The sequence below is a fragment of the Pseudophryne corroboree genome (assembly GCF_028390025.1).
Source record: "Pseudophryne corroboree isolate aPseCor3 chromosome 3 unlocalized genomic scaffold, aPseCor3.hap2 SUPER_3_unloc_29, whole genome shotgun sequence".
Classification (NCBI taxonomy): domain Eukaryota; kingdom Metazoa; phylum Chordata; class Amphibia; order Anura; family Myobatrachidae; genus Pseudophryne; species Pseudophryne corroboree.
The window spans coordinates 1,313,764-1,385,852 of record NW_026967518.1 but is presented as its reverse complement, the minus strand read 5'-3'; the positions used below and the strand labels follow the sequence as shown (position 1 = coordinate 1,385,852).

General features: G+C 48.1%; 1 protein-coding gene across 1 annotated transcript; it reads right to left on the bottom strand.

The window, feature by feature from the left end:
- Positions 1 to 22,631: 22,631 nt before the first annotated feature.
- On the bottom strand, positions 22,632 to 30,266 carry LOC134983920 (oocyte zinc finger protein XlCOF6.1-like). The gene has a single exon (XM_063949530.1). The coding sequence runs from the start codon at positions 30,147 to 30,149 to the stop codon at positions 28,956 to 28,958; it is 1,194 nt and encodes a 397-aa protein (XP_063805600.1). The 5' UTR covers positions 30,150 to 30,266; the 3' UTR covers positions 22,632 to 28,955.
- Between the last annotated feature and the right edge of the window lie 41,823 nt (positions 30,267 to 72,089).

The following is a 72,089-nucleotide window of genomic DNA, read 5'->3' as shown; positions in this document are numbered from 1 at the left end:
GGCATAGATACTTATGAGAGGACGGTGGGGGGGAAATCCTACCTCACTATTGCTTTCATGTCCTCTAACGCTCATACACGTGGCCACTGTTATTGGTCCTTGTATATGACCGTTAGCCGGAGGTCGCTGGTCAATGCTAAAATGGTTATTAGTACGGTAATGTTTATCATATTGTACGACCTGTTGTTTACTTTTTTCTTTTCTAATGCTTCTCCCCCCCCCCTTATATTGTCTCTATCCTCCCCCCTCTCACCTACCCCCCTCCCAGGATGTGACTGTCATTATCTGGATAAAGCTGATAGTGGTTGGTGTATATGTTTAATCTTTGACACGACAACATGCCTGACTTAGTAGTGGGAACTTGGAATGTAGGGGGATTTAACTCCCCAGCGAAGAGACAGAAAATACTCTTTTATCTCAACAAACAACGGATAGATCTGGCTTTCCTGCAGGAAACGCACCTCACACAGGAGGAGACGGTGAAATTGAACACCTTAAACTGGCAGGTACTGGGTTTTAGCTCATATAATTCTAAAGCTAGGGGTGTTGTGTTATTGGTAAAGTCGTATTCTCACGGAGGTGGTTTCCACTTTAACTGACCCAGATGGTCGTTATGTTATATTATCTGCAAAGATTAATGGTAAAATGTACACCATATGCAACGTTTACGCTCCTAATGTTTATAACAAGATGTTTTTTCAGTCTCTACTAGCTCAACTGACCCCCTTTTTAACAGAACCTTTGCTCCTAGGTGGTGATTTTAACCTTATCTCTTCCTCCTATCTAGATAGGTCTCATCTTCCCGCGAGACATCTCACACTGCCCAAACTTGGAGTTCCCTTTTTAGCAGAAAGATTGCAAGCAGTAGATATCTGGAGGGCTCTGCACCCCACGGAAAAAGAATACACATGCCTCTCCGCTGCACATCACACACTATCCAGGATAGATTACATTTTATTATCCCATTCTTTACTTCCTCATGTGTCTGACTCCCAAATTGAGACCATAGCCCTCTCGGATCATGCCCTGGTAACTGCGACCCTTCACTTTCCAAATGTCTCCTCCCCATCTCCTAAATTATGGCGGTTCCCGTCATATCTCGCAAACTCCCTAAAATTCCAACAGAAATTGGAATCCTCCTGGGAATCTTTTTTGACTAATAATGTATCCCATCTAGAAGAAGATCCTATATTGTTCTGGATGACTGCGAAATCAGTTCTCCGGGGTGATATCATATCATACGTCTCAGCTAATAATAAAAAATATGCCACTCAATATTTAGAGTTTCAGAGGCCCCTGTCAACAGCCTACCAGCAATACAAATCCTCCCCTACCCCACAAAACCGCCTCATTTATCTTAACGCTAAAACTCATTTTGACGAATTCATGTCATCTATGGGAAGTAGATTCTCCTTTTCTGTAAATTATAAATTCTTTAAATTTGGCAATAGAACTGGAAAATGATTGACGACTTTACTAAATGGTTCTCGTCCTCCTATGGTCACGTACCCACTTCGCACATCCACTGGTGCGCTAACCACTACTAACCAAGAAATCTCTGACATTATGAGATCCTTTTATGAAGGCCTATACTCCCCAACTCCACCTCCTTTGCCCGAATCTCCCCCTACAGTCTCCCCATGGCCCTCTAACTTTTGGGACACTCTTCCTGTTCCACGATTACTCCCCAATATGGTTCAATCATTGCTAGATCCCATCACACTTGAAGAAGTCAGAAATGTCATTGGACAATTCGGCAGGGACAAGGGACCGGGTCCTGATGGCTTCAGTGCTGATTTTTATAAGATTCTTCTACCACGTTTTGGTGAGACTTTGGTGTCGGTCCTGAATGCGGTTTTGACCACTGACACTCTTCCCAGACATTTTAATACAGCCATTTTCAAGGTTCTTCCTAAACCCGGGAAGGACCTCTCTCAGCCGGGATCATACCGCCCAATCTCTTTACTGAATCTCGATTACAAGTTACTTACCAAAATATTAGCGGATCGGATTAAACATTTACTCCCTCATATTATACATAAGGACCAAACAGGATTTATCTGGCGAAGACACTCTGAGGTCAACGTACGACGGGTCCTGTCAGCTATCTATGCTTCCTCCTCCTCTTTTTCTCTCGCCACTCACCCATTTATCCTATTTCTTGACGCAGAAAATGCGTTTGATCTGGGTGACTGGGATCACCTTTTCTCTTCTCTTTCACTTTTTGGCTTTCCTGCCCCTTTTGTAAATCTCCTGAAACTCCTTTACACTACTCCTCGGACGCAGGTCTGGTGTAATGGAGTTCTATCCCCAGCTTTTGAGATACATAGAGGAACCAGACAGGGATGCCCCGTCACCCTTACTCTTCACCATAGCGCTGGAGCCTCTGGCGATAGCCTTACGACAATCCCCAAGATTTAAAGGAATCATAATAGGGGACGTGGATCTCCGCCTGGCCCTTTTTGCCGATGACATGCTCTTGTTTGTCTCAGACCCAGTGACCTCCATCCCAGAGATTCTGGGCCTGATTCAGACATTTGGAAATAGGGCAGGATATAGGATTAATGTAGCTAAATCAGACATTTTACTCTTAGGCCCCACTACAAATGTCATATCAGATCTCCTTTCATCACTTTCTTTCAAAATTGCCCCCACAAAAATCACATACCTAGGGATCCAAATCCCGGCGAATCTGTCTAGATTGTACGAGGAGAATTACTCCCCTAGCCTGGCACGAGTAACAACACTTTTGGATAGTTGGAAATGACTTCCCTTGTCACTGTTGGGGAGGATAGCAGTGTTACAAAACAATCTTCCCCAAACTGTTTTACCTTATGCAAATGCTCCCAATCCGACTTAATAATCGAGATATCCAATACCTACGGAAAATTATGTCAAAATTCTTGTGGAAAGGAAAAAAATCATTCATAGCTTTAGACAAGCTGATGGCTCCTAAGTTGGAGGGTGGGTTCGGGGTCCCTGATTACGCGTCTTATTCAATGGCTTCGCTGTTTCGTTTCGCTGCTGACTGGCTGTTTGATAGGGAACTCTTCACTGACTCCGCACTGGATGAGGCCTTGTTCTCTCCTTATTCCCCGGGAGCTCTGCTACTTTGAAACATAGAAACATAGAATTTGTCGGCAGATAAGAACCACTTGGCCCATCTAGTCTGCCCCTTATTTTTATTTTTTTTATATTTTTTTTTTATCACTAACCTTATTTAATCCTTATTTCTTTGTAAGGAGATCCTTATGTCTATCCCATGCATGTTTAAATTGCTCTACTGTCTTAGCCTCTACCACCTCTGATGGGAGGCTATTCCACTTGTCCACTACCCTTTCTGTGGAGAAATTTTTCCTCAAATTTCCCCTGAACCTCCCCCCCTCCAGTCTCAGTGCATGTCCTCGTGTCCTATTGCTTCTCTTCATTTGGAGAATGTTTCCCTCCTGGACTTTGTTAAAACCCTTGATATATTTGAAAGTTTCTATCATGTCCCCCCTTTCCCTTCTCTGCTCCACACTATACATATTGAGATTTCTTAGTCTTTCTGGGTATGTTTTGTGATGTAGGCCATGCACCATTTTAGTTGCCCTCCTTTGTACAGTTTCTAATGTATTAATATCCTTTTGAAGATATGGCCTCCAGAGCTGAATACAGTATTCTAGATGAGGCCGTACCAATGACCTATACAGTGGCATTATTACTTCTTTCTTTCTGCTGCTGATTCCTCTCCCAATGCAGCCAAGCATCTGACTAGCCTTCCTCATTGCCTTGTTACATTGCTTACCTGCCTTTAAGTCATCTGAAATAGTGACTCCTAGATCCCTTTCCTCCTCAGTAGTTTCCAGTATAGTGCCATTAATACTGTATTTAGCTTTAGGATTTTTGAGACCCAAGTGCATGATTTTGCATTTTTTGGCATTAAACTGTAATTGCCAGACTCTTGACCATTCCTCTAGTCTACCTAGATCCTCAATCATTTGTTTTACCCCACCTGGTGTGTCTACCTTACCTTACTTTGTAAACCTTCTTTGATCCCCTCATCGATTCGCAATAATCCCCTTTTCCATGATATCTATTATAACTGGCGCTCCCTACACAAAAAATTCAGGAGTAATCCAGAAATCTCACCATGCATCCCACTATGGGGCAACCCTGCATTTCCCCCATCTCTTATTAATCCTAATTACCGACTCTGGAAAGAGAAGGGTCTCTCTAACTCCTCCGGGTCTTTGATCCGGGAGGCTCAATGCGGTCTTTTTCCTTCCTCCAAGAGAAGTTCAACCTACCTCACACCCACTTTTACATGTACCTACAAGTCAGACACTATTTAAACCCCACAAATCCCAAACATAACCACCCCCAAGACAACTCTTCTCTTTCCACACCACTGTCACTTGCTGCACACAGAGTTGGACCCACACGCATCAGACAGATATATTACATCCTGACTTCTAGATCAACAGAACACAGATGGAATAGATTATTAGACCAATGGCGAAAAGATATACCCAGTCTAACTTCCCATCAGCAACTCAGTGAGCACTATATCTCCTCTCTGAAAGCCTTAGCCTCCCCGTACTTACAGGAGGTACATCTTCGCACCCTACAGAGGGCATATATTTCCCCCACACAACATGCCCGATTTAATCCCACGGAATCTGGGGAATGTCACAAATGTCATGTCCGTGTAGCCTCGTTTTATCACATGTTTTGGGAGTGTGGTCTGATCCGCTGCTTCTGGCATAAAGTAATGGCCTTTATTAACCAGCTATTACACATCCATGTGGAAGCGACGCCGCTATCTTGCCTGTGTGCAAACTTCTCAGAATGGGACTTAGGACCAGGGAGACAGAAAATACAACCAATTCTAACCATCCTAGTAACGGTATCAAAAAAAATTATCCTGTCTCACTGGCTCTTGTCCACATCCCCGACTCTGACGAAGGTGCACAGTAAACTTTTGCAGATCTTATACTATGACAGAAAATCGGCCCAAATTAATATTGAATCAGGGATTAAAACCTTTTATAAAAAATGGGGTCTATATATTGATTCACGGGATCAGACCACACAGACTCAAATATTTAAGGTTTTTGAACACACAAAATGGTTCTTGCATAGGAAATTATTGGAAGACACCTTGCCGTGACCCTCCACACTAATATCTACTAGTACCTTTGGGACAAGAACACCATGTTTCCTATAATTGTGCTACTGCCTCAATTGCGATTCTTCTCACTATATATTTATAGATAGGACATCCTTATATTCCCCAATCATTCACCCTCATGTGTTACCCTCCCCTTCCCTCCCCTTTTGAGCACTCACTTTTTACTTCTCTTTCTTTTCTCTTTCCTCTGTTTAGTGTTATATATATGTCAGGATACCGAATTCCAAAAGAATGGAACCTCATTATTATGTTTATTGTTATTTAGGAAAAGGTAATCTGGTTATAGAGGTGTATACACCTTTCTTTATGATTCTGATGATAAAGCGTTGATGGAGACCCCTACGGTTTTGACCCCACAGTTTTGATGTACAAGACAGATTCACATAAACACTATATCCCTTGGTTAATGTTAGTGCAATAATCTTGTGACAAAATACGGATTTATGGTTTGGAGTCCACAAGTCTAGATTCTACGGATCTGAACTTTCACCCTCTTAACAGACTATAATGTATTTGTCAACTTTAGCCTTAACTTCATAATCTCCATTGTCTGCTACTTCGTTGTTTCATATTGAATTTATATTATGTGAAAATCCTAATAAACAGATTTAAAAAAAAAATATATATAAATGAAGTAGTAGAAGCACATATCATGTAAAAGCCTGTTATTGAAAGGTGGATTGAAAAGAACCTCACTCTAGAAGATTTCTTTACACATTGTTGCTTATCCAATTGCTACATACTCTGACATTGATTGTAGCTGATACGGCTTAAATCCTTCCCTTCACAGAGGGAGATCAGGCTGCGGTGTAACACATTTGTTACAGTGTTGCTATGCAGTTCTCCTGCTGGCAGTACTGTAATGATGGGGTATATGTAATTGCGGTCGAATTGCCGCAAATGTCGAAAAACGGGGCATTTTAAATTCGACAATGCAATACAGTACTTTTCCACAAAGAAACGGACGTTTCAGATTCGACTTTTTGAAATTTGACAGTTGTTAAATTCGACATGTCTGCAGTGGTAAAAATGCGGCTTATCGACAAAAGTATATTCAATTGAAGAAAGTCGATTCGACAACAGTGCTTTTCGACAGTAATTTTGTCAATTTCATTCCGCCTCACTTTGCTGGCGGAATCTAATAAAAAATGTAAAAACATGTTTTTTTTGTGTTTGTTTTTTTATTGCTAATAGCATATCTATTTGTATTAGAATGGATAATGTACCTGGTTTGTCTATTAGGAGCCACAAGTATTATTTATATATTTTTTTAACTGACTAAAATAGAGAGAGCATGGTTTTCAGTGGGAAGGGGTGGGAATGGGTTAAAACCAAGAAAAAAAATGTGTGGGGTCCCCCCTCCTAAGCATAACCAGCCTCGGGCTCTTTGAGTCGGTCCTGGTTGTAAAAATACGGGGGGGAAATTGACAGGGGATCCCCTGTATTTTTAGAACCAGCACCGGGCTCTGCGTCCGGTCCTGGTGCAAAAAATACAGGGGACAAAAGATGTAGGAGTCCCCCGTAATTTTAACACCAGCACCGGGCTCCACTAGCTGGAGAGATAACGCCACAGCCGGAGGACACTTATATAGGTCCCTGCGGCCGTGGCATTAAATCCCCAACTAGTCACCCCTGGCTGGGGTACCCTGGAGGAGTGGGGACCCCTTAAATCAAAGGTTCCCCCCCTCCAGCCACCCAAGGGCCAGGGGTGAAGTCTGAGGCTGTTCCCCCCCATCCATGGGCTGTGGATGGGAGGCTGATAGCCAACTGACACAAAGAAAGAATATTGTTTCTCTGACGTCCTAGTGGATGCTGGGAACTCCGTAAGGACCATGGGGAATAGCGGCTCCGCAGGAGACTGGGCACAAAAGTAAAGCTTTAGGACTAGATGGTGTGCACTGGCTCCTCCCCCTATGACCCTCCTCCAAGCCTCAGTTAGATTTTTGTGCCCAAACGAGAAGGGTGCACACTAGGTGGCTCTCCTGAGCTGCTTAGTAAAAAGTTTAGTTTTAGGTTTTTTATTTTCAGTGAGACCTGCTGGCAACAGGCTCACTGCATCGAGGGACTAAGGGGAGAAGAAGCGAACTCACCTGCTTGCAGAGTGGATTGGGCTTCTTAGGCTACTGGACACCATTAGCTCCAGAGGGATCGAACACAGGCCCAGCCATGGAGTCCGGTCCCGGAGCCGCGCCGCCGGCCTCCTTACAGAGCCAGAAGCAAGAAGCAAGAAGAGGTCCGGAAAATCGGCGGCAGAAGACATGGAAATATATTTATTGTTTACTATGTATATAATATATTATGTTTTATATATTGAAGTAAAAATTGTTTAGCTAATTATTACTATTATTATTTTTTGAATATGCATATAGTGGCATTAATGTAGTTAGATATACATATGCACCATTGGTAAATAATTAATGAATTTAGTAATTTATTGGTTATTAATTGTGTAATTATTGAGTTAGTGGATATCAGCGGTATAGAAATAGAAGCTCTGGGATATTTATAAATCATGTTTTATAACATGTTTTCTATATAAAAATAGAATCATTCTTAATTGTGTTTCAATAAGTTTATGAATACTATTATGACTAATGATGATGGATATATCATAAAGTTGGATATCAATATACGTAAGTCAAACAACTAGGAAGCGTTCCCATAATGTTATGAAGTGAAACGCAGGAATGGAACGCATGTAAGGCGCCTGTGCTAGTGTGCCGAATCAGCTGACACTGATTAAGATTAAAGAGATGGACCGCACAGTGGAACGCACGGTGTGCGCATGTGCGCTGTACGGAACCAGGAAATAATAACAGTGCCGGTCTCCGTATAAATAGCAGGCAAATGGAAACATACCATCATTCATTATTCTCTGGAGGAAGCCGCCGATCTGCACACAGGCGGAGAAACGCGTAGAGGAGTGCTAATCACGGCTGAGATTCGTCATATCCAACACTTGTACGTGAGGACCGGAGGGGTAACTATTAAGAGTGAGACGTCATTCTACAAATTGGATACCTGGTCTGAAGACACGTGTTGTTGGTTTTAAAATATAGCGTGGCCACGCTGGACTGTTCAGCATTAATACATTCTCTGTAAGAGCTCATTCAGAGAGTATGATTTACCATCTTTTGCACTAACCATCTGCATGCATGCCAATGCTATGAACTAACAGCTGATCATTGCTACATTGCTTATTGCTACGTTGCTGTATGTCACTAACTGAGCTTGTTTAACATCTTGGAGCCTACCTTTTCCATCTGGCAAACGTCATGAACTGGCAGCTATTGATTGCTTTATGATTATATAGGAGCTTTTAACATCATCTTAAGCTTTCTATTTTGTTTCCAACTAACAATTATTAGTGTGAGGAATTAGGTTGACTAATTTTGCAGTGATCAAGTAGATTAAATTGTCAAGTGGCCACGGGGGTTAATATTGTTTTAAACAAAGGTTCTTTTCCAGGCCGTGATTTTATTGTGATGTTATGAGTGTAATGTTCATTAAATGTTTTATGTTGTAAATTTATACTGATCTGGACAGCGCTTCATTTTTCTTTTTTTGTTGTTCTGCATTTTCTGGAGGTAGCAGTGACCTCTTAGGTGAAGCAGCAATCCTTGATCAGGTTATTATAATAATATAATTTTAATTGTAAATCCCAGAACTTCTAACTTTCTGCGCCCAGGTGTTTTTCTTGTTTCTCTGTCTTCACCAAGGTAGCACACAGCACTGCAGCTGTGCGCCATTGCTCCTCAGCACACTTCACACTTCGGTCACTGAGGGTGCAGGGCGCTAGGGGGGGGGCGCCCTGAGCAGCAATAAAAACACCTTGGCTGGCACAAATACATCACATATAGCCCCCAGGGCTATATGGATGAATTTTAAAACCCTGCCAGATTCCTAGAAAAAAAGCAGGAGAAAAGGCCGCCGAGAAGGGGGCGGGGCCTATCTCCTCAGCACACAGGCGCCATATTCCCTCACAACTCCGCTGGAAGGACGTCTCCCTGACTCTCCCCTGCAGTCCTGCACTACAGAAACAGGGTAAAAAAGAGAGGGGGGCACTAATTTGGCGATATTTAAACATATAGCAGCTATATAAGGGAAAAACACTTATATAAGGTTATCCCTGTATATTAATATAGCGCTCTGGTGTGTGCTGGCATACTCTCCCTCTGTCTCCCCAAAGGGCTAGTGGGGTCCTGTCCTCTGTCAGAGCATTCTGTGTGTCGGTACGTTGTGTCGACATGTATGAGGAGGAAAATGATGTGGAGGCGGAGCAATTGCCTATAATAGAGATGTCACCTCCTAGAGAGTCGACACCTGAGTGGATGAGATGCTGGAAGGAATTACGTGACAGTGTCAGTTCTTTACAAAAGACAGTTGACGACATGAGACAGCCGGCTACTCAGCTTGTGCCTGTCCAGGCGTCTCAAAAGCCATCAGGGGCTCTAAAACGCCCATTACCTCAGATGGTAGATAAAGACGTCGACACAGATACTGACTCCAGTGTCGACGGGGAAGAGACGAACGTGACTTCCAGTAGGGCCACACGTTATATGATTGAGGCAATGAAAAATGTTTTACATATTTCTGATAATACCACTACTACTAAAAGGGGTATTTATGTTCGGTGAGAAAAAACTACCTGTAGTTTTTCCCGAATCTGAGGAATTAAATGAAGTGTGTGATGAAGCGTGGGTTTCCCCCGATAAAAAACTGATAATTTCTAAAAAGTTATTGGCATTATATCCTTTCCCGCCAGAGGTTAGGGTGCGTTGGGAAACACCCCCTAGGGTGGATAAAGCGCTCACACGCTTATCAAAACAGGTGGCACTACCCTCTCCTGAGACGGCCGCCCTGAAGGATCCTGCTGATAGAAAGCAGGAGGGTATCCTCAAAAGTATTTACACACATACTGGTGTTATACTGCGACCAGCAATCGCCTCAGCCTGGATGTGCAGTGCTGGTTTGGCTTGGTCGGATTCCCTGACTGAAAATATTGACACCCTAGACAGGGATACTATTTTACTGACTATAGAACATTTGAAAGATGCATTTCTATATATGCGTGATGCACAGAGGGATATTTGCCGACTGGCATCAAGAGTAAGTATGCTGTCCATTTCTGCCAGAAGAGGGTTATGGACGCGACAGTGGTCAGGTGATGCAGATTCCAAACGACATATGGAAGTGCTGCCTTATAAAGGGGAGGAGTTATTTGGGGTAGGTCTTTCAGACTTGGTGGCCACGGCAACGGCTGGGAAATCCACATTTTTACCCCAGGTCGCCTCTCAACATAAGAAGACGCCGTATTATCAGGCGCAGTCCTTTCGTTCCCATAAGGGAAAGCGAGCAAAAGGCTCCTCATTTCTGCCCCGGGGCAGAGGAAGGGGAAAAAGACTGCAGCAAGCAGCCAGTTCCCAGGATCAGAAGCCCTCTCCCGCTTCTGCTAAGTCCTCAGCATGACGCTGGGGCTTTACAAGCAGACTTAGGCTCGGTGGGGGCACGTCTCAAGAATTTCAGCGCGCAGTGGGCTCACTCACAAGTAGACCCCTGGGTCCTTTAGGTGGTATCTCAGGGATACAGGTTGGAATTCGAGACATCTCCCCCTCGCCGTTTCCTAAAGTCTGCTTTACCGACGTCTCCCTCCGACAGGGAGGCAGTATTGGAAGCCATTCACAAGCTGTATTCTCAGCAGGTGATAATCAAGGTACCCCTCCTGCAACAGGGCAAGGGGTATTATTCAACGCTATTTGTGGTACCGAAGCCGGACGGCTCGGTGAGACCTATTTTAAATCTGAAATCCTTGAACACTTACATACAAAGGTTCAAGTTCAAGATGGAGTCACTCAGAGCAGTGATCGCGAACCTGGAAGAAGGGGACTATATGTTGTCTCTGGACATCAAGGATGCTTATCTTCATGTCCCAATTTGCCCTTCTCACCAAGGGTACCTCAGGTTTGTGGTACAGAACTGTCATTATCAGTTTCAGACGCTGACGTTTGGATTGTCCACGGCACCCCGGGTCTTTACCAAGGTAATGGTCGAAATGATGATACTTCTTCGAAGAAAAGGCGTCTTAATTATCCCTTACTTGGACGATCTCCTGATAAGGGCAAGGTCCAGGGAACAGTTAGTAGACGGAGTAGCACTATCTCAAGTAGTGTTATGACAGCACGGGTGGATTCTAAATATCCCAAAATCGCAGCTGATTCCGACGACACGTCTGCTGTTCCTAGGGATGATTCTGGATACAGTCCAGAAAAAGGTGTTTCTCCCGGAGGAAAAAGCCAGGGAGTTATCCGAGCTAGTCAGGGACCTCCTAAAACCAGGCCAAGTGTCAGTGCATCAATGCACAAGAGTCCTGGGGAAAATGGTGGCTTCTTACGAAGCGATTCCATTCGGCAGATTCCACGCAAGAACTTTTAAGTGGGATCTGCTGGACAAATGGTCCGGATCGCATCTTCACATGCATCAGCGGATAACCCTGTCTCCAAGGTCAAGGGTGTCTCTCCTGTGGTGGTTGCAGAGTGCTCATCTTCTAGAGGGCCGCAGATTTGGCATTCAAGACTGGATCTTGGTGACCACGGATGCCAGCCTGAGAGGCAGGGGAGCAGTCACACAGGGAAAAAATTTCCAGGGCTTGTGGTCAAGCCTGGAAACGTCTCTTCACATAAATATCCTGGAACTAAGGGCCATTTACAATGCCCTAAGTCAAGCAAAGCCTCTGCTTCAGGGTCAGCCGGTGTTGATCCAGTCGAACAACATCACGGCAGTCGCCCACGTAAACAGACAGGGCGGCACAAGAAGCAGGAAGGCGATGGCAGAAGCTGCAAGGATTCTTCGCTGGGCGGAAAATCATGTGATAGCACTGTCAGCAGTGTTCATTCCGGGAGTAGACAACTGGGAAGCAGACTTTCTCAGCAGACACGATCTCCACCCGGGAGAGTGGGGACTTCATCCAGAAGTCTTCCACTTGATCGTAAACCGTTGGGATAAACCAAAGGTGGACATGATGGCGTCCCGCCTCAACAAAAAACTAGAAAGGTATTGCGCCAGGTCAAGGGACCCTCAAGCAATAGTGAGAATTATAAGACGGAGAGGAGTAAGAACTATACTCGTGGCTCCGGATTGGCCAAGAAGGACTTGGTACCCGGAACTTCAAGAGATGCTCACGGAGGACCCGTGGCCTCTACCTCTAAGAAGGGACCTGCTCCAGCAAGGACCCTGTCTGTTTCAAGACTTACCGCGGCTGCGCTTGACGGCATGGCGGTTGAACGCCGGATCCTGAAGGAAAAAGGCATTCCAGATGAAGTCATCCCTACCCTGATCAAAGCCAGGAAGGATGTAACCGCACAACATTATCACCGTATTTGGCGAAAATATGTTGCGTGGTGCGAGGCCAGGAAGGCCCCTGCAGAGGAATTTCAACTAGGTCGTTTTCTGCACTTCCTGCAAACAGGACTGTCCATGGGCCTAAAATTAGGGTCCATTAAGGTTCAAATTTCGGCCTTGTTGATTTTCTTCCAGAAAGAATTGGCTTCAGTTCCTGAAGTCCAGACATTTGTCAAGGGGGTGCTGCATATACAGCCTCCTTTTGTGCCTCCAGTGGCACCCTGGGATCTCAATGTGGTTTTGGGATTCCTCAAATCACATTGGTTTGAACCGCTTACCACTGTGGACTTAAAATATCTCACATAGAAAGTGGTAATGCTGTTGGCCCTGGCATCAGCCAGGCGCGTATCGGAATTGGCGGCTTTATCCTATAAAAGCCCTTACCTGATATTTCATACGGATAGGGCAGAATTGAGGACTCGTCCTCATTTTCTCCCTAAGGTGGTTTCAGCGTTTCACCTGAACCAGCCTATTGTGGTACCTGCGGCTACTAGCGACTTGGAGGACTCCAAGTTGCTGGACGTAGTCAGGGCCCTGAAAATATATGTTTCCAGGACGGCGAGAGTCAGAAAATCTGACTCGCTGTTTATCCTGTATGCACCCAACAAGCTGGGTGCTCCTGCTTCTAAGCAGACTATTGCTCGTTGGATTTGTAGTACAATTCAGCTTGCACATTCTGTGGCAGGCCTGCCACAGCCAAAATCTGTAAATGCCCACTCCACAAGGAAGGTGGGCTCATCTTGGGCGGCTGCCCGAGGGGTCTCGGCTTTACAACTTTGCCGAGCAGCTATTTGGTCAGGGGCAAACACGTTTGCAAAATTCTACAAATTTGATACCCTGGCTGAGGAGGACCTTGAGTTCTCTCATTCGGTGCTGCAGAGTCATCCGCACTCTCCCGCCCGTTTGGGAGCTTTGGTATAATCCCCATGGTCCTTACGGAGTTCCCAGCATCCACTAGGACGTCAGAGAAAATAAGAATTTACTTACCGGTAATTCTATTTCTCGTAGTCCGTAGTGGATGCTGGGGCGCCCATCCCAAGTGCGGATTGTCTGCAATACTTGTACATAGTTATTGTTAACTAAATCGGGTTATTGTTGGAGCCATCCTTTGAGAGGCTCCTCTGTTATCATGCTGTTAACTGGGTTCAGATCACAAGTTGTACGGTGTGATTGGTGTGGCTGGTATGAGTCTTACCCGGGATTCAAAATCCTTCCTTATTGTGTATGCTCGTCCGGGCACAGTATCCTAACTGAGGCTTGGAGGAGGGTCATAGGGGGAGGAGCCAGTGCACACCAGCTAGTCCTAAAGCTTTACTTTTGTGCCCAGTCTCCTGCGGAGCCGCTATTCCCCATGGTCCTTACGGAGTTCCCAGCATCCACTACGGACTACGAGAAATAGAATTACCGGTGAGTAAATTCTTATTTTTTTGTAGCAGAACTACAAGTCCTGGCAAGCCTCCCCTGCAAACTGGTACTTGGAGAATCACAAGTACCAGCATGCGGGGAGGAAATGGGCCCGCTGGTACCTGTAGTTTTACTACAAAAAAAATACCCAAATAAAAACAGTACACACACACCGTGAAAGTAAAACTTTATTACATACATGCTGACACACACATATACTTACCTATGTTCACACGAGGCTCGGTCCACTTCTCCAAGTAGAATCCATGGTGTACCTGAAAATAAAATTATATTCACCAAAATTCAGTGTAGCATCTCTCCTCTTCTTTTTTGTAATCCACATACTTGGCAAAAAAACAAACCACATTTACCCAGACCACGCACTGAAAGGGATTCCATGTTTACACATGGGACCCCTTTCCCCGAATTCTGAGACCCGCTCCATTATCCTCAATGGTGGGAACTTTGCGGTCAGCAGTGAGGTTACTCGCGCCTTCGATACAGTGCCTCACAGGAGACTGATCCAATTAAGGGAACTTGGTCTAGGATATACTATTTGTACATGGATAGGTAATTGGCTGGATAACAGAGTACAATGAGTAATGGTCAACGGGATGTTCTCCAGCTGGGCACCAGTAGTCAGTGGAATACCACAAGGGTCCGTACTTGGCGCGCAACTGTTCAATATATTTATCAACGATCTAGGAATAGGCCTGGAAAGCACAGTGTCAATCTTTGTGGATGATACTAAACTGTGTAAGGTAATTCAGATAGCGATGTGGAGTCTCTACAGAATTACTTATTTAAACTTGAAGCCTGGGCGTCTAAATGGGGAATGAGGTTCAATATAGAAAAATGCAAAATTGTGCATTTTGGAACAAAAAACACACAAGCATCGTACACTCTAAATGGGGAAATTATAGGGGTAACTGTGGTGGAAAAAGATTTGGGGTGCTCATGGATAATAAGCTTAGTAACAGTACACAATGTCAAAATGCTGCAAAAAAAGGCAAGGTACTCGCATGCATAAAACGGGGCATAGAGACAAGGGACGAGGATGTAATCCTGCCACTGTACAAATCATTGGTGTGTCCGCACCTGGAATATTGTGTTCAGTTCTGGGCACCATATTATAAAACAGATATAGGAGAACTAGAAAGGGTTCAAAGGCGGGCTACTAAACTGATTAAAGGGTTAGAGACACTGGAGTACGAGGAAAGGCTTGCTAAGTTACATATGTATACACTAGAAAAGCGGCCACTAAGAGGTGACATTATTAATATCTTCAAATATGTAAAGGGTCAGCACAAGGAGCTAGCAGCGGATTTATTTATTAAAATAACCCTGTATGGGACACGTGGGCTCTCGCTGAGGCAATTCCATATACAACGTAGGAAAGGGTTATTCACGGTAAGAGCATTAAAAATTTGGAACTCCCTGCCGGAGCAGATAGTAATGGCAGACTCTGTAAATGTATTTAAAAACTGATTAGACAAATTTCTAACTAGAAAGGGTATCCAGGGTTATAGCATTTACCACAGTGACATTAAACTGAGAGTGGTAAGAGTCATAGTTGTCAATTGGTACTAAACCATTACATCAGCAGGTACATTATAATATGATCAGCTGATCACAGAATACAGGTTGAACCCGATGGGCATATTGCCTCTTTTCAACCTAACTAATTATGTAACTATGTAACTATTACCTTATATAGGAGTTTAACCGTATTCAGACGCATAGCAAAAGAAACAACAGTAATAATTATTAGACTCGTATGCATCCGGCACTTATCCAACTATTCATACTCAAAAGGTAGATAGAGACTTAGTACAGTGTTACCCGTGCTCAATAGAGTGGGATACAGGGAGACTCACCCCGCTTCCAGGACCGATAAATACGTTAGCAAATGCTGAGTGGATCCAGACGCTAATAGTGTAAACACTCGCCCCATGAACCTGCAGTGATCAGACTGCTGCGACTGGGTCCTTTTAGATACACAGCGTCTCAGACAGAAGCGGGAAAACGGTTTATGGTGGGAGACTTGGAAGAAACTGGTCATGAATCAGGGGGAGGGGCGGCCAGGGGCGCCTCTGACTCCCCACTACTGATACCAATCCCAGGGATTGTGGCCTCATACTACCTCTGGAGCCTATGATCCCTAAGGCCTTGCGCTGGTGCACCCTAGGTGGCAGCCGCGTCAGTGACTGGTAGTCTCCTCCAAAACAGTGCGGCTGTGTCAGTGTTCCCCCGCTAAGAAGAACCCATGCCTTACCTTCTCCTCGTGCTCCGGCCACAGCCTGGTAACTTCTGCTGGACTTGCTAGTATATTCGACACAGACGCTCCCCAACAGTGCTGTAACTAGACATTTTAGTGCTGTGTGCAAGAAACGGCATCGGCACCCCACCCCTTAATGCAAACCAGCGGCAGTGTGCGTCGTAGGCATGCGCAAAAAATATAGGGGCTGGGCTTCACGGGAAAGGGGTGTGGCCACAAAATACCACCAATTCATACACTGGTCTCCATTATTCAAATGACGCTGCACAGTAGTGCCCCTTTTTCACATTACGGCAGACAGATTCCCCTTTTTACACAATACAGCAGACAGCGTCCCCTTTTTTTTTTTTACACATTACGGCAGACAGCGTCCCCTTTTCAGCACATTACGGCAGACAGCGTCCCCTTTTTTACACATTACGGCAGCCAGCGTCCTCTTTTTTTAAACATTACGGCAGACAGCGTCCCCCTCTTTTACACATTGCGGCAGACAGTGTCCCCTTTTTCACATTACAGCAGACAGCGCCCCCTTTTTTACACAGTACGGCAGACAGCGTCCTCCTTTTTACACACTATGGCAGCCAGTCTCCCTTTTTACACATTACGGCAGACAGCGTCCACCTTTTTAACACATTACGGCAGCCAGTCCCCCTTTTTACACATTACGGCAGAAAGGATAGAGAAAGAAAGAGAGAGAGAGATACTTACCATCTCCCCGCTGGCAGTCAGGCTTCTCGTGCTGGCAGCTTCCTCGGTGCAGGCAGGGGAGAAGGAGGAGGAGGGAGGGGGACTGGAGCAGCAGCAGCGCTATGTAATTAGTAGTAGCGCCGCTGCAGCACCCCCCTCTCCTTCTGTAATTGCTGCCCAGCGCCGCTTTGAATGCTGGGATGGAGGAACCGCATCCCAGCATTCACAGCAGCGCTGGGCAGCCAATACGGAAGGAGAGGGGGCTGCTGCAGCGGCACAACTACCAATTACATAGCGCTGCTGCGGCTCCAGTCCCCCTCCCTCCTCCTTCTCCACTGCCCGACACTGCTCTCTCCTCTCCAGTGCGGCGTACGGCACACAGCAGAGGCGGCATGTAATGAGTCAATTTGACTCATTACATGCCGCTGAGCCCTCAGGCAACTGCGCTGTGTGCCAGGCACACCTGGCCAGGGCCGGTTCAAGGGCGCAGAGCGCCCCGGGCAGGAAAGGGGCGTGGCCTAATACAAGGGGCGTGGCGAGTCACGCCACCTGTACATTGAAAGCGCCGCTTGAATGCTGAGCGGTGCGCGATGACGTCATCGCGCACCGCACAGCAAAAGGTCATCGCGCACCGCTCAGCAGTTACTCTCCACGAAGGGAAACTAGACGCATAGCGTGTAGTTCCCTTCACAGGAGGCGCCGAGGACGGGGACGGCAGCGGGCAGCGGAGGCGGACACAGTGGGCAGCAGTGGCGGATCTTGCCACAGTGCGGCGCCCTCCGGATGGCGCCAGCGCCCTCCGGAAGGCGGCGCCCCGGGCAAAAGTCCTGCTTGCCCGTGGCAAGAACCGCTACTGCACCTGGCACACACGTAATTACACTCCTGCTCCCCAAAACAGCGCTGTACATGTGGGTAAGCGTTGTCACAACCCGGCAGGGAATTGTTGGAGCTACTCTTTCTAAGGTGCGTATAAGATGCTTTTTAGAAAGATCACTCAAGAAAAATGGTCTATAAAAATAAAATAAGAAAGCTTATAGCTGCTAAAAACCAGCAGCCCTCCTCACATGGACTGGCTCCTGCCACACACCAAACAAAAAACTGATTTGCGTGAGCCAGGAGGTGGGGCTATAGGGACGGGCCCACTGCATGCTGGGAGGCCAAAAGCTTTGACCGTTTGGTGCAAATCCGCTGTCGGGTCATCATATCCCAATGTTATCCTGTGGATAACCTGTGGACCCTGCAGGAGAATAAACTGTTGCAGCAGCTGGGAGAGTTACATGAAATGAGGAGCTGGTGCAGCTGGTTAATAAGCTGGAGGAAATTACAGGATCTATACAGCAGCTGCAGCAAATAAAGAGTCAAAACTTATCATAATGCTGATTCCATGGACCTGTGTGTGGCTGGCCGGGATGCTGATGCAAAGGAGATCAAAGCTGGTGGTGAAGGAAACCTGCAGAATTCCAGCTTAGATGTGGAAAGCTGTGGAGGTGGCTCTCTAGAAGGTAGATCTGATGGCGGGTAACAAAGTGCCAGATGTGGCAGCTTCTAGGTACACATTGTGGATCTGGTGATGGTTGTGGTCTCTCAGGGTCTGGTCTAGGATTGGCCATCAACCATTGATGACCAGGAATCTTTGATGGTCTATACCTGATGATAACTAGATTTACCATCAAAGGAAGAGAGCCAGGTAGTTACCCACCATCGATAGTAGCTGTGAAGATACTGGGTTCCAAATCACTCAGGCACAGTGGTAGATGAAAAACCAACAGTGGTTTATTGAACAGAATGTATTATAAACAGCTCAGCACACCTCTGTAATCCAATTCTACATGACAATTCCCACCACAAACTCCTGACAGAACATCACTTCTTAGTCAAGGAGCACAGAATCTCTTTCAGCTCTCTGGTTAGGTCTACTTATACCCCCAGAAGCTTCATATTACCTATGAGTGTGTGTGACTTCTTTGTCTAAGGATCTTACAGCATTGGAATACAATACATATTCTAATCAAGGTGATTACATCAGCCAGAGAGCAACCATGGCCCTCATTCCGAGTTGTTCGCTCCTAAGCTGCTTTTAGCAGCTTTGCACACGCTAAGCTGCCGCCTACTGGGAGTGAATCTTAGCTTCTTAGATTTGCGAACGACGGATTCGCAATATTGCGATTAGCACACTTCTTAGCAGTTTCTGAGTAGCTTGAGACTTACTCTGCCATTGCGATCAGTTCAGTCAGTATCGTTCCTGTTTGACGTCACAAATACGCCCAGCGTTCGCCCAGGCACTCCCCCGTTTCTCCAGCCACTCCCGCATTTTTCCAAAATACGTCAGCGTTTTTTCACACACCCATAAAACGCTCAGTTTCCGCCCAGTAACACCCACTTCCTGTCAATCACATTATGATCACCAGAACGAAGAAAAACCCTCGCAATGCCGTGAGTAAAATACCTAACTGCATAGCAAATTTACTTGGCGCAGTCGCACTGCGGACATTGTGCATGCGCAGTAAGCGGTAAATCGCAAAATAACGAAAATCGGCAACGAGCGAACAACTCGGAATGACCACCCATGTCTGGTCAGCTCACTGTTGGACAATAGGGAGTAAACAAAAAGGGACAATGGTACCTTATATATGACTTATCCTTGAGTGTCCACTGTGGTGGTAGTAAACAATAGAAAACTAGGTCTAACATGAATGCATTGCTCCAAAGGGTAACAGATAACGTAACACAATTGCATATATTAATATTAAGGTTGATTTAAACACAATATTGGGTGAGCAGTAATGGACATGTTATGGAGAATGAGGAAACAGATGAATGTATAGGGATATGGGGATAAAAAAAGTACATATCTGACATGAGAAATGAGGCATAGCTATATTGTCACAGACCTCTCATTTCCTCACAGTAGCCATGGGCCAGATGTTTATTTCCCATCAGTTACAGACTTCTGCGGCTGCACCGAGATGCTAGGCTGTCAGCCAGTAGCCCTGCACCGCTCCGCCTCTTACATATAGTGTGCTGTTCCAGCTGGGAATGGGATGCCCCATCCACCTCACTGACGATCATAATTCTTATCATATAGAACTAAAGAATACTTCGATATAGTGGGCAATATAAACTGCCAGACAACATTTGTGGTTTATGTAATCTCCTGCATTTGCGGTTGCCAATATGTCGGTAGAACAATACGCTCTCTAGGTTTTTAGAACATAGAAGATGAATTCTTAAAAAGTCAACTAAACACCGTGTACCTAGACATGTTTGCTCACTCCATGGAGGTGATTGTGGGGTTCTGTCCATACAGGGAGTTGAACATATAAAACAGACATTCCCAGGTGGGGATAGATATAACCTCCTCTGTAAGAGGGAAGCATACTGGATTTGTATGATAGATACTTTGTTCCCTCTAGGGCTCAACGAAAACATTGAGCTGAATAATATATGAATCAATGTCTGTATGTTATTCTATTTTATCCTATAGCTTCCTTTTTTTTCTTCTTTCCTCCCCCTTTTTTTCCCTGGCTGTTTTCTTATCCTTCTGTTAAGAAACTTAGGGGCAGATTTATTAAGCTCGGTGAAGTGACAAAGTGGAAGGTGATAAAGAACCAGCCAATCAGATCCTAGCTGTCATGTCACAGGCTGGCTTTTATTATTGGCATAACTGTTTTTATTGTGTTGAACTCTAATAACTATTAGAAATATTTTTATTTATATACCATCAGCGCTCTTTTATGTCTCTATTGAAACTTAAACAATTTATATCGTCTAAGGCAGGCATTCCCAACCACGGTCCTCAAGGCACACTAACAGTGCAGGTTTTAGTGATATCCAGGCTGCAGCACAGATGGTTAAATCAAAATAACTGAGCTACCAATTAAGTCACCTGTGCTGAAGCCTGGATATCACTAAAACCTGCACTGTTGGTGTGCCTTGAGGACCGTGGTTGGGAATGCCTGGTCTAAGGCATCCAGTTGCCGCATAGGAGCTGCTATCTAATAATCAATATATTTGCTGCTCATTTAATACATGTAACATTGCATTAGTGCCTGATTTAGCTAGGTGATTATGGGCCAGATGTACTAAGCCTTGAAAAGTGATAACTATCACGGTGATAAAGTACCAGCCAATCGACTCCTAACTGTCATTAATCAATTGTCATTGTCAAATGGTAGTTAGGAGCTGATTGGCTGGTAGTTTATCACTGTGAAATTTATCACTTTTCAGGCTTAGTACATTTCCCCCTATATCTTGCATTTTGTCACCTCACTGATGTGACAGGCTCAGCTGTCAGTCATGCAGCCCCACTGCTCCCACTCTTTCCGTACTCATACATACATGCCTTTCTGGGAGTGTCTCGTCCTGGTTGTCAGTGATGCAGTCCCACTGCGCCCACTCTCTCCGTACTCATACATACATGCCTTTCTGGGAGTGTCTCGTCCTGGTTGTCAGTGATGCAGTCCCACTGCGCCCACTCTCTCCGTACTCATACATACATGCCTTTCTGGGAGTGTCTCGTCCTGGTCAGTCATGCAGCCCCACTGCTCCCACTCTCTCCGTACTCATACATACATGCCTTTCTGGGAGTGTCTCGTCCTGGCTGTCAGTGATGCAGCCCCACTGCTCCCACTCTCTCCGTACTCATACATACATGCCTTTCTGGGAGTGTCTCGTCCTGGTTGTCAGTGAGACAGTGTCTCTGGCACAGCTGTGTAATCATGATGTGAGTGTGTGTGCTGAGTAGTGAGTAATGCTAGCAGCAAGTCTCACAGCTTAACTGCAGTATAGTTCCTCAATTTCCTCAAGGGTGGGGAGAAGGGGGTTGCTACACCAATGAGTCAAGGAGAGGAGTAGTTGGATGGGACTCACACAGCAGGTGGTGAAAAGCTTAAAAATGAGGAGTGGTTGGAAGGGGAAGGAACTGGTAGGTTCAGAAGGGATTAGTGAGGGTAAGGACTCTCAAGGGAAATTGGAGTGGGATCCCACAGGTACCAAACTGGGTAAAGAGCAGCTTTTAGGAAGGAAATTGGTGAGCCAGTCCCTGTGGTTGACCCTTCTCTGCCTCATGTGGGGTGGATCCTTGGACTTTCCAGATCCTGGGGATTCTTCTTGCCCACTACCTGGTGGTTCTGTGGTCATCTCATGCCATGAACCTCCCAGATGCCTGGCCTCCAGATAAACATGAAATGGTCATGGAGGTGGTCCTGGGCTCTGTAGAGGAGGAGGTGGAAAAGCAAAGGAAATTTGTGTCCCTTCTGAAGGGGCAATGGTGGACATTGTGAATGGTGAAGGGAAGGTTTTTGTGGGTGAAGAGTGAGTTATGCCATATATACCATAAACATGGGTCCTCAGCCTATATAATGTGCCACCATTAATGTGGCCTCTGTCTTGTCCGACCAAGCTTGATTTATGGGCTTTGTCATTTTTTTAAGCAGGATAAAGGCGGAGTTTTTTATTTCTGCAGTAGACTAGAATAAGCCCAGACAGTCCACTTCCATTATACCACCGGAATGTGACGGTCAGTGACCACCGTGCCATCACTTACCTGTATGCTTACACAAAACAGAATGATGGAACACTTACACGGTTTCTTTACATCTTCTGGGGTCCACTCCGAGATTAGACATTATGGCGTAATTACTCAGACGGGAATATAAAACAGATAAAAAAATAAAAGATTTAATGCAATAATTAGATGCAAACAAAAGCTTTTATTATGAAATCATACAGAGGAGTATCCGCACCATATAGATGTAACTTACAACAAACCACCGCAGATGGAACCCGGGTGACTCTAATGCACATGATAATGTACAGGGTATATATGGACAGGATCTTGTATCTGAAAACACTCAGCACTCCTGATCAAGATGAGTGACTGCAACAAGTTAGGCAAACTAGAAGTGAAAACACGTTCCAATGGCCGCCATATTGTCGTGCAGCAATACAGATTGTGGAAACTGGTATTAGACATTCACATTTACACAAAGCACAAGATACTAAATAAACAGCAGAAAAAAGACCTAAGCCTTTGGGATGTATTATTTAGGAAGTAAAATAGGATTTTGGTAACTACCAGTAAATCCTTTTCTCTTAGTCTGTAGAGGATGCTGGGGATTCCAAAAGGACCATGGGGTATAGACGGATCCGCAGGAGCTTGGGCACACTGTAAAGACTTAAAGTGGGTGTGAACTGGATCCTCCCTCTATGACCCTCCTCCAGACCTCAGTTAGAAAACTGTGCCCAGGAGAGATGGACATTTTCGAGGAAAGAATTTATTGTTATAAACACAGTGAGTGTCATACCAGCTCACACCTCAAACACACCGTAGAACGTGGCACTCAGTAGAATACCAGTCAACGGCATGAACAAAACCCTGAGAGAATATGTAACACAACCCATGTGTCCACAGAAACAAAAATAGGACCCTGCATGCTATGTCATGAACAACGGTAGCAACCACCAGATAGAGAAGACACACCACCAGGGTGTAACCAAAAAGCAATAACTGTGTAGACCGTACACACTGGGACGGGCGCCCAGCATCCTCTACGGACCAAGAGAAAAGGATTTACCGGTAGGTACCAAAATCCTATTTTCTCATACGTCCCAGAGGATGCTGGGGATTCCAAAAGGACCATGGGGTTTATACCAAAGCTCCAAAACGGGCGGGAGAGTGCAGACGACTCTGCAGCACCGAATGAGCAAACATAAGGTCCTCAACAATCCGGGTATCAAACTTGTAAAGCATGGCAAAAACTTTTGACCCAGACCAAGAATCCGCTCGGCAAAGTTGAACCGCCGAGACTCCTCGGGCATTCGCCCAAGAAAATCCCATCTTCCCAAAAGAAGGAACCTCCACCGACTTCGGTGACGGCAAAGCAGCCGTAGAACAAACATGCCAGACCGCATCACAGATTCAGCATGTAACAAACTGCATAACGCAGTCTCCCAAAGTAAGCTGGGAACATACCACATAAACAGGGTCTCTGTTACTCCAAACTAAGCCAAATAGATGACTTGCATACTCAAAACCCTGGCTAGAGCAAGGGGGTTTGAACCAGCTAATGCCTAAGTAACCCCCTGCATCAACAAAAGCCTGATTTCTGCGAAACCCCTCTTGGTAGAATTATCAACCGAGTACTCAATTCCTCTCTATCCACCTGAAAGATCAAACAAGGCTCTTGTGGGACAATACCACCACGTCCGACACCCGCCTTGCGGACGTCGAAGTCAAAAACCTGACCACTTTCCAAACGAGAATTTCCGCAAAGAAACTTAATATAGTCTTGCCTTCACATCGGCTTGTAACGTATGGATAAGCAGGACCTAGCTGAAAGTCCTCCATAGGAGCCTTCCTGGATACACACCGAGACACATAATTACTCCAACAACGGTTCTAACGCTGTGCCGTGAGTTCTTTCCAAGCCGGAAGAATTGAAGAAACGACTTCACTGGGAACACCCATTCAGCTTAGGATACGACCTTCAACCGCCCCACCATTAGACGCAGCCGCGGTAAGTCCTGATACACGCCCTGATCCTGTTGTAACATTACGTCACGTAAAGGAAGAGGGCAGTAATTTTCTATGAGTAAACCATGAAAACTGGATAGCCAACCCTCTCTGGTTAGACCGGAGTTCAGAGGATCATCGATCATCTTACGCTTACCACTGCCAGAAAAGTGAAAGCGGAGAGGCCACCTCGACCGACTAAAAACAGTGTCACAAGGATGTCCGCTGCTATATCCTGAGTGTCTCTTAACCTGGAACCCTCTCCTCGAGGTCTCACGTTGAGGCGAAACGCCAACATGTCCAATTGCGACACTCCACAAAGACTTGGCACGTCTGGGAAAGCTTCTCAATAATGACAGTATTTTTCCCGGCTGAATATCATGTCGCAAAGGAAATCTATGTCTCCGTCGTTTACCTCCGGAATGAAGACTGCTAACATAGCGTTTACCAGACTTCCCCCTCAACTGCAAACAGCGCATCTTCTGCCATTTTCGTGGTTTTTTTTTTGTTCCGCCCTAGCGGCTTACTTACGCCATTTCTGACAAGGCTTCTGGCAGAATTAACACGGCAGAGCATGAAGAACACGTTCGTCTAAAATAGCTCTTAATTCCAAAACTTACAGCAGACAAGTTTCCCAACCTGACCTCATCCTCTGGAAATACGTCCCTTGCAAAGGACTGCTCCCCAGCTTCGGAGATCTATATGCACGGACACCAAGATCTAAACCTTTATCCCTCTAGAAGGAAAAAAATCGAGCAGACACCACAGGAGCGATGTCCTGGCCGTTTTGATTATATTCCGGTGGATGCACAGGTGTGACCCGGACCACATTTCCAACTGGTCCCATGAAAATCACTCTGGTATTAGACCTGCTCTCCGAAAAAAAACCTCTCATGCCGCATCCATCTGTCTTCTTAATGGAACCTATTGATGAGGTGTCACCTCAAAGTCGATCCAACTCTGGACCCTCAGACCTCTTTCCACAGGAAAACACCAAACCTTAACCGGTCAGTATCCACTCTGAAAACCACTTCTGACATCTGCGTCGTTGGGAACAACAGGCCCATTTCTGCGCCGAAGAACCGTCAAATAAACAAGGATATGCACATTTTTACAGGGACAACCAGACAATGTCCTGAACGTGACGCACCTCTGTAAGGCGTTGCGTGTTACCTCCCCTTCCATAGGGGAGAGGCAAAATCTATTAGAAAAAACAGTAAGGGGAAACAACCGTAACTCAGAACGTTCCCCTTTGGCTTCTATAAATAACTCACATGTCGTAGTCTATTCCTAGACTAACTGAAAATTAGTGGACAAGTGGTCACCGAAGTGGGGACCAGCCAGATAGACTCAGCGACAAGTGGTGTATATAGTGGAAACAGAAACTACATCCACTTCTGCGAACCTAACCAGGTTGCAGAACACTTACCTTTTCACCTTCCACTGTCTACACAGAAAAGGAAAAAGAACGGTCTTGAACCGGTTAAACGACTGCATCCCACAAAAGAATGCGTCATCCACTGTTGTGAAGGAGGTTAACTCTCGAATTCAGCCTCATCAGCGGATACCGCCGAGATTAACTGAAGAGAGGCCACACCAAACAGCTGTATACCTCCCACCAGCATCTCCCGGAGACCTCCTCCGCATTTTTCCGGTCACACCACCTGCTGTCACTTGGCAGCCTGCTGTAATGTTATAAGGAAAAATAAACATAGGCAAGCCCTACCCACTCTGGGCAGGATAATTCTATCGGAAGCTTACCTGACTACCAAACTCCCTCAAGTGCATCCATTGCAAATAAGGTCAAAGTATAGAAATAAAATATCACTTAGCTGCCTGTGTATGATCCCTTGCGACCGGGCTCTGCGTCGACCAGGAGTTGACTGTCATAGATTTCTCTCCGCGTTGTGAAGAGATTAATATTCGGACTCCTTGAGAGCATCGAAACCAACTCGTCCCGGCCAATCTAGAGCTTAATCAACCGACAGTTATCCCCACAGACGCCTTTGACAAAGCCCTCACACCTGTCGACACACGTCGACTAACCAATAGTGGGTAAATAAAACAGGGAAACAGTGTATTTATGTATTACAACAAGGATTCTGCGTCCATTATCAATCCTAATGCTGTATGACACCCATACAGCATTAAAACACTCTGTGCCCCCCTTCCTTCTTAGTATACAGCAAGTCCCGGTGGGGAACTTTGGAAAATGGCGCTGACCCCTCTGTGAGGTCTAAGTTCCGCCCCTTCCCGGCGCACTTAAGCCCGCTCGACAAAAATAAATATATATATATATATATATATATATATATATAAATATAAATAAAACCCTCTATTGAGCCGGGGGAACCTATACACAGGGAGATTACACCTCTGGGAGGGCAACAGAGTCCAAACATTGCGTTCCCCACTGTTTGTTCTTGGCGGGGACAGCAGGGAAAAATGGCGCCGACTCAGTGTGTGAGGCTAAGCTCCGCCCCTCTCGGCCGAGTACTAAATATAGGGTAACGACACATATATATATATATATATATATACACACACACACACACACACACACACACACACACACACACACACATATATATACACACACATACATATATATACACACACACACACACACACACACACATATACATACACACACAAATATATATATATATATATATATACACACACACACACACATACATACACACACATACATATATACACACACACACTCAGCACCATGCTGCTCAGGACCCCCCCTGCGCGCCCTGCACCCCAGACAACGTTCGGGAAGCGGGAGTTCCGGCGCATCGCGCACCCGCCACTCTCATGGTGGGTCCCCGTGTGCGGCGCCCGGGAGCTCTAACTATCTATGCTGCCCCGGGCGCCACCACCTCCCGGCGCCCTGTACCCATGGTGGCCGACGGGGACCACGGCCTAACGCGCCTGCGGGGGTCTGTATACGGAGCCCCCGGCAGTGCGAGGAAGAACTTTTAAAACTGACTCGCTGCTCAGGGCGCTCCCCCCCGCGCGCCCTACACCCGTATAAGCGGTGTCGGGGAAATAATTCAAGTATACTGGCGGGGGATGAACCACGGTGCCTCGGCACCTAAATGCTTTTTTTTTTTTGCCAATTGTTCACATTAAGCAGACCAGTAACATGCTGCCCAGGGCGCTCCACCCCCCCCCCCCCAGCGCCCTGCACCCTGTGAGTGCCTTTGGTGTGTGGGAGCATGAAGAGCAGCACTACCACTGTACCTCCGTTACTGAAGTCTTCTGCCGTCACTGAAGTCTTCTGATCTTCTCATACTCACATGGCTTCTTTCTTCTGGCTTCTGTGAGGGGAATGACGGCGTGGCTCCGGGAACAAGCAGCTAGGCGCACCAAGTGATCGAACCCTCTGGAGCTAATGGAGAAACTCAGTAGAGCTCCCCTAGTGTGTGACCCATCACTCCTGGGCACAAAGTCTAACTGAGGTCTGGAGGAGGGGCATAGAGGGAGGAGCCAGTTCACACCCAGTTTAAGTCTTTACAGTGTGCCCAAGCTCCTGCGGATGCGTCTATACCCCATGGTCCTTTTGGAATCCCCAGCATCCTCTAGGACGTATGAGAAATAGAGGTACATTAATGAAAAGCGTGAGTAACAGTCATCAGTCTGCTTGTGAAGGTCTCTAGAGTGCAGGCCTCTTGGACTGTGCAAGGCAGTGAGTTCCATGGTCAAGGCTGCAAAGCTAAAGTTCAACCCTTAAATGAATGACAGGAGATTCTTGGTACTGTCGGTAACAGTCCTTCATCTGTAGAAGCAAGCAAGCAGGGCAGTAAGGAGGCAGGAGCTGCTTCTAGTACCTTGGACCATGTAATGTTGGGCTGGGAAGGTCAGTTAGCCAATTATGAAATAGATTTGTCATCTTACAGGCAGCCGGTGAAGGGAGTAGAGAATTGGTGTTATGTGGCAGGAACGGGTTAGGTAACAGCTTGGCTGCTGCATTCTGTACTAGCTGCAAGCTCTGTAATTCTTTTGCTGGGTGACCCAGGTAGATGGCATTGCAGTAGTCTATGAACTTCTGAGGGAATCAAGTGCTTGATTCTGGCTATGGTCCACAGATGGAAGAATGAGGATTTGTATGTGGCAGATACCTGATGTATGTGTCAGCCACATACCAGGACAACACAAAGATTCAGCACATGTTCAGTATTTTCAATTCTGAGCACCAAAGCATAAATCCAGATGGTTGGTAAAGTCTTGTCCTTTGTTGGTGAGCTTCTATTATGTTTCACAAAGACTGAATCACAGCAAACTGGTATCATCCACCCATGGCGCTCAGCTAGACAACCATTTAGGATTGGTATTAGGTTCTCAGTACATGGAGCAAAAAGCAGGTAATCAGCATAGCAGTGATAGACCAGGCCATGATGTCTGATTATATCACCCAGTGGTAGCATGTATATTTTATAAAGCATTGGAGATAGGATTCATCCTTGAGGAACATTGCATGACAGTGATAATTATACTCCAGAAGATGTAAATGGTTCCGTACTTGGGTAATGTCTAATGTGTTCAACAAGAGCGGATTTATTTCTCTCACAGCATGAAAATGGCCTCTCACCTGTGTGACTCCTCTGATGTGTAACAAGATTTGATTTCTGTGCAAAACATTTCCCACACTCAGAACAGGAATACGGCTTCTCACCTGTGTGACTTCTCTGATGTCTAACAAGAGCTGATTTCTGTGCAAAACATTTCCCACACTCAGAACAGGAATATGGCCTCTCACCTGTGTGACTTCTCTGATGTGTGACAAGATCTGATTTCCGTACAAAACATTTCCCACACTCAGAACAGGAATACGGCTTCTCACCTGTGTGACTTCTCTGATGTGGAACAAGAACTGATTTAAATGCGAAACATTTCCCACACTCAGAACAGGAAAACGGCATCTTACCTGTATGACTTCTCTGATGTGTAAGAAGAACTGATTTAAATGCGAAACATTTCCCACACTCAGAACAGGAAAACGGCCTCTCACCTGTGTGACGTCTCTGATGTGTAACAAGAGCTGATTTCTGTGTAAAACATTTCCCACACTCAGAACAGGAAAACGGCTTCTCACCTGTATGACTTCTCTGATGTGTAACAAGATGTGATTTCCATGCAAAACATTTCCCACACTCAGAACAGGAAAACGGCTTCTCACCTGTGTGACTTCTCTGATGTTTAACAAGAACTGATTTAAATGCGAAACATTTCCCACACTCAGAACAGGAACACGGCGTCTCACCTGTGTGACTTCTCTGATGTGTAACAAGAGATGATTTCTGTGTAAAACATTTCCCACACTCAGAACAGGAATACGGCCTCTCACCTGAGTGACTTCTCTGATGTGTAACAAGAGCTGATTTCTTTGTAAAACATTTCCCACACTCAAAACATATCAGTGGCCTCTCACCTGCCTTAGCTGGATGATGGGTAATAGGCTTTGTGTTCTGTGTAAAACATTTGGCATCTATAGAACAGGGAAACACTGTATCTAATCTCAGAGCTGTAACAAATGCTCCAATATCAGAGTGATCAGGAGAACATTTCCCAGGATCAGAGGGATCAGCTGATAGAGCTGGATGTATAATTGGGGTAATGGGGTTATCTCCTGGAGAATCCTGTCTACTGTCATTATCTTTTATGTCACAATCCGGGGATAACATTAGATGTCCTTCTGAAATATTCCTGCTTGTGTGTCCACCTGCTGGAAATAAAATACATTATGGAAAATAAGATTTTACTCACCGGTAAATCTTCTCCTAGTCCGTAGTGGATGCTGGGAACTCCGTAAGGACCATGGGGAATAGCGGCTCCGCAGGAGACTGGGCACAACTAAAAGAAAGCTTTAGGACTAACTGGTGTGCACTGGCTCCTCCCCCTATGACCCTCCTCCAGACCTCAGTTAGGATACTGTGCCCGGAAGAGCTGACACAATAAGGAAGGATTTTTGAATCCCGGTTAAGACTCATACCAGCCACACCAATCACACCGTACAACTCGTGATTTTAAACCCAGTTAACAGTATGATAACAATGGAGCCTCTGAACAGATGGCTCTCAACAATAACCCGTTTTAGTTAACAGTAGCTATGTTCAAGTAATGCAGACAATCCGCACTTGGGATGGGTGCCCAGCATCCACTACGGACTACGAGAAATAGATTTACCGGTGAGTAAAATCTTATTTTCTCTGACATCCTAGTGGATGCTGGGAACTCCGTAAGGACCATGGGGATTATACCAAAGCTCCCAAACGGGGGGGAGAGTGCGGGTGACTCTGCAGCACCGAATGAGCGAACTCCAGGTCCTCGTCAGCCAGGGTGTCAAACTTGTAAAACTTTGCAAAAGTATTTGACCCTGACCAAGTCGCGGCTCGGCAAAGTTGTAAAGCCGAGACCCCTCGGGCGGCCGCCCAAGATGAGCCCACCTTCCTCATGGAATGGGCTTTCACTGATTTAGGATGCGGCAGTCCTGCCGCAGAATGCGCAAGCTGAATTGTGCTACAAATCCAGTGAGCAATGGTCTGCTTTGAAGCAGGAGCACCCAGCTTGTTGGGTGCATACAGGATAAACAGCGAGTCAATTTTCCTGACTCCAGCCGTCCTGTAAACATAAATTCTCAGGGCCCTGACCACGTCCAGTAACTTGGCATCCTCCAAGTCCCTAGTAGCCACAGGCACCACAATAGGTTGGTTCAAGTGAAAAGCTGATACCACCTTCAGGAGAAAATGAGGACGAGTCCTCAACTCTGCCCTATCCGTATGGAAAATCAGATAAGGGCTTTTACAAGATAAAGCCGCCAATTCTGACACACGCCTGGCCGAAGCCAGGGCCAACAGCATGACCACTTTCCACATGAGATATTTCAAATCCACGGTTTTAAGTGGCTCGAACCAATGTGATTTCAAGAACCCCAAAACCACATTGAGATCCCAAGGTGCCACTGGAGGCACAAAAGGGGGCTGAATATGCAGCACGCACTTCACAAATGTCTGAACTTCAGGCAGTGAAGCCAATTCTTTTTGGAAGAAAATTGACAGAGACGAAATCTGTACCTTAATGGATCCTAATTTTAGGCCCATATTCACTCCTGCTTGCAGGAAATGCAGAAAACGACCCAGTTGAAACTCCTCCGTTGGGGCCTTTTTGGCCTCACACCAAGCAACATATTTTCGCCAAATGCGGTGATAATGTTTTGCCGTGACATCCTTCCTGGCTTTGATCAGGGTAGGGATGACTTCCTCCGGAATACCCTTTTCCTTCAGGATCCGGTGTTCAACCGCCATGCCGTCAAACGCAGCCGCGGTAAGTCTTGGAATAGACAGGGCCCCTGCTGGAGCAGGTCCCATCTTAGCGGTAGAGGCCATGGGTCCTCTGTGAGCATCTCTTGAAGTTCCGGGTACCAAGCTCTTCTTGGCCAATCTGGAACCACGAGCATCGTTCTTACTCCGCTCCTTCGCACAATTCTCAGTACCTTTGGAATGAGAGGCAGAGGAGGGAACACATAAACCGACTGGTACACCCACGGTGTCACTAGAGCGTCCACAGCTATCGCCTGAGGGTCCCTTGACCTGGCGCAATACCTTTCTAGTTTTTTGTTGAGGCGGGACGCCATCATGTCCACCTTTGGTCGTTCCCAACGGTTTACAATCATTTGGAAAACTTCCGGATGAAGTCCCCATTCTCCCGGGTGGAGGTCGTGTCTGCTGAGGAAGTCTGCTTCCCAGTTGTCTACTCCCGGGATGAACACTGCTGTCAGTGCTGACACGTGATTTTCCGCCCATCGGAGAATCTTTGTGGCTTCTGCCATCGTGCTCCTGCTTCTTGTGCCGCCCTGTCTGTTTACATGGGCGACCGCCGTGATGTTGTCTGATTGTATCAGTACCGGCTGGTTTTGAAGCAGAAGTCTTGCCTGGCTTAGGGCGTTGTAGATGGCCCTTAGTTCCAGGATATTTATGTGAAGTGAAATTTCCTGGTTTGACCACAGTCCCTGGAAATTTCGTCCCTGTGTGACTGCCCCCCAGCCTCGAAGGCTGGCATCCGTAGTTACCAGGACCCAGTCCTGTATCCCGAATCTGCGGCCCTCTAGAAGATGAGCACTCTGCAGCCACCACAGTAGCGACACCCTGGTCCTTGGTGACAGGGTTATCCGCCGATGCATCTGAAGATGCGATCCGGACCACTTGTCCAACAGGTCCCACTGGAAGGTTCTTACGTGGAATCTGCCGAATGGAATTGCTTCGTACGAAGCTACCATCTTTCCCAGGACTTTCGTGCATTGATGCACTGACACCTGTCCTGGCTTTAGAAGGTTTCTTACTAGAGATGACAACCCCTTTTTTTTTTTCCTCTGGAAGAAACACTTTTTTCTGGTCTGTATCCAGAATCATCCCCAGGAACAGAAGACGTGTCATGGGGACCAGCTGTGACTTTGGGATGTTGAGAATCCAACCATGCTGTTGTAGCACTTCCCCACCAGCAACTGCTCCCTGGACCTCGCCTTTATCAGGAGATCGTCCAAGTACGGGATAATTGAAACCCCTTTCTTTCGAAGGAGAATCATCATTTCGGCCATTACCTTGGTAAAGACCCTCGGTGCCGGGATAACCCAAACGGCAGCGTCTGGAACTGGTAGTGACAGTCCTGTACCACAAACCTGAGGTACTCCTGGTGAGGAGGGTAAATGGGGACATGCAGGTAAGCATCCTTGATGTCCAGAGATACCATGTAATCCCCCTCCTCCAGGCTGGAGATAACCGCTCTGAGCGATTCCATCTTGAACTTGAACTTTTTGATATACTTGTTCAAGGATTTTAAATGGGTCTCACCGAACCGTCCGGTTTCGGTACCACAAACATTGTGGAATAATAACCCTTTCCTTGTTGAAGGAGAGGTACCCTGTTTATCACTTGCTGGGAATACAGCTTGTGAATTGCCTGTAACACCGCCTCTCTGTCAGAGAGTGTTGTTGGTAAGGCAGATTTTAGGAAACGGCGTGGGGGAGGCGTCTCGAATTCCAGCATGTACCCCTGAGATACTACCTGAAGGATCCAGGGATCCACCTGTGAGCGAGCCCACTGTGTGCTGAAATTCCTGAGACGTGCCCCCACCGTACCTAGATCCGCCTGTGAAGCCCCATCGTCATGCTGTGGACTTGGCGGAAGCGGGGGAGGACTCCTGGTCCTGGGAACTGGCTGTATGCTGCAGCTTTTTTCCCTTACCTCTGCCTTTTGGCAGAAAAGAGGCGCCTCTTGCTCGCTTGCCCTTATGGGGCCGAAAGGACTGTGCTTGATAATACGGTGCTTTCTTTTGCTGCGAGGTAACCTGGGGCAGAAAAGTTGATTTTCCAGCTGTTGCCGTGGAAACGAGGTCTGACAGACCTTCCCCAAACAACTCCACCCCTTTATAAGGCAAAATCTCCATGTGCCTTTTTGAATCGGCATCCCCTGACCACTGCCGAGTCCATAATCCAGTCTAGCGGAAATGGACATTGCACTTACTTTTGATGCCAGTCGGCAAATATCCCTCTGTGCATCACGCATGTATAAGAGAGCATCTTTTATATGCTCTAAAGTCAGTAAAATATTGTCCCTATCCAGGGTCTCAATATTCTCTGTCAGGGAATCCGACCAAGCCAACCCAGCACTGCACATCCATGCTGAGGCTATAGCTGGTCGTAGTATAACACCAGTGTGTGTGTATATAGACTTTAGGATAGTCTCCTGCTTTCTGTCAGCAGGCTCTTTAAGGGCGGCCGTATCCGGAGACGGTAGTGCCACCTTCTTTGAAAAACGTGTGAGCGCTTTATCAACCCTAGGGGGTGTTTCCCAACGTGACCTATCCTCTGGCGGGAAAGGGTACGCTGCCAATAGCCGTTTAGAAATTACTAATTTCTTATCGGGGGAAGTCCATGCTTCTTCACAAACTTCATTTAATTCCTCAGATGCAGGAAAAAAATAAGAATTTACTTACCGATAATTCTATTTCTCGTAGTCCGTAGTGGATGCTGGGAACTCCCTAAGGACCATGGGGAATAGCGGCTCCGCAGGAGACTGGGCACAAAGTAAAAGCTTTAGGACTAGCTGGTGTGCACTGGCTCCTCCCCCTATGACCCTCCTCCAAGCCTCAGTTAGGATACTGTGCCCGGACGAGCGTACACAATAAGGAAGGATTTTGAATCCCGGGTAAGACTCATACCAGCCACACCAATCACACCGTACAACCTGTGATCTGAACCCAGTTAACAGCATGATAACAGAGGAGCCTCTGAAAAGATGGCTCACAACAATAATAACCCGATTTTTGTAACAATAATTATGTACCAGTATTGCAGACAATCCGCACTTGGGATGGGCGCCCAGCATCCCCTACGGACTACGAGAAATAGAATTATCGGTAAGTAAATTCTTATTTTCTCTGACGTCCTAGTGGATGCTAGGAACTCCGTAAGGACCATGGGGATTATACCAAAGCTCCCAAACGGGCGGGAGAGTGCGGATGACTCTGCAGCACCGAATGAGAGAACTCCAGGTCCTCCTCAGCCAGGGTATCAAATTTGTAGAATTTAGCAAACGTGTTTGCCCCTGACCAAGTAGCTGCTCGGCAAAGTTGTAAAGCCGAGACCCCTCGGGCAGCCGCCCAAGATGAGCCCACTTTCCTTGTGGAATGGGCTTTTACAGATTTTGGCTGTGGCAGGCCTGCCACAGAATGTGCAAGCTGAATTGTACTACAAATCCAACGAGCAATAGTCTGCTTAGAAGCAGGAGCACCCAGCTTGTTGGATGCATACAGGATAAACAGCGAGTCAGATTTTCTGACTCCAGCCGTCATGGAAACATATATTCTCAGGGCCCTGACTACGTCCAGCAACTTGGGAGTCCTCCAAGTCCCTAGTAGCCGCAGGCACCACAATAGGCTGGTTCAAGTGAAATGCTGAAACCACCTTAGGGAGAAATTGAGGACGAGTCCTCAATTCTGCCCTGTCCGTATGGAAAATTAGGTAAGGGCTTTTATAAGATAAAGCCGCCAATTCTGAAACACGCCTGGCTGAAGCCAGGGCTAACAGCATTACCACTTTCCATGTGAGATATTTTAAGTCCACAGTGGTGAGTCGTTCAAACCAATGTGATTTTAGGAATCCCAAAACTACATTGAGATCCCAAGGTGCCACTGGAGGCACAAAAGGAGGCTGTATATGCAGTACCCCTTTGACAAACGTCTGAACTTCAGGAACTGAAGCTAGTTCTTTCTGGAAGAAAATCGACAGGGCCGAAATTTGAACCTTAATGGACCCTAATTTTAGGCCCATAGACAGTCCTGTTTGCAGGAGATGCAGGAAACGACCCAGTTGAAATTCCTCTGTAGGGGCCTTCCTGGCCTCACACCACGCAACATATTTACGCCAAATACGGTGATAATGTTGCACGGTTACATCCTTCCTGGCTTTGATCAGGGTAGGGATGACTTCATCCGGAATGCCTTTTTCCTTCAGGATCCGGCGTTCAACAGCCATGCCGTCAAACGCAGCCGCGGTAAGTCTTGGAACAGACAGGGTTCCTGCTGGAGCAGGTCCCTTCTTAGAGGTAGAGGCCACGGGTCCTCCGTGAGCATCTCTTGAAGTTCCGGGTACCAAGTCCTTCTTGGTCAATCCAGAGCCACGAGTATAGTTCTTACTCCTCTCCTTCTTATGATTTTCAGTACCTTGGGTATGAGAGGCAGAGGAGGGAACACATACACTGACTGGTACACCCACGGTGTTACCAGAGCGTCCACCGCTATTGCCTGAGGGTCCCTTGACCTGGCGCAATATCTGTCTAGTTTTATGTTGAGGCGGGACGCCATCATGTCCACCTTTGGTTTTTCCCAATGGTTCACAATCATGTGGAAGACTTCTGGGTGAAGTCCCCACTCCCCCGGGTGGAGGTCGTGTCTGCTGAGGAAGTCTGCTTCCCAGTTGTCCACTCCCGGAATGAACACTGCTGACAGTGCTATCACATGATTTTCCGCCCAGCGAAGAATCCTTGCAGCTTCTGCCATTGCCCTCCTGCTTCTTGTGCCGCCCTGTCTGTTTATGTGGGCGACTGCCGTGATGTTGTCCGATTGAATCAACACCGGCTGACCCTGAAGCAGAGGCCTTGCTTGACTTAGGGCATTGTAAATGGCCCTTAGTTCCAGGATATTTATGTGAAATGACGTTTCCATGCTTGACCACAAGCCCTGGAAATTTTTTCCCTGTGTGACTGCTCCCCAGCCTCTCAGGCTGGCATCCGTGGTCACCAGGACCCAGTCCTGAATGCCGAATCTGCGGCCCTCTAGAAGATGAGCACTCTGCAACCACCACAGGAGAGACACCCTTGTCCTTGGAGACAGGGTTATCCGCTGATGCATCTGAAGATGCGATCCGGACCATTTGTCCAGCAGATCCCACTGAAAAGTTCTTGCGTGGAATCTGCCGAATGGAATCGCTTCGTAAGAAGCCACCATTTTTCCCAGGACCCTTGTGCATTGATGCACTGACACTTGGCCTGGTTTTAGGAGGTTCCTGACTAGCTCCCTGGCTTTCTCCTCCGGGAGAAACACCTTTTTCTGGACTGTGTCCAGAATCATCCCTAGGAACAGCAGACGTGTCGTCGGAATCAGCTGCGAATTTGGAATATTTAGAATCCACCCGTGCTGTCGTAGTACTACTTGAGATAGTGCTACTCCGACCTCTAACTGTTCCCTGGACCTTGCCCTTATCAGGAGATCGTCCAAGTAAGGGATAATTAAGACGCCTTTTCTTCGAAGAAGAATCATCATTTCGGCCATTTCCTTGGTAAAGACCCGGGGCGCCGTGGACAATCCAAACGGCAGCGTCTGAAACTGATAGTGACAGTTCTGTACCACAAACCTGAGGTACCCTTGGTGAGAAGGGCAAATTGGGACATGGAGGTAAGCATCCTTGATGTCCAGAGACACCATATAGTCCCCTTCTTCCAGGTTCGCTATCACTGCTCTGAGTGACTCCATCTTGAATTTGAACCTTTGTATGTAAGTGTTCAAAGATTTCAGATTTAGAATAGGTCTCACCGAGCCGTCTGGCTTCGGTACCACAAACAGCGTGGAATAATACCCCTTTCCCTGTTGTAGAAGGGGTACCTTGATTATCACCTGCTGGGAATACAGCTTGTGAATGGCTTCCAATACCGCCTCCCTGTCGGAGGGAGACGTTGGTAAAGCAGACTTCAGGAACCGGCGAGGGGGAGACGTCTCGAATTCCAATTTGTACCCCTGAGATACTACTTGCAGGATCCAGGGGTCCACTTGCAAGTGAGCCTACTGCGCACTGAATTTTTTGAGACGACCCCCCACCATACCTGAGTCCGCTTGTAAGGCCCCAGCGTCATGCTGAGGACTTGGCAGAAGCGGGGGAGGGCTTCTGTTCCTGGGAAGAGGCTGCCTGCTGCAGTCTTTTTCCCTTTCCTCTGCCCCGGGGCAGATATGAGTGGCCTTTTGCCCGCTTGCTCTTATGGGGACGAAAGGACTGAGGCTGAAAAGACGGAGTCTTTTTCTGCTGAGAGGTGACCTGGGGTAAAAATGTGGATTTCCCAGCCGTTGCCGTGGCCACCAGGTCCGATAGACCGACCCCAAATAACTCCTCCCCTTTATACGGCAATACTTCCATATGCCGTTTGGAATCCGCATCACCTGACCACTGTCGCGTCCATAACCCTCTTCTGGCAGAAATGGACAGCGCACTCACTCTTGATGCCAGGGTGCAAATATCCCTCTGTGCATCTCGCATATATAGAAATGCATCCTTTAAATGCTCTATAGTCAATAATATATTGTCCCTGTCCAGGGTATCAATATTTTCAGTCAGGGAATCTGACCAAGCCACCCCAGCACTGCACATCCAGGCTGAGGCGATTGCTGGTCGCAGTATAATACCAGTATGTGTGTATATACTTTTTAGGATATTTTCCAGCTTCCTATCAGCTGGTTCCTTGAGGGCGGCCGTATCAGGAGACGGTAACGCCACTTGTTTTGATAAGCGTGTGAGCGCCTTATCTACCCCTAGGGGGTGTTTCCCAACGTGCCCTAACCTCTGGCGGGAAAGGGTATAATGCCAATAATTTTTCAGAAATTAGCAGTTTTTTATCGGGGGAAACCCACGCTTCATCACCCACCTCATTTAATTCATCTGATTCAGGAAAAACTACAGGTAGTTTTTTCACACCCCACATAATACCCTTTTTTGTGGTACTTGTAGTATCAGAAATGTTCAAAACCTCCTTCATTGCCGTGATCATGTAACGTGTGGCCCTACTGGAAAATACGTTTGTTTCCTCACCGTCGACACTGGAGTCAGTGTCCGTATCGACCTGAGGTAACGGGCGCTTTAGAGCCCCTGACGGTGTTTGAGACGCCTGTACAGGTATTAACTGATTTGCCGGCTGTCTCATGTCGTCAACAGTCTTTTGTAAAGTGCGGACACTATCACGTAATTCTTTCCATAAGACCATCCAGTCAGGTGTCGACTCCCTAGGGGGTGACATCACTAACACAGGCAATTGCTCCGCCTCCACACCATTTTCCTCCTCATACATGTCGACACAACGTACCGACACATAGCACACACACACAGGGAATGCTCTAATAGAGGACAGGACCCCACTAGCCCTTTGGGGAGACAGAGGGAGAGTTTGCCAGCACACACCAGAGCGCTATATATATATATATATATATATATATATATATATATATATATATATATATATATATATATAGGGATAACCGTATATAAGTGTTTTTCCCTAATATAGCTGCTGTATATATTTATATGCCAATTTAGTGCCCCCCCTCTCTTGTTTTACCCTGTTTCTGTAGTGCAGGACTGCAGGGGAGAGTCAGGGAGCCTTCCTCCAACGGAGCTGTGAGGAAAAAATGGCGCCAGTGTGCTGAGAAGATAGGCTCCGCCCCCTTCTCGGCGGCCTTTCTCCCGCTTTATTATGGAAAAATTGGCAGGGGTTAAAAGCATCCATATAGCCCAGGAGCTATATGTGATGTGTTTTTTGCCAAAAAAGGTGTTTTTATTGCGTCTCAGGGCGCCCCCACCCAGCGCCCTGCACCCTCAGTGACCGGAGTGTGAAGTGTGCTGAGAGCAATGGCGCACAGCTGCGGTGCTGTGCGCTACCTTATTGAAGACAGGACGTCTTCTGCCGCCGATTTTCCGGACCTCTTCAGTCTTCTGGCTCTGTAAGGGGGCCGGCGGCGCGACTCTGGGACTTATCCATGGCTGGGCCTGTGATCGTCCCTCTGGAGCTAATGTCCAGTAGCCTAAGAAGCCCAATCCACTCTGCACGCAGGTGAGTTCGCTTCTTCTCCCCTTAGTCCCTCGGTGCAGTGAGCCTGTTGCCAGCAGGTCTCACTGAAAATAGAAAACCTACTTTAAACTTTTACACTAAGCAGCTCGGGAGAGCCCCTTAGCCTGCACCCGTCTCGTTCGGGCACAAAAATCTAACAGAGGCTTGGAGGAGGGTCATAGGGGGAGGAGCCAGTGCACACCAGCTAGTCCTAAAGCTTTTACTTTGTGCCCAGTCTCCTGCGGAGCCGCTATTCCCCATGGTCCTTACGGAGTTCCCAGTATCCACTAGGACGTCAGAGAAACTACTGGTAGTTTTTTCTCACCAAACATAATACCCTTTTTTGTGGTACCTGGGGTAATATCAGTAATGTGTAATACATTTTTCATTGCCTCAATCATGTAACGTGTCGCCCTATTGGAAGTTACAGCCGTCTCCTCATCGTCGACACTGGAGTCGGTATCCGTGTCGACGTCTGTGTCTGCCATCTGAGGTAACGGGCGTTTTACAGCCCCTGATGGCCTTTGAGACGCCTGGACAGGCACAAGCTGAGTTGCCGGCTGTCCCATGTCGTCAAGCCTTTTATGTAAGGAGTTGACACTTTCCCGTAATTCCTTCCATAAATCCATCCACACAGGTGTCGACCCCGCAGGGGGTGACATCACATTTACCGGCATTTGCTCTGCCTCCACATAATTTTCCTCCTCATACATGTCGACACAGCCGTACCGACACACAGCACACACACAGGGAATGCTCTAAAAGAGGATAGGACGCCACAAAGCCCTTTGGAGAGACAGAGGGAGAGTATGCCAGCACACACCAGAGCACTATATACACTGGGGTGACACCTATACAGAGTGTTTTCCCCTATAGCTGCATAGAATAACTATAATGCGCCTAATAAGTGCCCCCCTCTCTTTTTTACCCTTTTCTGTAGTGCAGGACTGCAGGGGAGAGCCAAGGAGCCTTCCTTCCAGCGGAGCTGTGAGGGAAAATGGTGCCGGTATGCTGAGGGAGATAGCTCCGCCCCTTTTTCGGCGGACTTTAGGAAATCTGGCAGGGGTTAATTTACACCTATATAGCCCCTGGGGCTATATATGGTGTATATTTGCCAGCCAATGTGTTATTTATTGCTGCTCAGGGCGCCCCCCCCCCAGCGCCCTGCACCCATCAGTGACCGGAGTGTGAGGTGTGCATGAGGAGCAATGGCGCACAGCTGCAGTGCTGTGCACTACCTTGGTGAAGACTGATGTCTTCTGCCGCCGATTTTCTGGAACCTCTTCTTGCTTCTGGCTCTGTAAGGGGGACGGCGGCGCGGCTCCGGGAATGGACATCGAGGTCGGGTCCTGCGTTCAATCCCTCTGGAGCTAATGGTGTCCAGTAGCCTAAGAAGCCCAAGCTGGCTGCAAGCAGGCAGGTTTGCTTCTTCTCCCCTTAGTCCCTCGTAGCAGTGAGCCTGTTGTCAGCAGATCTCACTGAAAATAAAAAACCTAAACTATACTTTCTTTTCTAGGAGGCTCAGGATAGCCCCTAGTGTGCATCCAGCTCGGCCGGGCACAAAGATCTAACTGTGGTCTGGAGGAGGGTCATAGGGGGAGGAGCCAGTGCACACCAGTTAGTCCTAAAGCTTTCTTTTAGTTGTGCCCAGTCTCCTGCGGAGCCCGCTATTCCCCATGGTCCTTACGGAGTTCCCAGCATCCACTAGGACGTCAGAGAAATATAAAATGAGTAGACAAGACCCAGGGTGTTACAGGATACAATATATAATTCTATAACTGACATGTTTTACCTGAAATCATTGCTTTTATGTGTATTAAAAAAAAAAAAAAGATAGGATGCATAGACTGGAGCTTGATCAACACTGAACGCTCATGTGTGATTACTAGAGGCGACATGGATGCTCATGGGGGATTACTAGAGGTGACATGGACGCTCATGTGGGATTACTAGAGGTGACATGGACGCTCATGTGGGATTACTGGAGGCGACATGGATGCTCATGTGGGATTACTAGAGGTGACATGGACGCTCATGTGGGATTACTAGAGGTGACATGGACGCTCATGTGGGATTCCTAGAGGTGACATGGACGCTCATGGGGGATTACTAGAAGTGACATGGACGCTCATGGGGGATTACTAGAGGTGACACTGATGCTCATGTGGGATTACTAGAGGTGACACGGACGCTCATGTGGGATTACTAGAGGCGACATGGATGCTCATGTGGGATTACTAGAGGTGACATGGACGCTCATGTGGGATTACTAGAGGTGACATGGACGCTCATGTGGGATTACTAGAGGTGACATGGACGCTCATGGGGGATTACTAGAGGTGACATTGACGCTCATGTGGGATTACTAGAGGTGACATGGACGCTCATGGGGGATTACTGGAGGTGACATGGACGCTCATGGGGGATTACTAGAGGTGACATGGACGCTCATGGGGGATTACTGGAGGTGACATGGACGCTCATGGGGGATTACTGGAGGTGACACTGATGCTCGTGGGATTACTAGAGGTGACAAGGACGCTCGTGTGGGATTAGTAGAGGTGAGACAGATGCTCATGTGGGATTACTGGAGGAGACATGGACGCTCATGTGGGATTACTGGAGGAGACATGGACGCTCATGTGGGATTACTAGAGGTGACATGGACGCTCGTGTGGGATTACTAGAGGTGACATGGATGCTCGTGTGGGATTACTGGAGGAGACATGGACGCTCATGTGGGATTACTAGAGGTGACATGGACGCTCATGTGGGATTACTAGAGGTGACATGGACGCTCATGTGGGATTACCAGAGGTGACATGGACGCTGATGTGGGATTACTAGAGGTGACATGGACGCTCGTGTGGGATTACTGGAGGAGACATGGACGCTCGTGTGGGATTACTAGAGGAGACATGGACGCTCGTGTGGGATTACTAGAGGTGACATGGATGCTCGTGTGGGATTACTAGAGGTGACATGGATGCTCATGTGGGATTACTAGAGGTGACATGGACGCTCATGTGGGATTACTAGAGGTGACATGGATGCTCGTGTGGGATTACTAGAGGTGACATGGATGCTCATGTGGGATTACTAGAGGTGACATGGACGCTCGTGTGGGATTACTGGAGGAGACATGGACGCTCATGTGGGATTAGTAGAGGTGAGACAGATGCTCATGTGGGATTACTAGAGGTGACACGGACCCTCATGTGGGATTACTGGAGGAGACATGGACGCTCATGTGGGATTACTAGAGGTGACATGGACGCTCATGTGGGATTACTAGAGGTGACATGGACGCTCATGTGGGATTACTGGAGGAGACATGGACGCTCGTGTGGGATTACTAGAGGTGGCATGGACGCTCATGTGGGATTACTAGAGGTGACATGGTTGTAATAATAAAACACCAAAGAAGAGAAAATGCTGTCCTGCTTGCGCACTAATAATAGGATTTTAATACCTACCGGTAAATCCTTTTCTCTGAGTCCGTAGAGGATGCTGGGGTCATCAATAGAACCATGGGGTATAGACAGGATCCGAAGGAGAAATGGGCACTTTATAAGACTTTAATAAGGGCGTGAACTGGCTCCTCCCTCTATGCCCCTCCTCCAGACCTCAGTTATAGGAAGAGGGAGACGGACATTAGGTTGGTTTATATGAAAAGAAGAAACCACCTTCGGCAGAAACTGTTGACGAGTTCTCAACTCTGCTCTATCTTCATGGAAGATCAAATAAGGGCTCTTGTGAGACTAGGCCGCCAATTCGGACACCCGCCGTGCAGATGCCAAGGCCAATAAAATGACCACTTTCCAAGTGAGGAATTTCAAATCCACCTTTTGAAAAAGGTTCAAACCAGTGAGATTGAAGGAACTGTAACATCACGTTAAGGTCCCAAGGTGCCACAGGAGGCACAAAAGGTGGTTGTATGTGTAACACCCCCTTTACAAACGTTTGCACCTCAGGAAGTGAGGCCAATTGTTTCTGAAAGAAAACTGACAATGCAGAAATTTGTACTTTAATGGATCCTAATTTAAGGCCCGCATCCACTCCAGCTTGTAAAAAGTGGAGAATACGTCCAAGTTAAAAAATTTCCGCAGGAGCCTTCTTGGACTCGCACCAGGAAATATATTTCCTCCAAATGTGGTGATCGTGTTTTTTCCGTAACATCCTTTCTAGCCTGAATAAGAGTGGGAATGACTTCACTGGGAATACCCTTCTGGGCTAGAATCTGGCGTTCAACCGCCATGCCGTCAAACGTAGCCGCGATAAATCTTGATACTGACACGGCCCCTGCTGTAACAGGTCCTCTCGTAGGAGGAAGCAGCCAGGGATTTCCTATGCGTAAATCCTGAAGATCGGGATACCAAGCCCTCCTTGGCCAATCTGGAACAATGAGCATCGTTGGAACCTTTCTTCTTCTTATAATTTTTAACACTCTCGGAATGAGAGGAAGTGGAGGGAACACATACCGACTGAAACACCCACGGTGTCACCAGAGCGCCCACCGCTATGGCTTGAGGGTACCTTGACCTGGCGCAATCATTTTGGAGTTTCTTGTTGAGACGAGACGCCATCATGTCTACTTGGGGAGTACCCCAGCGACTTGTCACTTCTGTGAAGACTCCTGGATGGAGATCGTGTCTGCTGAGGAAGTCTGCTTCCCAGTTGTCCACTCCTGGAATGAAGATAGCTGACAGAGCGCTTAGATGTTTCTCCGCCCAGCGGAGAATCCTTGTGGCTTCTGCCATTGCTGCTCTGCTTTTTGTTCCGCCCTGGCTGTTGATGTAAGCTACTGCTGTTACATTCTCCGACTGGATGAGGACGGGTCGACTTTGAAAAAGGCGTTCAGTTTGTAGAAGACCGTTGTAAATGGCCCTTAATTCCAGAACGTTTATGTGGAGACAAGTCTCCTGACTTGACCATCTTCCTTGCACCCCAACCCCGGGGACTTGCATCCGTGGTCACTAGAATCCAATCCTGAATACCGAACCTGCGTCCCTCGAGGAGGTGAGAACTGTGCAGCCACCACAGCAGTGATATTCTTGTCTTTGAGGACAGGACTATCGTCCGTTGCATGTGTAGGTGGGAACCGGACCACTTGTCCAACAGGTCCCACTGGAATACTCTGGCATGGAATCTGCCAAACTGAATGGCCTCGTAGGCCGCCACCATCTTTCCCAGCAAGCGAGTGCATTGATGGATCGACACTCTGGTTGGTTTTAAGATTTGTTCCAGAGCTTTTTCTTCCGGAAGAAAAACTCTCTGTAGTTCTGTGTCCAGATTCATCCCCAGAAACGACAGGTGGGTCGTAGGGATCAACTGAGATTTCAGCAGGTTGAGGAGCCAGCCATGTTGTTGCAACACCTTCAGGGACAGTGCAATGTTCTGTAACAACTTGTCCCTGCATCTGGCTTTCATCAGGAGATCGTCCAAGTATGGGATAATCATGACACCTTGCATGCGAAGAAAAATCATCATCTCCGCCATCACTTGGGTAAAAATCCTCGGAGCCGTGGACAGCCCAAATGGCAACGTCTGAAATTGGTAATGACAATCCTGAACCACAAAGCGCAGGAAGGCCTGATGAGGAGGATAAATGGGAACATGTAGGTAGGCATCCTTTATGTCTAAGGAGACCATAAAGTCCCCTTCCTCCAGACTGGAGATCACTGCTCTGAGAGACTCCATCTTGAATTTCTGCAGAAAGTAATTTAGGTTAAGTTTGAGGATCGGTCTGACCGAGCCGTCCGGCTTCGGAACCACGAATAAACTGGGATAAAAGCCTTGTCCCTGTTGCGCAGGGGGAACCGTGATAATGACCTGGTTCTGACACAATTTTTGTATTGCGTCGCACACTACCTCTCTGCCAGTCAGAGAAGCTGGCAAGGCTGATTTTAATAATCGGCGAGGGGGGAACGTCTTAAAATTTTAGTTTGTACCCTTGTGACACAATTTTTAAAATCCAAGGTTCCAGGCCCGAGCAAACCCAGACCTGGCTAAAGAGCTTGAGACGTGCCCCAACCGGCGAGGACTCCCGCAGGGAAACCCCAGCGTCATGCGGTGAACTTGGCAGAAGCTGGGGAGGACTTCTGTTCTTGGGAGGCAGAGAAGCCTGGGTTTCTTTTACCTCTTTCCCTGCCTCTAACAGCAAGGAAGGCAGAGTCTCTTCCTCTTCGGTATCTATTGGGCCGAAAGGACTGCATTTGATGAAGCGTTTTCTTATGTTTTGGGGGAACATAAGGTAAAAATTATGATTTTCCAGCAGTAGCTGTAGAGACTAGGTCTGTAACCGGTAGGTATTAAAATCCTATTTTTTCATACGTCCTAAAGGATGCTGGGGATGCTTCAAAACCATGGGGTTTATACCAATGCTCTAGAATGGGCGGGAGAGTGCAGATGACTCTGCAGCACCGACTGATCAAACATGAGGTCCTCCTCAGCCAGGGTATCAAACTTGTAAAACTTCACAAAGGTGTTTGAACCCGATCAAGTAGCAGCTCGCCAAAGTTGTAATGCCGAAACCCCTCGGGCAGCCGCCCAGAATGAGTCCACCTTTCTGGTAGAATGAGCTTTCACCGATTTCGGTAACGGCAACCCTGCCGTGGAATGAGCCTGCTGAATCGTATTACAGATCCAGCGCGCAATAGTCTGCTTGGAAGCAGGAATCCCAATCTTGTTGTGAGCACACAGGACAAACAGAGCCTCTGTTTTCCTAATCTGCACCGTTCTGGCGACATAGATTTTCAAAGCTCTGACCACATTGAGACTTCGATTCCGCCAAGGCATCAGTAGCCACTGGCACCACAATAGGCTGGTTTACGTGAAATGAGGAAACCACTTTTGGTAGAAATTGCTGATGAGTTCTCAACTCCGCTCTATCAGCATGGAAGATTAAATAGGGTCTTTTGTGAGACAAAGCTGCCAATTCAGAAACTCACCTTTATGACGCCAAGGCCAACAACATGACTACTTTCCAAGTAAGGAATTTTAACTCAACCTTACGTAGAGGTTCAAACCAAGGAGATTGCAGGAACTGCAACACCACATTAAGATCCCATGGTTCCACTGGGGGCCTGAATGGAGGTTGGATGTGCAGCACACCTGACGAAGGTCTGAACTTCCGGAAGGTAGGGCAATTCTTTCTGAAAGAAAATTGATAAGGCCGAAATTTGTTCCGCTCTGGCGGTTTACGTACGCCACTGCTGTTATGTTGTCTGATTGAATCAAGATGGGCAGACCGCGAAGATGTTCCGCTTGCAGAATGCCGTTGTAAATGGCCCTTAATTCCAGAATGTTTATGTGCAGACAAGCTTCCTGGCTTGACCATTTTCCCTGAAAGTTTCACCCCTGTGTGACTGCTCCCCAGCCTTGGAGACTTGCATCTGTGGTTACCAGGATCCAATCCTGAATCCCGAACCTGCGTCCCTCCAGAAGGTGAGAACTGTGCAGCCACCACAGAAAGGAGATCCTGGAAGATCGGATTATTTTCCGGTGCATGTCCAGGTGAGACTCGGACCACTTGTCCAGCAGGTCCCACTGAAGCACCCCTGGCATGGAACCTGCCATACAGAATGGCTTCGTAGGCCACCACCATCTTGCCCAGCAATCGAGTGCATTGAAGAACTGACACTTTTGCCGGTTTCAGAATCTGTTTTACCATGTTCTGTATTTCCAGAGCCTTTTCCACTGGAAGAAAAACTCTCCGTAATTCTGGATTCAGAATCATACCCAGGAACGACAGGCGTGTTGTCGGATCCAACTGCCGTCTTCTGCCGTCACTGAAGTCTTCTGATCTTCCTTTACTCACCCGGCTTCTGTCTTCTGGCTCTGTGAGGGGGGTGACGGCGCGGCTCCGGGAACAAGCAGCTAGGTGCACCAAGTGATCTGAACCTCTGGAGCTAATGGTGTCCAGTAGCCTAAGAAGCAGAGCCCTTAAACGCACAGAAGTAGGTCCTGCTTCTCCCCCCTCACTCCCACGATGCAGAGAGCCTGTAGCCAGCAGGTCTCCCTGAAAATCTTTTTTTCTGAGAAACTGTGGAGAGCTCCTAAGTGTATCCAGTCTCGCTGGGCACAGAATCTAACTGGAGTATGGAGGAGGGGCATAGAGGGAGGAGCCAGTTCACACCCCTTTTAAAGTCTTAAAGTGCCCATGTCTCCTGTGGATCCCGTCTTTACCCCATGGTTCTCAAAGCGTCCCCAGCATACTCTAGGACGTATGAGAAAACTCTCTACATGTGATATTTGTCATGGATAGCCTTGTGTTAGAAACACCCAACTGAGAACAGGGCTGATGACAGAGGAGGCTGTTGGATAAGAGATTGCTGTAGTGACTGAGCAAGGAGAATATGTAACTTCTGTAATAATAAGAATTTACTCACCGGTAATTCTATTTCTCGTAGTCCGTAGTGGATGCTGGGAACTCCGTAAGGACCATGGGGAATAGCGGGCTCCGCAGGAGACTGGGCACTCTAAAAGAAAGATTAGGTACTATCTGGTGTGCACTGGCTCCACCCTCTATGCCCCTCCTCCAGACCTCAGTTAGGGAAACTGTGCCCGGAAGAGCTGACACAATAAGGAAAGGATTTGGAATCCCGGGTAAGACTCATAGCAGCCACACCAATCACACCGTACAACTCGTGATACTATACCCAGTTAACAGTATGAACAACAACTGAGCCTCACGAACAGATGGCTCATAACAATAACCCTCCAGCTAGGCAATAACTATATACAAGTATTGCAGACAATCCGCACTTGGGATGGGCGCCCAGCATCCACTACGGACTACGAGAAATAGAATTACCGGTGAGTAAATTCTTATTTTCTCTGACGTCCTAGTGGATGCTGGGAACTCCGTAAGGACCATGGGGATTATACCAAAGCTCCCAAACGGGCGGGAGAGTGCGGATGACTCTGCAGCACCGAATGAGCAAACTCAAGGTCCTCCATAGCCAGGGTATCAAACTTGTAGAATTTTGCAAATGTGTTTGAACCCGACCAAGTAGCAGCTCGGCAAAGTTGTAAAGCCGAGACCCCTCGGGCAGCCGCCCAAGAAGAGCCCATTTCCTCGTGGAATGGGCTCTTACAGATTTAGGATGCGGCAGTTCAGCCGCAGAATGTGCAAGTTGAATCGTGCTACAAATCCAACGAGCAATAGTCTGCTTTGAAGCAGGAGCATGGGTGCATACAGGATAAATAGCGAGTCAGTTTTCCTGACTCTAGCCATCCTGGAAACATAGATTTTTAAGGCCCTGACTACGTCCGGCAACTTGGAATCCTCCAAGTCCCAAGAAGCCGCAGGCACCACAATAGGTTGGTTCAAATGAAACGCTGATACCACCTTAGGAAGAAATTGGGAACGAGTCCTCAATTCCGCCCTATCCATATGAAAAACAGATAAGGCTTTTACATGACAAAGCCGCCAATTCTGATACACGCCTGGCGAAGCCAAGGCCAGAAGCATGACAACTTTCCACGTGAGATATTTTTGCTCTACTGTTTTCAGTGGCTCAAACCAATGCGACTTTAGGAAATCCAACACCACGTTGAGATCCCAAGGTGCCACTGGAGGCACAAAAGGGGGCTGAATATGCAGCACTCCTTTTATCAAAAGTCTGAACTTCAAGCAGTGAAGCCAGTTCTTTTTGGAAGAAAATCGACAGAGCTGAAATCTGGACCTTAATGGAACCCAATTTGAGGCCCATAGTCACCCCTGACTGTAGGAAGTGCAGAAATCGACCCAGCTGAAATTCCTCCGTTGGTGCCTTCCTGGCCTCACACCAAGCAACATATTTCCGCCATATGCGGTGATAATGTTTTGCGGTCACCTCCTTCGTAGCTTTAATCAGCGTAGGAATGACTTCCTCCGGAATGCCCTTTTCCTTTAGGATACGTTCAACCGCCATGCCGTCAAACGCAGCCGCGGTAAGTCTTGGAACAGACAGGGCCCCTGCAGCAGCAGGTCCCGTCTGAGCGGCAGAGGCCATGGGTCCTCTGAGACCATTTCTTGAAGTTCTGGGTACCAAGCTCTTCTTGGCCAATCCGGAACAATGAGTATAGTTCTTACTCCTCTCCTTATTATCCTCAGTACCTTGGGTATGAGGGGGAGAGGAAGGAACACATAAACCGACTGGTACACCCACGGTGTCACTAGAGCGTCCACAGCTATCGCCTGAGGGTCCCTTGACCTGGCGCAATATCTTTTTAGCTTTTTGTTGAGGCGGGACGCCATCATGTCCACCTGTGGCCGTTTCCAACGGTTCACAATCAGCTGGAAGACTTCTGGATGAAGCCCCCACTCTCCCGGGTGGAGGTCGTGCCTGCTGAGGAAGTCTGCTTCCCAGTTGTCCACTCCCGGAATGAACACTGCTGACAGTGCTATCACGTGATTCTCCGCCCATCGAAGAATCCTTGTGGCTTCTGCCATTGCCACCCTGCTTCTTGTGCCGCCCTGGCGGTTTACATGGGCGACCGCTGTGATGTTGTCTGACTGAATCAGAACCGGTTGGTTTTGAAGCAGGGGTTCTGCTTGACTCAGGGCGTTGCAAACGGCACTTAGTTCCAGAATATTTATGTGTAGGGAAGTTTCCTGACTCGACCATTGTCCTTGGAAGTTTCTTCCCTGGGTGACTGCCCCCCAACCTCGGAGGCTTGCATCCGTGGTCACCAGGACCAAGTCCTGTATGCCGAATCTGCGGCCTTCGAGCAGAGGAGCACTCTGCAGCCACCACAGCAGAGACACCCTGGCCCTCGGGAACAGGGTGATTAACCCATGCATCTGGAGATGCGATCCGGACCACTTGTCCAACAGATCCCACTGGAAGATCCTTGCATGGAATCTGCCGAAGGGAATTGCTTCGTAAGAAGCTACCATCTTTCCCAGGACTCGCGTGCAGTGATGCACCGACACCTGCTTTGGTTTCAGGAGGTCCCTGACCAGAGATGATAATTCCTGGGCCTTCTCCACCAGGAAAAATATCTTCTTCTGTTCTGTGTCCAGAATCATGCCCAAGAACAGCAGACGCATCGCAGGAATCAGCTGCGACTTTGGGATATTCAGAATCCAGCCGTGCTGATGTAGCACTTCCTGAGATAGGTCTACGCTGACTAGCAACTGCTCTTTGGACCTCGCCTTTATAAGGAGATCGTCCAAGTACGGAATAATCATGACTCCCTTCTTTCGGAGGAGCATCATCATTTCGGCCATTACCTTGGTAAATACCCTCGGTGCGTTGGACATACCAAACGGCAGCGTCTGGAATTGGTAATGACATTCCTGTACCACAAATCTGAGGTACTCCTGGTGAGGATGGTAAATGGGGACATGCAGGTAAGCATCCTTGATGTCCAATGACACCATAAAATCCCCCTCTTCCAGGCTTGCAATAACCGCTCTGAGCGATTCCATCTTGAACTTGAACTTTTTTATATAAATGTTCAAGGATTTTAAATTTAGAAAGGGTCTCACCGAACCCTCTGGTTTCGGTACCACAAACATTGTGTCCCTGTTGAAGGAGGGGTACCTTGATTATCACCTGCTGAAGATACAGCTTGTGAATTGCCGCCAGTACTACCTCCCTTTCTCCGAGGGCAGCAGGTAAGGCTGATTTGAGGTAACGGTGAGGGGGAGTCGCCTCGAACTCCAGCTTGTATCCCTGTGATACTACTTGCAGAACCCAGGGATCCACCTGTGAGCGAGCCCACTGGTCGCTGAAGTTCCGGAGACGCGCCCCCACCGCACCTGGCTCCGCCTGTGGAGCCCCAGCGTCATGGGGTGGACTTAGAGGAAGCGGGGAAAGATTTTTGATCCTGGGAACTGGCTGTCTGGTGCATCTTTTTCCCTCTTCCCTTGCCTCTGTGCAGAAAGGAAGTGCCTTTGACCCGCTTGCTTTTCTGTGGCCAAAAAGACTGTTTCTGATAATACGGTGCTTTCTTAGGCTGTGAGGGAACTGAAATAAAACTTTTTACTTCCCAGCTGTTGCTGTGGATACGAGGTCCGAGAGACCATCCCCAAACAATTCCTCACCCTTATAAGGCAGAATCTCCATGTGCCTTTTAGAATCAGCATCACCTGTCCACTGCCGGGTCCCTAATACCCTCCTGGCAGAAATGGACATTGCATTAAATCTGCATGCCAGCCGGCAAATATCCCTCTGTGCATCCCTCATATATAAGACGACGTCTTTAATATACTCTATGGTTAGCAAAATAATATCCCTGTCGAGGGTAACAATATTATCTTACAGGGTATCAGACCACCCATACTGAGGCAATTGCAGGTCTCAGTATAGTACCTGAGTGTGTATATACAGACTTCAGGATAGCCTCCTGCTTTCTATCAGCAGGCTCCTTCAAGGTGGCCGTATCCTGAGACGGCAGTGCCACCTTTTTTGACAAACGTGTGAGCGCCTTATCCACCCTAGGGGATATCTCCCAACGTGACCTATCCTCTGGCGGGAAAGGGTACGCCATCAGTAACTTTTTAGAAATTACCAGTTTCTTATCGGGGGAACCCCACGCTTCTTCACACACTCCATTCAACTCATCTGATGGGGGAACAAAACACTGGCTGCTTTTTCTCCCCAAACATAAAACCCCTTTTTAGTGGTACTTGGGTTAATGTCAGAAATGTGTAACACATTTTTCATTGCCGAAATCATGCAACGGATGCCCCTAGTGGATTGTGTATATGTCTCAACCTCGTCGACACTGGAGTCAGACTCCGTGTCGACATCTGTGTCTGCCATCTGAGGTAGCGGGCGTTTTTGAGCCCCTGATGGCCTTTGAGACGCCTGGGCAGGCGCCGGCTGAGAAGCCGGCTGTCCCACGGCTGTTACGTCATCCAGCCTTTTATGTAAGGAGTTGACACTGTCGGTTAATACCTTCCACATATCCACCCACTCTGGTGTCGGCCCTGCAGGGGGTGACATCACATTTATCGGCACCTGCTCCGCCTCCACATAAGTCTCCTCATCAAACAAGTCGACACAGCCGTACCGACACACCGCACACACACAGGGAATGCTCTGACTGAGGACAGGACCCCACAAAGTCCTTTGGGGAGACAAAGAGAGAGTATGCCAGCACACACCACAGCGCTATTTAATCAGGGAGTTACACTAACAGAACGTGATTTATCCCTATAGCTGCTTTTTATATAGTTTGCGCATAAATTTAGTGCCCCCCCTCTCTTTTTAACCCTTTGAGCCTGGAAACTGCAGGGGAGAGCCTGGAGAGCTGTCTTCCAGCTGCACTGTAAAGAGAAAATGGCGCCAGTGTGCTGAGGGAGATAGGCCCGCCCCTTTTTCGGCTGACTTCTCCCGCTCTTATAAGTGTATTATGGCAGGGGATTTTTACACATATATAGCTTATTAGGCTATATTATGTGTTGTTTGCCAAAGTCAAGGTACTCTAATTGCAGCCCAGGGCGCCCCCCCCCCCCGCCAGCGCCCTGCACCCATCAGTGACCGGAGTATGTGGTGTGCATAGGGAGCAATGGCGCACAGCTACAGTGCTGTGCGCTACCTTAATGAAGACTGGAGTCTTTAGCCGCCGATTTCCAGGACGTTCTTCTTGCTTCTGGCTCTGCAAGGGGGACGGCGGCGCGGCTCCGGGACCGGACGACCGAGGCTGGGCCTGTGTTCGATCCCTCTGGAGCTAATGGTGTCCAGTAGCCTAGAAGCCCAAGCTAGCTGCAAGCAGGTAGGTTCGCTTCTCTCCCCTAAGTCCCTCGTAGCAGTGAGTCTGTTGTCAGCAGATCTCACTGAAAATAAAAAACCTAATAAATACTTTCTTTACTAGAAGCTCAGGAGAACCCCTAGTGTGCAACCAGCTCGAGCCGGGCACAGATTCTAACTTAGGTCTGGAGGAGGGGCATATAGGGAGGAGCCAGTGCACACCAGATAGTACCTAATCTTTCTTTTAGAGTGCCCAGTCTCCTGCGGAGTCCGCTATTCCCCATGGTCCTTACGGAGTTCCCAGCATCCACTAGGACGTTAGAGAAAATAAGAATTTACTTACCGATAAATCTATTTCTCGTAGTCCGTAGTGGATGCTGGGACTCCGTAAGGACCAAGGGAATAGCGGCTCCGCAGGAGACAGGGCACAAAAAGTAAAAGCTTTAAGACTAGCTGGTGTGCACTGGCTCCTCCCCCTATGACCCTCCTCCAAGCCTCAGTTAGGATACTGTGCCCGGACGAGCGTACACAATAAGGAAGGATTTTGAATCCCGGGTAAGACTCATACCAGCCACACCAATCACACTGTACAACCTGTGATCTGAACCCAGTTAACAGCATGATAACAGAGGAGCCTCTGCAAAGATGGCTCTCAACAATACAAAACCCGATTTTTGTAACAATAACTATGTACAAGTATTGCAGACAATCCGCACTTGGGATGGGCGCCCAGCATCCACTACGGACTACGAGAAATAGAATTATCGGTAAGTAAATTCTTATTTTCTCTGACGTCCTAAGTGGATGCTGGGACTCCGTAAGGACCATGGGGATTATACCACAGCTCCCAAACGGGCGGGAGAGTGCGGATGACTCTGCAGCACCGAATGAGAGAACTCCAGGTCCTCCTCAGCCAGGGTATCAAATTTGTAGAATTTTGCAAACGTGTTTGCCCCTGACCAAGTAGCTGCTCGGCAAAGTTGTAAAGCCGAGACCCCTCGGGCAGCCGCCCAAGATGAGCTCCCCTTCCTTGTGGAGTGGGCATTTACAGATTTTGGCTGTGGCAGGCCTGCCACAGAATGTGCAAGCTGAATTGTACTACAAATCCAACGAGCAATCGTCTGCTTAGAAGCAGGAGCACCCAGCTTGTTGGGTGCATACAGTATAAACAGCGAGTCAGACTTTCTGACTCCAGCCGTCCTTGAATATATATTTTTAGGGCCCTGACAACGTCTAGCAACTTGGAGTCCTCCAAGTCCCTAGTAGCCGCAGGCACCACAATAAGTTGGCTCAGGTGAAACGCTGACACCACCTTAGGGAGAAACTGGGGACGGGTCCGCAGTTCTGCCCTGTCCGAATGGAAAATCAGATATGGGCTTTTGTAAGATAAAGCCGCCAATTCTGACACTCGCCTGGCCGAGGCCAGGGCCAACAGCATGGTCACTTTCCATGTGAGATATTTTAAATCCACCGATTTGAGCGGTTCAAACCAATGTGATTTGAGGAATCCCAGAACTACATTGAGATCCCACGGTGCCACTGGAGGCACAAAGGGGGGCTGTATATGCAGTACTCCCTTGACAAACGTCTGGACTTCAGGAACTGAAGCCAATTCTTTCTGGAAGAAAATTGACAGGGACGAAATTTGAACCTTAATGGACCCCAATTTGAGGCCCATAGATACTCCTGTTTGCAGGAAATGCAGGAATTGACCCAGTTGAAATTCCTCCGTCGGGGCCCTCCTGGCCTCACACCACGCAACATATTTTCGCCAAATACGGTGATAATGTTTTGCGGTTACATCCTTCCTGGCTTTGATCAGGGTAGGGATGACTTCCTCCGGAATGCCTTTTTCCTTCAGGATCCGGCGTTCAATCGCCATGCCATCAAACGCAGCCGCGGTAAGTCTTGGAACAGACAGGGTCCTTGCTGAAGCAGGTCCCTTCTTAGTGGCAGAGGCCATGGGTCCTCTGTGAGCATCTCTTGAAGTTCCGGGTACCAAGTCCTTCTTGGTCAATCCAGAGCCACGAGTATAGTTCTTACTCCTCTCCGTCTTATAATTCTCAGTACCTTGGGTATGAGAGGCAGAGGAGGGAACACATACACTGACTGGAACACCCAAGGTGTTACCAGAGCGTCCACAGCTATTGCCTGAGGGTCCCTTGACCTGGCGCAATACCTGTCTAGTTTTTTGTTGAGGCGGGACGCCATCATGTCCACCTTTGGTTTTTCCCAACGGTTCACAAACATGTGGAAGACTTCCGGATGAAGTCCCCACTCTCCCGGGTGGAGGTCGTGCCTGCTGAGGAAGTCTGCTTCCCAGTTGTCCACTTCCGGAATGAACACTGCTGACAGTGCTATCACATGATTTTCCGCCCAGCGAAGAATCCTTGCAGCTTCCGCCATTGCCCTCCTGCTTCTTGTGCCGCCCTGTCTGTTTATGTGGGCGACTGCCGTGATGTTGTCCGACTGGATCAACACCGGCTGACCTTGAAGCAGAGGACTTGCTAGGCTGAGAGCATTGTAAATTGCCCTTAGCTCCAGTATATTTATGTGAAATGAAGTCTCTGGGCTTGACCACACTCCCTGGAAATTTCTTCCCTGTGTGACTGCTCCCCAGCCTCGAAGGCTGGCATCCGTGGTCACCAGGACCCAGTCCTGAATGCCAAATCTGCGGCCCTCTAGAAGATTAACACTCTGCAACCACCACAGAAGAGACACCCTTGTCCTTGGAGACAGGGTTATACGCTGATGCATCTGAAAATGCGATCCGGACCATTTTTCCAGCAGATCCCACTGAAAAGTTCTTGAGTGGAATCTGCCGAATGGAATCGCTTCGTAAGAAGCCACCATTTTTCCCAGTACCCTTGTGCATTGATGCACTGACACTTGGCCTGGTTTTAGGAGGTTCCTGACTAGCTCGGATAACTCCCTGGCTTTCTCTTCCGGGAGAAACACTTTTTTCTGGACTGTGTCCAGAATCATCCCTAGGAACAGCAGACGTGTCGTCGGACTCAGCTGCGATTTTGGAATATTTAGAATCCACCCGTGCTGTCGTAGTACTACTTGAGATAGTGCTACTCCGACCTCTAACTGTTCTCTGGACCTTGCCCTTATCAGGAGATCGTCCAAGTAAGGGATAATTAAGACGCCTTTTCTTTGAAGAAGAATCATCATTTCGGCCATTACCTTGGTAAAGACCCGGGGTGCCGTGTACAATCCAAACGGCAGCGTTTGACACTGATAGTGACAGTTCTGTACCACGAACCTGATGTACCCTTGGTGAGAAGGGCAAATTGGGACATGGAGGTAAGCATCCTTGATGTCCAGAGACACCATATAGTCCCCTTATTCCAGGTTCGCTATCACTGCTCTGAGTGACTCCATTTTGAATTTGAACCTTTGTATGTAAGTGTTCAAGAACTTTAGATTTAGAATAGGTCTCACCGAGCCGTCCGGCTTCGGTACCACAAACAGTGTGGAATAATACCCCTTTCCCTGTTGTAGGAGGGGTACTTTGATTATCACCTGCTGGGAATACAGCTTGTGAATGGCTTCCAATACCGCCTCCCTGTCGGAGGGAGACGTTGGTAAAGCAGACTTCAGGAACCGGCGAGGGGGAGATGTCTCGAATTCCAATCTGTACCCCTGAGATACTACCTGCAGGATCCAGGGGTCCACTTGCGAGTGAGCCCACTGCGCGCTGAAACTCTTGAGACGACCCCCCACCGTACCTGAGTCCGCTTGTAAGGCCCCAGCGTCATGCTGAGGATTTGGCAGAAGCGGGGGAGGGCTTCTGTTCCTGGTAAGAGGCTGCCTGCTGCAGTCTTTTCCCCCTTCCTCTACCCCGGGGCAGATATGAGTGGCCTTTTGCCCGCTTGCCCTTATGGGGACGAAAGGACTGAGGTTGAAAAGACGGTGTCTTTTTCTGCTGAGAGGTGACCTGGGGTAAAAAGGTGGATTTCCCAGCTGTTGCCGTGGCCACCAGGTCCGATAGACCGACCCCAAATAACTCCTCTCCTTTATACGGCAATACTTCCATGTGCCGTTTGGAATCCGCATCACCTGACCACTGTCGTGTCCATAAACTTCTTCTGGCAGAAATGGACAGCGCACTTACTCTTGATGCCAGAGTGCAAATATCCCTCTGTGCATCTCGCATATATAGAAATGCATCTTTTAAATGCTCTATAGTCAATAATATATTGTCCCTGTCCAGGGTATCAATATTTTCAGTCAGGGACTCCGACCAAGCCACCCCAGCACTGCACATCCAGGCTGAGGCGATTGCTGGTCGCAGTATAACACCAGTATGTGTGTATATACTTTTCAGGATATTTTCCAGCTTTCTATCAGCTGGTTCCTTGAGGGCGGCCGTATCAGGAGACGGTAACGCCACTTGTTTTGATAAGCGTGTGAGCGCTTTATCTACCCTAGGGGGCGTTTCCCAGCGCGCCCTAACCTCTGGCGGGAAAGGGTATAATGCCAATCATTTTTTAGAAATTAGCAGTTTTTTATCGGGGGAAACCCACGCTTCATCACACACCTCATTTAATTCATCTGATTCCGGAAAAACTACAGGTAGTTTTTTCACACCCCACATAATACCCCTTTTTGTGGTACTTGTAGTATCAGAAATACTCAAAACCTCCTTCATTGCCGTGATCATGTAACGTGTGGCCCTACTGGAAAATACGTTTGTTTCTTCACCGTCGACACTGGAGTCAGTGTCCGTGTCTGTGTTGACCGACTGAGGTAACGGGCGCTTTAGAGCCCCTGACGGTGTTTGAGACGCCTGAACAGGCACTAATTGATTTGCCGGCTGTCTCATGTCGTCAACAGTCTTTTGCAAAGTGCTGACGCTATCACGTAATTCCTTAAATAAGACCATCCAGTCAGGTGTCGACTCCCTAAGGGGTGACATCACTATTACCGGCAATTGCTCCGCCTCCACACCATTTTCCTCCTCATACATGTCGACACACACGTACCGACACACAGCACACACACAGGGAATGCTCTGATAGAGGACAGGACCCCACTAGCCCTTTGGGGAGACAGAGGGAGAGTTTGCCAGCACTCACCAGAGCGCTATAATATGTATAGGGACAACCTTATATAAGTGTTTCTCCCTTATAGCTGCTATGTAGTTTATATATGCCAAATTAGTGCACCCCCCTCTCTTTTTTACCCTGTTTCTGTAGTGCAGGACTGCAGGGAAGAGTCAGGGAGACGTCCTTCCAGCGGAGCTGTGAGGGAAAATGGAGCTTGTGTGCTGAGGAGATAGGCTCCGCCCCCTTCTCGGCGGCCTTTTCTCCCGCTTTTTACAGAAAAACTGGCAGGAGTTAAATACATCCATATAGCCCAGGAGCTATATGTGATGTATATTTTGCCAAAAAAAGTGTTTATATTGCGTCTCAGGGCGCCCCCCCCCCAGCGCCCTGCACCCTCAGTGACCGGAGTGTGAAGTGTGCTGAGAGCAATGACGCACAGCTGCAGTGCTGTGCGCTACCTTTGCTGAAGATAGGACTTCTTCTGCCGCTGATTTCTGGCTCTGTAAGGGGGCCGGCGGCGCGGCTCCGGGACCCATCCATGGCTGGGCCTGTGATCGATCCCTCTGGAGCTAATGTCCAGTAGCCTAAGAAGCCCAATCCACTCTGCACGCAGGTGAGTTCGCTTCTTCTCCCCTTAGTCCCTCGATGCAGTGAGCCTGTTGCCAGCAGGACTCACTGAAAATAAAAAAACCTAAGTCTAAACTTTTACTCTAAGCAGCTCAGGAGAGCCACCTAGATTGCACCCTTCTCGGCCGGGCACAAAATTCTAACTGAGGCTTGGAGGAGGGTCATAGGGGGAGGAGCCAGTGCACACCAGCTAGTCTTAAAGCTTTTACTTTTTGTGCCGTGTCTCCTGCGGAGCCGCTATTCCCTTGGTCCTTACGGAGTCCCAGCATCCACTTAGGACGTCAGAGAAAAGTGTTTATTACTCACCTGTGCTGATATCTGTAGGGATCTCCTCCTCCTTACACTGCTGATCACCCCTCACATACGTCTCTTCTTCTCCCTCTATATCTTCTGTCTTTATATCAGTCACATACGTCTCTTCTTCTCCCTCTATATCTTCTGTCTTTATATCAGTCACATACGTCTCTTCTTCTCCCTCTGTATCTTCTGCCTTTGTATCAGTCACATACGTCTCTTCTTCTTCCTCTAGATCTTCTGCCTTAATATCAGTCACATACATCTCTTCTTCTCCCTCTATATCTTCTGCCTTTATATCAGTCACATACGTCTCTTCTTTTCCCTCTATATCTTCTGCCTTTATAACAGTCACATACGTCTCTTCTTCTACCTCTGTATCTTCTGTCTTTATATCAGTCACATACGTCTCTTCTTCTCCCTCTATATCTTCTGCCTTTATATCAGTCACATACGTCTCTTCTTCTCCCTCTATATCTTCTGCCTTTATATCATTCACATATGTCTCTTCTTCTCCCTCTATATCTTCTGCCTTTATATCAGTCACATACGTCTCTTCTTCTCCCTCTATATCTTCTGCCTTCATATCAGTCACATACGTCTCTTCTTCTCCCTCTATATCTTCTGCCTTTATATCAGTCTCATATGTCTCTTCTTCTCCCTCTGTATCTTCTACCTTTATATCAGTCACATACGTCTCTTCTTCTCCCTCTGTATCTTCTGCCTTTATATCAGTCACATACGCCTCTTCTTCTCCCTCTATATCTTCTGCCTTTATATCAGTCACATACGTCTCTTCTTCTCCCGCTATATCTTCTGCCTTTATATCAGTCACATACGTCTCTTCTTCTCCCTCTATATCTTCTGCCTTTATATCAGTCACATACGTCTCTTCTTCTCCCTCTATATCTTCTGCCTTTATATCAGACACATACGTCTCTTCTTCCTCCTCTATATCTTCTGCCTTTATATCAGTCACATACGTCTCTTCTTCTTCCTCTATATCTTCTGCCTTTTTATCAGTCACATACGTCTCTTCTTCTCCCTCTATATCTTCTGCCTTTATATCAGTCACATACGTCTCTTCTTCTCCCTCTATATCTTCTGCCTTTATATCAGTCACATACGTCTCTTCTTCTACCTCTGTACCTTCTGTTTTAATATCAGACAGACGTTGTGCCTAAAAAACAAACAAACAAACAAACACTCTAATGACATTTGCATACAGTCAGATTAAACTGAGGTGAAACAATATAATATCAGTGTATAAGACACAGCTCCTCTACAGATCATGTAGTTACAGTCACTTTGGTGTATGGGTGAGACCCTAAATCCCACCTACCTGATCCTCCTGTGGGATCCTGTGATTCTCCTCTGTACAATCCTGGGAATACAGAGGACGGGGACATCTCTCTGGGGTATCTCTGTTACTGGGCCCATCTGTAGGAGACACACAGTGACTGAGTACAGTGTATATATGTAATTATCAGGTGATGTGTGTATATAGGGGCCCCCATACCTGCTCTCCCCTGTACAATACATGACAGTCTCCTCTTACCCAGTGATGTGAGGGGCCAGTGATTCTTCATCATCACGTCCTTGTACTGACCTCTGCGTTCCTCTATATACTCCCCCTCCTGCATGGAGACATAGACAGTGACAACCTGACACCTTATAGACACCTGACACACACAGTGATACAGTCATCACCCAGACACGTCCCCCGGTGTTACTGTATAATGTCTCATTCCCAGCAGTCACCTCTCCAGTCATCAACCAGACACGTCCCCTGGTGTTACTGTATAATGTCCCATTCCCAGCAGTCACCTCTCCAGTCATCACCCGGACACATCCCCTGGTGTTACTGTATAATGTCCCATTCCCAGCAGTCACCTCTCCAGTCATCACCCAGACACATCCCCTGGTGTTACTGTATAATGCCCCATTCCCAGCAGTCACCTCTCCAGCCATCACCCATACACATCCCCTGGTGTTACTGTATAATGTCCCATTCCCGGCAGTCACCTCTCCAGTCATCACCCAGACACATCCCCTGGTGTTACTGTATAATGTCCTATTCCCAGCAGTCCCCTCTCCAGTCATCACCCAGACACATCCCCTGGTGTTACTGTATAATGTCCCATTCCCAGCAGTCACCTCTCCAATCATCAACCAGACACGTCCCCCGGTGTTACTGTATAATGTCCCATTCCCAGCAGTCACCTCTCCAATCATCAACCAGACACGTCCCCCCGTGTTACTGTATAATGTCCCATTCCCAGCAGTCACCTCTCCAGTTATCACCCAGACACATCCCCTGTGTTACTGTATAATGCCCCATTCCCAGCAGCCACCTCTCCAGTCATCACCCGGACACATCCCCTGGTGTTACTGTATAATGCCCCATTCCCAGCAGTCACCTCTCCAGTCATCACCCGGACACATCCCCTGGTGTTACTGTATAATGTCCCATTCCCAGCAGTCACCTCTCCAATCATCACCCAGACACATCCCCTGGTGTTACTGTATAATGCCCCATTCCCAGCAGTCACCTCTCCAGTCATCACCCAGACACATCCCTTGGTGTTTCTGTATAATGTGCAATTCCCAACAGGCACCTCTCCAGTTATCACCCAGACACATTCCCCGATGTTACTGTATAATGTCCCATTCCCAGCAGTCACGTCTCCAGTCAACGCCCAGACATGTCCCCTGGTGTTACTGTATAATATCCAATTCCAAGAAGTCACCTCTCCAGTCATCAACCAGACATGTCCCTTGGTGTTACTGTATAATGTTCCATTCCCAGCAGTCACCTCTCCAGTCAACGCCCAGACACGTCCCCTGGTGTTACTGTATAATGCCCCATTACCAGCAGTTACCTTTCCAGTCATCACCCAGACACCCCCCCTGGTGTTACTGTATAATGTTCCATACCCAGCAGTCACCTCTCCAGTCATCACCCAGACACGTGCCCTGGCGTTACTGTGTAATGCCCCATTCCCGGCAGTCACCTCTCCAGTCAGCAGCTGAATGATCTTGTTGGTGAGTTCCAGGATCTTCTGGTCACTGTGTCTCTCATGTATCAGTGAGTGAGGTGGAGGCACCGTAATGGGGCTCTGGGTTCTGCTTAGTCCTTCTGACAAACAGGGACGGCTGCTGGGTGTCTCACACTCATTGAATGTCTTCTTCACTACTGTGCAATCCTGCAAAATGGGGAAGGCATCAATATCACTATAAATACTGCCAGATCCCCTCACCTCCCCAGTCATGTCCCTGTATTATCACTATAGATATAAGTGATGTCACAGTGACACTCCCAGATCCCCTCACCTCCCCAGTCATGTACCTGTATTATCACTATAGATATAAGTGATGTCACTGTGATGCTCCCGCATCCCACCTCCCCAGGCATGTCCCTGTATTACTATAGATATAAGTGATGTTACTGTGACGCTCCCAGATCCCCTCACCGCCCCAGTCATGTCCCCGTATTATTACTATAGATATAAGTGATGTCACTGTGACACTCCCAGATCCCCTCACCTCCCCAGTCATGTCCCTGTATTATTACTATAGCTATAAGTGTAGCTCCCTAGTATGATGCTATGATTTGTATGAGTGTAAATAAATGAAATTTATATGGTAGTTATATGCCCTTGAGGGTGATCCTATTTCAATGCACCCTGTACTATGGGATCAGCGGGACAGTGGGACTAGATGGGCACGAGGGGACTGGAGAAAATTCTTCTAGAAGCCCCCGCGCCAGGACAAAGTGGTGTTCGCGTGCTGGTGGAGGAAGATACAGCGTCCGAGGAGAGAGACCATTAACTGGAAAAAGGACTGACCGGTAAACGGAGTTTAGAGGCTGTGTGGTGCAGAGAGCGGAGAACGGGTGGTAGCGGGTGAGGTCCTGAGTCCCTGAGCCTGGCCTGAACTGGTGGTGTGACGGCGGCCTGACTACGAGCAGGGGCAGCTCAGCAGAAGAAACGGGGAGTGACCTGACCATGGAGACAGGAGATTTGGTCGTGCTGCACCGACCGAGTGTACCAGCGTACCGCTGGTTAGCGACAGAAAGTGACGGCTCCTCTAGGGTCACTGGGTGTCCCATTATACATAAGCAGCGGTGGTGGACAGTGAAAGACGTGCCCATCAGGTGGGTGGTCCTACGCAGTACAACGAAACGGGGGATGTGATACAGGAGGCGGCCAGCGTTGCTCAGTAAGGAGGAGGCAGAAGATATGGGGGGAGTAACGGCTGGACATCCAATTCGCATGAGTCGTAAGTGAAATTCCACCCCAGCACTCCGTACATGCCCAAGGAATGTTAATGGGATTTGGAGCAGCCCTAGGTGTAATATAGGGACGAACGCTGTGCACACACCCCTTAGTCTCGCTGCTGCGGAACCCGTAGTGAGACTGCTATTCATATACAGATAGGCCGGCACCATCTACGGTATCTGCGAAACCCGTAGTGAGACTGCTATTCATATACAGATAGGCCGGCACCATCTAAGGACACACTTGTGCGCGCGGGGGCAGGACACAGTTGTGCACACGTGCGTGGGGGCAGGACACAGTTGTGCACACGCGCGCGGGGGCAGGACACAGTTATATACACACGCGTGCGGGGGCAGGACACAGTTATATACACACGCGCGCGGGGGCAGGACACAGTTATATACACACGCGCGCGGGGGCAGGACACAGTTATATACACACGCACGCGGGGGCAGGACACAGTTATATACACACGCACGCGGGGGCAGGACACAGTTATATACACACGCACGCGGGGGCAGGACACAGTTATATACACACGCACGCGGGGGCAGGACACAGTTATATACACACGCACGCGGGGGCAGGACACAGTTATATACACACGCAAGCGGGGGCAGGACACAGTTATATACACACGCACGCGGGGGCAGGACACAGTTATATACACACGCACGCGGGGGCAGGACACAGTTATATACACACGCGGGGGCAGGACACAGTTATATACACACGCGGGGGCAGGACACAGTTATATAAACACACGGGGGCAGGACACGGATATATAAACACGCGGGGGCAGGACACTGATATATACACACGCGGGGGCAGGACACTGATATATACACACACGGGGGCAGGACAATGTTATATACACACGCGGGGGCAGGACAATGTTATATACACACGCGGGGGCAGGACACTGTTATATACACACGCGGGGGCAGGACACTGTTATATACACACGCGGGGGCAGGACACGCGGGGGCAGGACACTGATATATACACACACGGGGGCAGGACAATGTTATATACACACGCAGGGGCAGGACAATGTTATATACACACGCGGGGGCAGGACACTGTTATATACACATGCGGGGGCAGGACACTGTTATATACACACGCGGGGGCAGGACACTGTTATATACACACGCGGGGGCAGGACACTGTTACATACACACGCGGGGGCAGGACACTGTTACATACACACGCGGGGGCAGGACACTGTTACATACACACGCGGGGGCAGGACACTGTTACATACACACGCGGGGGCAGGACACTGTTACATACACACGCGGGGGCAGGACACTGTTACATACACACGCGGGGGCAGGACACTGTTACATACACACGCGGGGGCAGGACACTGTTACATACACACGCGGGGGCAGGACACTGTTACATACACACGCGGGGGCAGGACACTGTTACATACACACGCGGGGGCAGGACACTGTTACATACACACGCGGGGGCAACACACGCGGGGGCAGGACACTGTTACATACACACGCAGGGGCAGGACACTGTTACATACACATGCGGGGGCAGGACACTGTTATATACACATGCGGGGGCAGGACACTGTTATATACACACGCGGGGGCAGGACACTGTTACATACACACGCGGGGGCAGGACACTGTTACATACACACGCGGGGGCAGGACACGGTTACATACACACGCGGGGGCAGGACACGGTTACATACACACGCGGGGGCAGGACACTGTGTTAGGGTCTCCTGCCCTGTGCTGCCACGTCGTCATGGCAACCGGGAGACAAGTGCTAGCGGAGTAACCTGAGCGCAGCTGATACTCCGGTTCAGGTCTTTTGCTGTGCAGTGGTTGTGGGCTCTGTGCATGGCAGGGGATCCGGTGCTGGTTTTTGTGCTCACAGTCTGTGGGGTCTGAGTGGGGCGTGGACAGCACCTGCTTTGTGGGGCCTCTTTTCGGGGTAAGCAGATGCTGCTGAATCTTTGTTGGTTAGTCAGTTTCTGAAAGTTAGCCAGTACTGTGTAGCTTTGTATTTGTTTGTTGCTTACTGCAAATAGGCCTGGGGATTTGGTATTACACTCTGCCAATCCAGACCTAGCAGTAAGACTGGAGTCAGTCGTTTAGCTTGCTGGGGTTCTGTTACTACTCTGTGAACTTAGCAAGTTTGCAGCTGTATTCTAAGACTTGCCTGTCTAATCCTGTCTCACTGTGCTAGGTGTCAGGGGTCAGTTTAGTGGCAGTAAGCTGAACCTGTGCACTGCAAGTGAGAATTAGGATTGTGGAGACTCTCCTTGTGTCTATCATTCCATCTCTGACCAAGGAGTTTACTGCCACACCCGTTGGTAACCCTTTAGGGTTTTGCTGTTGCCCTTAGCAACAGCATTTCGGGTTCTCTACGTATTAAAACACAACATCTTGCTTTTCCCATCTGAGCAGTTCTAATACAAGGGAGATACCCAGTTCCTTAGCCTCTGGGCTTCTCTGTTCACTTTGTGTGTATTTTGTTACCCTATCACCTTCTGTGTACGTTATGTCAATATCCCCAGTCTGTCTGTGAGTCCATTTGTTTTGCATAACAGTTCAAACACCAGTACATTCCTGCAGGCACTGGAGTGCATAACAGTCCTGACACCAGTACTTTCCTGCAGGCACTGGTGTGCATAACATATTCAGCAGCCTAATACTCCTGTTGAAATTTTGTGGGAATATGGAGCATACCCCTCAAAATACGTTGCAACAGGTGGTCGATCAGGTGCAGGTCCTGACTCGACAATTTAATGATTTGTCCATTAAAATGCACACCTCCCAGGCTGCTGGCGGAGCTCCCGCAGCAGCAGCACCTGCAGGGGTTAAGGAGCCGAAAGTAAATCTCCCGGATCGTTTTTCTGGAGATCGCTCGCAGTTCTTTTGTTTCAAGGAGAGCTGCAAGCTATACTTCCGGCTTAGGCCTCAGTCTTCTGGGTCGGAGATTCAGCGGGTGGGCATAGTGATTTCCTTGCTACAAGGAGACCCACAGGTCTGGGCATATGGGTTGCAGTCTGACTGTCCGTCGCTTAAAAGTGTTGATGCTTTTTTTACGGCACTGGGCATGTTGTATGATGACCCTGACAAGACGGCCTCAGCCGAGGCTCAGATTTCGATCCTTAAGCAAGGGCGAAGGCCAGTTGAGGTTTACTGTACGGAGTTTCGGAGGTTGGCCCATGATACCCAGTGGAATGACCCAGCCCTGAGACACCAGTACCGAAGAGGTCTTTCTAACCAGATAAAGGACCAACTGGTACAATATCCCTTGCCTGATAGCTTGGATCAGCTCATGCAGTTATCCATCCGGGTGGATAGACGGCTGAGAGAGCGTAGGCTTGAAAGGGAGACTGAGATTTCCTTCCTTCCCAAGGGAACCTCAGACTCTGAGGAATTTTCCGAGGAGCCTATGCAGATTGGGGCTACCTGCCTCTCCTCGCGTGAGAAGACGCGGAGGAGACAGCAGGGGTTGTGTTTGTACTGTGGGAATAAAGGTCATGTGGTAGTATCATGCCCAGAAAAGCCGGAAAACTTCAGGGCCCGAGGGTGATGGGAAATATCCTCTCAGGCCAGAAGTCAGAATTTCCCAAGAAGACTTTTATCATTCCGGTGACCTTGAAGATCCTCGGTCAAACTGTCAAGACTGAGGCCTTTGTGGACAGTGGGGCCGACGGGGTTTTTATGGACCGCCAATTCGCCCTGAAACACTCTGTTCCCTTAGTACCCTTGGCATCGGAAATTGAGATTTGTGGGTTAAACGGGGAACCATTATCCCAAGGTAAAATTACCTCTTGCACTAGCCAGATTTCTTTGTTTATTGGAGCCACACACTCTGAAAAATTGTCCTTTTATGTGACTGTCTGTACTTTTGCCCCATTGGTGTTGGGGTTACCCTGGTTAAGGGCCCACAATCCTCAATTTGACTGGGTCTCTGGGGAGATTCTTAGTTGGGGTACTGATTGTTTCAGGAGTTGCTTGAGCCTTCCAGTCAGGCTCTCGCAGCTAAGTTTGCCAGGATTGCCAGGGTGTTATGCAGATTTTGCGGACGTGTTCTCCAAAAAAGTTGCAGAGGTACTACCTCCCCATCGCCCCTATGACTGTGCCATTGATTTGTTGTCAAATGCTAAGCTTCCCAAGAGCAGGTTGTACTCCCTGTCATGTCCTGAGACTCAGGCTATGGCAGAGTACATTCAGGAGAACTTGGCTAAGGGATTTATCAGACCTTCACAGTCTCCAGTTGGGTCGGGGTTCTTTTTCGTGGGTAAAAAGGACGGATCGTTGCGACCCTGCATCGACTTCAGGAAATTGAACCGTATCACGATTAAAAACTCATACCCACTGCCTCTCATTTCGGTCTTGTTTGACCAGCTTCGTACTGCCACCATTTTTTCTAAGATTGACCTACGCGGTGCGTACAATCTAATCCGAATAAGAGAGGGGGATGAATGGAAGACTGCCTTTAATACCCACTCAGGGCATTATGAATATTTGGTGATGCCTTTTGGGCTCTGTAATGCTCCGGCAGTCTTCCAGGATTTCATGAATGATGTGCTCAGGGAATATTTGGATAGATTCTTAGTTGTATACTTAGATGACATCCTAATCTTCTCCCATTCCCTAGAGGAACATCGGAAGCATGTACGCTTAGTCCTCCAGAAACTCAGAGACCACCGGCTTGGGGCGAAGCTGGAGAAGTGCGAATTTGAAGTTCAGCAAAGCGCATTTCTAGGATATATTATCTCCCCAGAAGGTTTCCAAATGGAGGGTTCCAAGGTACAGGCAGTCCTGGATTGGGTGCAGCCCACTAGTTTGAAGGCGCTTCAGCGTTTCCTGGGCTTTGCGAATTTTTATAGACGATTTATCGCTGGATTTTCGTCTATAGTGGCGCCCTTGGTGGCACTCACTAAGAAAGGGGCGGATGTTGCTCACTGGTCTTGTGAGGCTAAAGCGGCTTTTGCCCGTCTCAAAAGGGCATTTGTTTCGGCCAAGGTGCAGCGACACCCAGATCCAGAGCGTCCTTTTGTGGTGGAGGTGGATGCCTCTGAGATGGGTATTGGGGCAGTGCTTTCTCAGATGGGAGTGTCTGATAATCGCCTTCATCCCTGTGCTTACTTTTCCCGTAAATTTTCGCCTGCCGAGATGAATTATGACGTGGGTAACCGGGAATTGTTGGCTATTAAGGATGCACTCGAGGAGTGGAGACACTGGCTTGAGGGGGCTAAGTTTGTGGTCTCAATTCTCACTGACCATAAGAATCTGGCATATTTAGAGTCAGCGAAGCGTCTCAATGCCAGGCAGGCACGATGGGCTTTGTTTTTTGCTCGCTTTCATTTTTTGATAACATATCGCCCTGGGTCAAAAAACATCAAGGCTGATGCGCTCTCGCTGAGTTTTGCTCCAATCCAGGAGACCACCGAGGAGCCGTTGCCCATTGTTTCCCCATCATGTATTAAAGTGGGCATTACCCAGGACCTCTTATCATTAGTCCTTAGAGCACAGGAGCAGGCTCCTCCAGACCTTCCGGTAGGTCTTTTGTTTGTGCCTCCTAGGTTAAGACAGCGAGTGTTCCTGGAATTCCATGCCAAGAAGTCTGCAGGTCACCCGGGTATTGCCAGAACTCGGGAGTTGCTATCTAGGGTGGTGTGGTGGCCCTCGGTGGCTAAGGATGTGGATCAGTGGGTTCGAGCATGTGACATCTGTGCCCGAAATAAGACTCCTAGAGGGGTTCCTGTTGGCCCATTACATCCACTCTCTATCCTATCTAAGCCATGCACCCACATTTCAATGGATTTTGTGGTGGACTTGCCCAAATCCTCGGGGATGACAGCCATCTGGGTTGTCGTTGACAGGTTTTCGAAGATGGCGCACTTCGTTCCACTGGTTGGGCTGCCATCGGCCAGACGCCTGTCTGAATTATTTATGCTGCATGTTGTGTGTCTCCACGGGTTGCCACTTGATGTGGTCTCTGACCGCGGATCCCAGTTTGTGGCCAAATTCTGGAGGGCATTTTGTTCCGATCTCCAGATTTCTATCAGCTTGTCGTCAGACTACCATCCGCAGTCTAATGGGCAGACTGAAAGGGTGAACCAGTCCTTGGAGCAGTTCCTCAGGTGTTATGTCTCCAAGTGTCAGACTGACTGGGTTGCTCATCTGTCAATGGCGGAGTTTGCCTATAACGCGGCTCACTCTGCTACAGGGATCTCTCCCTTCCTTTGTGTGTATGGGCATCATCCTAAGGCCAATTCTTTTGACCCCCTGGACTCCACGCCTGGTGGTTCCTCTGTGGTTTCGGTCCTTAGAGGTATTTGGCGGAAAGCGAAGAAAGCCCTTGTGTCTGTGTCATTAGTGACCAAAAGGGTTTTTGATAAGCGGAAAAGACCCTGCAGCTTCAAATTAGGAGACTTCGTCTGGTTGTCTACCAAGAATTTGAAGTTGAGACAGCCATCTCATAAGTTAGGCCCCCGGTTCATCGGCCCTTATAAGATCACCAGGGTTATCAATCCGGTGGCATTTCAGTTAGATCTGCCCCGTTCTTTGGGTATCAATAAAACATTTAATTGTTCCCTTTTAAAACGGGCGATTAGTAATCCTTCTTCCAGTGGAAGACCTTCCCCTCTTCTGATACGTGGCCAGAGGGAGTTTGTTGTTGAAAGGATTCTTGACTCCAAGGTGGTTCGGGGTCGGCTGTCATTTTTGGTGCACTGGAAGGGGTATGGCCCGGAGGAGCGGTCGTGGGTGCGCAGTTGTGATCTTCATGCCCCCAGACTGATACGCTCTTTCTTCTCGCAGTTCCCCGATAAACCCGGTGGTAGGGGTTCTTTGACCCCTCGTCAGATGGGGGGTACTGTTAGGGTCTCCTGCCCTGTGCTGCCACGTTGTCATGGCAACCGGGAGACAAGTGCTAGCGGAGTAACCTGAGCGCAGCTGATACTCCGGTTCGGGTCTTTTGCTGTGCAGTGGTTGTGGGCTCTGTGCATGGCAGGGGATCCGGTGCTGGTTTTTGTGCTCACAGTCTGTGGGGTCTGAGTGGGGCGTGGACAGCACCTGCTTTGTGGGGCCTCTTTTCGGGGTAAGCAGATGCTGCTGAATCTTTGTTGGTTAGTCAGTTTCTGAAAGTTAGCCAGTACTGTGTAGCTTTGTATTTGTTTGTTGCTTACTGCAAATAGGCCTGGGGATTTGGTATTACACTCTGCCAATCCAGACCTAGCAGTAAGACTGGAGTCAGTCGTTTAGCTTGCTGGGGTTCTGTTACTACTCTGTGAACTTAGCAAGTTTGCGGCTGTATTCTAAGACTTGCCTGTCTAATCCTGTCTCACTGTGCTAGGTGTCAGGGGTCAGTTTAGTGGCAGTAAGCTGAACCTGTGCACTGCAAGTGAGAATTAGGATTGTGGAGACTCTCCTTGTGTCTATCATTCCATCTCTGACCAAGGAGTTTACTGCCACACCCGTTGATAACCCTTTAGGGTTTTGCTGTTGCCCTTAGCAACAGCATTTCGGGTTCTCTACGTATTAAAACACAACATCTTGCTTTTCCCATCTGAGCAGTTCTAATACAAGGGAGATACCCAGTTCCTTAGCCTCTGGGCTTCTCTGTTCACTTTGTGTGTATTTTGTTACCCTATCACCTTCTGTGTACGTTATGTCATATTCCCCAGTCTGTCTGTGAGTCCATTTGTTTTGCATAACAGTTCAAACACCAGTACATTCCTGCAGGCACTGGAGTGCATAACAGTCCTGACACCAGTACTTTCCTGCAGGCACTGGTGTGCATAACACACTGTTACATATACACGCGGGGGCAGGACACTGTTACATACACACGCGGGGGCAGGACACTGTTACATACACACGCGGGGGCAGGACACAGTTATATACACACGCGGGGGCAGGACACAGTTATATACACACGCGGGGGCAGGACACAGTTATATAAACACACGGGGGCAGGACACGGAAATATACACACGCGGGGGCAGGACACTTACATACACACGCGGGGGCAGGACTGTTACATACACACGCGGGGGCAGGACACTGTTATATACACACGCGGGGGCAGGACACTTACATACACACGCGGGGGCAGGACACTGTTACATACACACGTGGGGGCAGGACACTGTTACATACACACGCGGGGGCAACACACGCGGGGGCAGGATACTGTTACATACACACGCAGGGGCAGGACACTGTTACATACACACGCGGGGGCAACACGCGGGGGCAGGACACTGTTACATACACACGCAGGGGCAGGACACTGTTACATACACACGCGGGGGCAGGACACTGT

Bases quoted from the DNA above. Each gene is read 5' to 3' on its own strand.
- LOC134983920 (XM_063949530.1), bottom strand. From the start codon at position 30,149: ATGTTATCCCCGGATTGTGACATAAAAGATAATGACAGTAGACAGGAT.